General features: G+C 46.2%; 2 protein-coding genes across 2 annotated transcripts; both read right to left on the bottom strand.

Annotated features, from left to right (window-relative positions):
- Positions 1-2,687: 2,687 nt before the first annotated feature.
- Positions 2,688-11,863, bottom strand: LOC308273072 (L-threonine 3-dehydrogenase, mitochondrial-like; the record flags this gene model as incomplete). The annotated part of the gene is made up of 10 exons (XM_080710189.1): positions 2,688-2,827; positions 4,125-4,394; positions 5,589-5,679; positions 5,971-6,143; positions 6,234-6,383; positions 8,658-8,728; positions 9,880-9,922; positions 11,317-11,516; positions 11,705-11,711; positions 11,812-11,863. The coding sequence occupies 10 exons, from the start codon at positions 11,861-11,863 to the stop codon at positions 2,688-2,690; spliced, it is 1,197 nt and encodes a 398-aa protein (XP_080566315.1).
- Positions 11,864-24,793: 12,930 nt separating this feature from the next.
- Positions 24,794-55,382, bottom strand: MTMR9 (myotubularin related protein 9; the record flags this gene model as incomplete). Its single annotated transcript, XM_080710522.1, has 10 exons — positions 24,794-24,957; positions 28,133-28,284; positions 30,123-30,343; positions 32,499-32,640; positions 34,704-34,865; positions 39,341-39,558; positions 42,217-42,390; positions 43,330-43,455; positions 47,968-48,076; positions 55,201-55,382. 10 exons carry the CDS (start codon positions 55,380-55,382, stop codon positions 24,794-24,796), a joined length of 1,650 nt encoding a protein of 549 aa, XP_080566648.1.
- Positions 55,383-72,089: the final 16,707 nt, after the last annotated feature.

Below are 72,089 nucleotides of genomic sequence, written 5' to 3' on the forward strand. Positions count from 1 at the left end.
TATCTGAGACACCTCATACTGACCATTACCATCGCTTCTGCTAATGCCGCCCATTACCTGAAAAGGAGGTGTGCTTTGGGAACAGATTTTAGCCTGGGACAACCTGAAGCAGGGCTAGTCCTGGGTGCTGGTAGGATAAGTTGTAAGGGTGGAGGGCAAGTCCCCAGGACTGCTGACCCCCGGGGCTGCGAAGCTGCCATGCCGAGTGCTGGGTCCTCGGAAACAAGCCTTTGGGAAACCCCAAAGCAGAGCCCAGTGACCTGTAGCCATCAAAGGATTTTTTTTTTTCTGGTACTGAAGATGAAACCCAGGGGCATTCTACCTCTGGGAAACACCCCAGCCCTATTTTTTTATTCTTTGAAACAGAGTCTCACTGAGTTGCAAAGGGCCTAAGAAGCTGAGGCTGTCCACAAACCACGATCCTCCTGTCTCAGCCTCCTCCATGCTGGGATTACGAGCGTGCGCCCCCACGCCCGGCAAGGGTGGGTTTTGAAAGCCACGGGCCTTGGGGCGCACGCCTTGGCTTGAGACGAAATCCCATCGTAGCAGACATAGGTCCTTCCTTCCCCAGTGAGTTAGATGTGAAGATCTTGCCCTTCTCCTGCCAGGTGACTCCAAATGTGGCTGTAATGTCAAAGGTGAATTTGAAAAACCTCTATGCAATGTGAATGTGAAGAAGGAAATCACATCCTGGCTAAAGAGGAACTCAGTTGAAGCACCCATCGCTAATAGTAAACGTCTGTATTTTTGCCATCGCATCTACAACCCTCAAAGGTGTCTAAATTGGAAGACAAAGAAAGTTCTTCGGGCCTCCCACTGGCGGGGAAGGAGTCCGCCCATTCGGTCCCCTTAGTCAGGTGCGCATGGACAGACCTCTGGTGTGGAAGCCAGCAGCAGGGACAGGAGACAAGTCCAATTTCAAAAACATGATTGAATACATCTTAATGTGATTAAGAAATAGGATGACAGTGTGGTGGCGCATGTCTACATCCCAGCAATTGGGAGGCTAAGACAGGAGGATCACAAATTCGAGGACAGTCTCAGCAAGTGGTGAACCTCTCATCAACCTAAGGAGACCCTGTTTCAAAACAAAAACTAAAGAAAGGGCTGGGGTATACCTCAGAGGGGAATGCCCCGGGTTCAATCCCTAGTACCTCACACATACAAAGGAAGGAAGAAAGGAGGGAAGGAAATACACCTAGGTGTGGGAGTGCACACCTGTAATCCCAGTACTTGGGACACCGAGAGGCCTAAAAGCAGCTCCTCTGTGGGCCCGGTGGGTTCTCAAGGCGAGAGAGGCAGCAACAAGAAAGGGCTTTTTAGAAAACAGCACTTAGAGCTGGGGATGTGGCCCACACCTGTAATCCAGTACTTGGGAGGCTGAGGCAGGAGGATCGCAGGTTCAAGGACAGCCTCAGCCAAGTGGTGAGACTCATCAACCTAGCGAGACTCTAATTCAAAATAAAAAAATAAGGTAGGGCTGAGGATATAGCTCAGAGTTAGAATGCCCCTGGGTTCAATCCTCAGTACCAAAAAAAAGAGCCGGGCGTGGTGGCACATGCTTGTAATCCCAGTACTTGGGAGGCTGAGACAGGAGGATCATGCGGATTTGAAGCCAGCCTCAGCTACTTAGTGAGGCCCTGTTTTCAAATAAAACATAAAATATGTCTGGGAGTGTAACCCCGAGGTAAAAAGCCTCTGGGTTCCATCCCCAGTACAGAAGAAGGAGAAGGAGAAGGAGAAGGAGGAGGAGAAGAAGAGGAGGAGGAGGAGGAAGAGGAGGAGGAGGAAGAGGAGGAGGAGGAGGAGGAGGAGGCGGCGGCGGAGGCGGCGGCGGCGGCGGCGGAAGAGGCAGAAGAGGGGGAGGAGGAGGGAAACAGAATTTGGAATTGATATAAACAGAAATCTTGGATACTATTTTCTACAGATATGTCTTCTAATAGGAAGATCCATTAATTAAAAGTGGCAATGTTTGGAGAAGTGTTTAAAAATCTCGAACACAAGGAACAAAGGATTAGTAAATCAAACACGGTTCATGTTCGGAAGGGGCAGTGGGCAATGCTGAGGACCTCTCTGAGAGTCTTTACGATGTAATCTTTGTTCTCTGGTCAAGAAGATAATAGAAGCCGGGCGTGGTGGCGCACGCTTGTAATCCCAGTATTCGGGAGGCTGAGACCAGAGGATCGCGGTTCGCGGCCAGCCTCAGCTACTTAGTGAGGCCCTCTGCAACTCAGTGAGACCCGGTTTCAAAATAAAGAATAAAAAAATAGGGCTGGAGTGTAGCTCGGAGGTCGAATGCCCCTGGGTTCCATCCCCAGACCGGCAAAAAAAAAAAAAAAAAAAAAAAAGAAGAATGGAATCTAAAGGGCGATGCTTAAGTTGGAATCAATTCAATACAAAGGTCATCTATTCCCATCTTCCCAGAAATGGTCACCTCATCACTGTTATGACTTGGGTCTGGATTCTGCAAGGTGCATCTGGACCAGTTTGGGCTCACAGCAAAGACTGAGAGGTCCTCCCTTCACACCCATGACATCTTCATACTGAAACCAATCCCATTCATCCACCTAGTGAGGAACTGCCAGAACTATTCCAATCCAGCCCTTCAGTTCCAGAGCATGTAGGAGGCCTGGGGCCTGTCGGTTCTCCCCCAGGGCTCTGGGACCCAGGCGCTCGTCCGCGGCCCTTCAGCTGGCCTGGGCAGCTCTGGAGTCCGAACCGTGGACGCTCAGCATCGTGGTCACCAGCTCCGGAAGATCGAACTCGTGTTTCCAGCCCCAGTCCTTCCGCGCACTGCTGTCATCCAAGGTCACGGGCCAGCTATCCGCTGGGGACAGACACAGCAGGACGCTCGGGTTAGTCAGGCTCTGGGTCTGCAAGGTCTACAGCGTTTCGTTGGAAGGTGGATCATACAAGTTACACAAAGAGGAAATTACCCCGTAGAGGGGACCAGAATGATGGTCTTGCCCGCACACAGAGACCTTCTCGGAAGACCAGATCGGAACGCACTACGACTGCCTGACACTGTGAACCTCGCGCTACTCCAGCTCCCACAAGCTGCCAGGGTGCTGCACACCTGTAATCCTAGTACTGGGAGGCTGAGACAGGAGGACTGCGGACTCAAGATGAGACTCTGAGCAACCTAGCAAGACTCTGTTTAAAAACAAACAATTTTGCCAGGCGTGGTGGCGCACGCTTGTAATCCTTGTGCTTGGGAGGCGGAGACAGGAGGATCATGCAGGTTCGGAGCCAGCCACGCTGGCTTAAGAGACCCTGTTTCCAAATTTTAAAAAAGTATAAAAATAAGCTGGGCGTGGTGGCGCACACTTGTAATCCCCGCGCTTGGGAGGCTGAGACAGGAGGATCGCGCAGGTTCGGAGCCAGCCGCACTGGCTTAAGAGACCCTGTTTCCAAATTTTAAAAAAGTATAAAAATAGGTCTGGGAGTGTAACCCGGAGGTAGAAGGGTTTCCAGGAACCCCAGTACCACCAAAAACAAACAAAAAATTTTAAAAAGGGATGGGGGAAAGGGGCGTGGTGGTGCACTCTCATAATCCCAGTACTTGGGAGGCCGAGACTAGAGGACTGCAGGTTTGTGGCCAACCTCAGCAACTTAGTGAAGCTCTCTGCAACACGGTGAGAGTGTGTTGCAGAAATAAAATAGAGCTGCGGGTTTCCATCCCAGGAAGAATGCCCCTGGGTTCAGTTCCCACTACCAAAGCAAACAAACAAATGAATAAATGAATGAATGGGGGTGTAGCTCTGAGGTAGAGTGCCTCTGGATTTAATCACCAGTTCAAAAATAAATAAAAACGCCTCCCCACGGGACTACCCTGATGCGGGAACCCAGGGCCGCTTCTGTACCACCTTGGTTCCTTCATTTCTTCCCCCTCTTGCTTTGCAGTCATTAAACTATAAAACGGTGGATGCAGCTCAGCGGTCCACTTGGAACAGAAGCGCTTCACCCACTTCCATATCCTTCCCCCAAATCACTTAGTGACAGCTAATTCTGCAGCAGGTGCCTAGGCTGGGAGGCTGTGGCTGCTCTGCCTGCCAAGGCACATGCCCCTGGGGGACGCACCGGGAAGGCTGAGGCACAATTTTGGCAAACCACAGAGGACCCACCTATGGCCTGTCGGACGGGGTCCACGTTGTACGTGACCTGGAACTCCGGCACGTGCTTGACGATCGCCTGGGCCAGCTCCTCGGGGGCGAAGCTCATGGCGTTGATGTTGTAGGTCCTCATGGAGAGGGACTCCGCCGGCGCATCCATGACCTCCAGAGTGGCCCGGAGGCAGTCGTCGATGTACATCATCGGGAGCCGGGCACTGGCCTTGAGATAGCACTCAAACTTGCCGCTCCTGGCAGCGTCCTGGAAGATCTGGACCGCGTAGTCTGAAAGAGAAGCCGTCGTCTGGGCTTTCCTTATGGCAGAACCACACAGGAGCCTCTTGGACCAGTGGTTCTCCTCAGAACCTCTCCAGGCTCTTACAAATGCTCTGAAGGGATCCCTGAGAGTGTTGATAATGTAGGTTATAGCAACACTACCTATCCTAACACAGATAACCGAGAACTTATAAAAAATTATTGAATTATAAAACATTAGATAAGAAAAAAGTCTACTATAGCCAAGCATGATGACCCACGCCTATAATCCCAGTACATAGGAGGCTGAGGCAGGAGGATCACAGGTTTGAGGCCTGTCTCAGCCAACTTAGTGAGACTCTGTTTCAAAATAAAAATAAAATCGGATAGGGAGTGTAGCTCAGAGGTAGAATGACTCTGGGTGTGATCTTTAGTGCCACAACCTTGCCCACATCACACACACACAAGAACATAGATTATATATTAACATGCATGATATTTTTTAGTTTCCAAACAAAGAAAATGTAGCCAAGCGTGGTGGTGCATGCTTGTAATCCCCGTACTGGGGAGGCTGAGACAGGAGGATCGCACAGGTTCAAAGCCAGCCTCGGCTACTTAGTGAGGCTCTCAGCAATTTAGTGAGACCCTGTTTCCAAATAAAATATAAAATAGGTCTGGGAGTTCCATCCTCAGTACCACAAAGAAAGAAAAAAGAAAAAGAAAATGTACTGACAACAGCCTCCTTTAAAAGCCCCCGCAGGTTCTCAGGCATCGTTGATATTGTACCTCATGACCACTGACAGAGGACAGAGATGCTGGATGGGAGGGCTCCTGAGTGCAATGCCTGTTTGAGTCCAAAGTATTACGACTCCAGTCCATTTTAATAGAGTTTTCTCCCTGTATTGCGAAACCAAGGTTGTACTCAAAGATGCTGTGTCTACTGGGGTCTTTCTACATCGCGGGTGGCGAGTTTGTTCCGGAGCGCTATCTGTTTTACTCCAGCACCGTGGCGGCCAGTTCCGATGGACTGACAGCACCAGCATGCGCTGCCCCAAACAAGGTCAAGCTGCGTCTAGGAAACACGTCGGGAGAAGGCACAGAAACTCCTGGTATTGCACGCTAAAGAGATGGTAGATTCTCTCACCAAAAGAGGATTCTTCCCCAAAAGAATATACGAGATACTTTTCTATCACGTATAGAAAAGGAATCAGAGGCGATACTTACCAGTTGTTCCTCCTCCAGGCTGGGAATCAGCGGAGATGATTCCAGGATATCTCAGGCATCGGAAGTCTAGCCCATACCGGTAATGATAATACTATGAAAAGAGAATTTACTCAAAAAAAGGATCTGTAGTTTTTTGTGTGTGGTACTGGGGATTGAACCCAGAGGCCTTCTACCTTCAAGCTACACCCCCAGCTGGATTTTATTTCTTATTCGGAAACAGGGTTTTGGCAAACACAGGCAAGTTTGCATCCTGGGGGCCGGATCGGGGAGAGGGTCAGTCCTTCCAAAAATGAATCAGCAGGTGTTTGAGGCAAAAGAGACAGAGCGGAAACTGGAAATCACCCGCCCAGCGCACCGGGACATCTCGTCAAGCCACGCTTACTTCTCCCATGAGCTCCGTGTGGACCTTGGACACCCCATAGATGGTCCTGGGCCTCTGAACACAGAGGTCGGGCGTTGGGTCCCGGGGAGAGGTTGGTCCAAACGCCCCGATGGTGCTGGGCACGAACAGCCGCAGGTTGTGCTCTGCCGCGACATCCAGGATATTGTGCAGTCCTGCAAGGAGAGGACGTCGTCGTCGCCCGAAGATCCCTCCCGACCACAGAGCTGCACAGCCCGGCCCGTGAGGCCAGAGCCAGCACTCACCAGTGATGTTCACGGCCTTGGCCAAGGGCACGTTGGCCTCTCCGGCCACGCTGAGCAAGGCGCCGTAGTGAAAGAGCCAGGTGACGCGGTTGTTCACCACGATCTCGCGAAGGCTCTGGTAATCCAGGACATCGGCATAGATAAAGGGGCCTGCAAGGAACGCGAGGGCCGGGATTGGGGCGCTGAGCGGGCCGCCCCAACCTGCGAGTCTCACTGGGCCTGAGCTGGCACTGAGACCCCTGGGGCAGACAGCAGTTTCCTTCCGGAGCCACAGGCCACGGCCGCCCGCAAGTAACACTAGCTGATGCTTCTGCAGGACTCTGCGCCAGAAACTGGGCCAGGCCTCACTCCCACCTAGCCTTGGAGTTAGACATGTTTCACTGCTGAGGAAGCTGAGCCACAGGGCGGTCAAGCAGCAGCCAGATTCAGACAGTCAGCGAAAGTGGGGCCACAACGGGGTGTCTGGCTCCCAGTCAGTGCTGGGTCTCCTCACTCTGCTCTACAGGAATAGGGAAGCCACGCGTGGTGGCCCACACCTGTAACCCCAGGACTTGGGAGGCTCAGACAGCAGGATCGCGGGTTTGAGGCCAGCCTCAGGAACTTGGCAAAACTCTGGCAATTTAATGAAACTCTGTCGCAAAATAAAAAATAAAAAGGGCTGGTGGTGTAGTTCAGAGGTAGGATACCCTGGGTTTAATCCCTACTATAAAAAAAGAAAGAAAGGAAGGAAGAAAGGAAGGGAAGAAATGCAATTTTAAAAATCCACCTTGTGCCATGAGGCTGAGGCAGGAGGATCACAGGTTTAAGGACAGCCTCAGCAATTTAACAAAACACTCAGCAATTAGTGATTTCCTGTCTCAAAATAAAAGATATAAAGAGCTGGGGAAGGGGGTTGAATCCTCATTACCAAAAAAAAAAAAAAAAGAAAAAAAAAGAAAAAGAAAAATAGGATTTTAGAAATTCAGCTTGGAGCCGGGCATGGTGGCACATGCTTATAATTCCTGCACTTGGGAGGCTGAGACAGGAGGATCGCACAGGTTCGAAGCCAACCTCAGCTACTTGATGAGGCTCTCAGCAACTGAGACCCTGTTTCCAAATAAAATAGAAAATAGGTCTGTGAGCATAGCCCGGAGGTAGAAAGCCTCTGGGTTCCACCCCCAGTACCACCAAAAGAAATTCAGCTTGGGCTGGGCATGATGGCACATGCTTATAATCCCTGTACTTGGGGGCTGAGATAGGAAGATCGCAGACTTGAAACCAGGCTCAACAACTTTGCGAGACTCTGAGCAACCTAGCAAGACCCTGTTTCCAAAACAAAAAATAAAAAGGACTAAGGGTACAGTTTGGAAGTAGAACGCTCCTGGGTTCAATCTCCAGAACCACAAACACAAAGGTCCGTCCTGGAACAGAAGACCCACGGATCACGATTTCTTCATCCTTAATCACACAAGAGGGTAGAGACGATTTTGTTCAATGCCAATTGCCCCTCTCTCAGAGCAGATTGTTACTCTCCCTGTGCTAAGGCCAGTGAGCCAGGAAGGACTGACCGGCACGCAGGGGCATCTCGGCCCGAGCGTTCCGTGCGTGGGTGCAGTCACGCGGGCAGCTCGACTCCATGACGTCACGAGTAATTCCTCGACATTTTCAAGGCTCCTCTTCCTTGGTACAGAACTTTCATCTGTGTGTTCTGAGCCAAGCAGTTAACACTCAAAGTTTTTATTCCACAAATACTATTCTGGATAATATTAAAAGTTATTCTAAAACTTAACTTCAAGTTCTTTTTTTTTTTTTTTTTTTGGTGGTACTGGGGTTCCTGGAAGCCCTCTACCTTTGGGCTACACTCCCAGACCTATTTTATATTATTATTTGGAAACAGGATCTCTTAAGCCAGCACGGCTGGCTTCAAACCTGCGCGATCCTCCTGTCTCCGCCTCCCAAGCGCGGGGATTACCAGCGTGCGCCACCACGCCCGGCTTAACTTCAGTTTCTAAAGAACTCAAACTTTTTTGTTCTTGTATCGCTTGAACAACATCAGCACTGAAATGTAAAGTATTTTCATTTTTTTGCTACTGGGGATTGAATCCAGCGTCATTTTACCTCCAAGCTACACCCCCAGTCCTCTCTCTTTTTGTTTGGAAACAGGGTCTCCCTAGGTCGCCGGGGGGAGTCTCACTACACTGCTGAGGCTGTCCTCGAACCCGCAACGCCCTTGTCTCAGCCTCCAAGTGCAGGGGTTACAGGCGTGCGCCACCACACCCGGCCTACGGTACTCGTAAGCGGCAAGATGAACGTCCCTAACTTTTTCCTGGATTCACGAAGCTGGCTGGGAGCTCTGCACCGTCGCACCCGGCGATTCACGAGCTGCCTCTTTAACGGCACTTTGAAATGCACGGCAACCACAGCGGCGGGGGCCATGACTCTTACCACTGCGGAAGACGTGATCGGGGGCTTTCCTTATGTCCGACAAGATCACATTGTCCTTCCCAAATCGCTTCCTAAAGAGACAAACCAAAACACACAAGTTGGAAGTGTCGGAGACATAACAGGTACGAGGGAAACCATGGAGTTCCATGGGAACGGCAGCCTCCTGTCGGCCTCGTTCCTCATCAGCCACGCTAAGGCCTCCCCCCACCTACACCCGTCTTCTGTTTCTCCTCTCTCCCTACTGTCAACTCTGTCTGTCACCAATTTCTCCCCAGAACCCACTGCCAGAGCCCACAGTAATGGTGAAAAGCAGGAAAGGAAATTTAATCAGTGTAACCACCCAGGGAAGACAGGGGACCAGTGTTTCCAGCCCTGTCCTAGGGCACTGACATGAGCTCCCAGCTTGCACAGACAGGAGACCAGAACTATGCAGTCTTGATCCAATGCTGGTCTGGCGGCGCATGCCTGTAACCCCAGCACTTGGGAGGCCGAGACAGGAGGATTGCAGGTTCCAGGCCAGCCTCAGCTACTTAGCAAGGCCTGGTTTCAAAATAAAAAATAAAATAAGGCTGGGGTCTAGCTCAGATAGAATGCCCCTGGGTTTGCTCCAGTACAAAAAAAAAAAAAGAAAGAAAAAAGAAAAGAAAACCTGGGAGGATCCAGGTTCTTGGCCAGCCTCAGCTACTTAGTGAGGTCCTCCACAAGTTAGCCAGACCCTGTTTTAAAGGAAAGAATAAAATATCGGGCTGGGGGTGTGGCTCGGAGGTAGAATGCCCCTGGATTCAATCCCAGTACTGAAAAACAGAAATAGTTGTCTGGTGCCTCTAGATCTCATTCCGCCCTGAGTCTGCCCTCTCCCTCTCCCTCTCCCTCTCCCTCTCCCTCTCCCTCTCCCTCTCCCTCTCCCTCTCCAGATCCCACGCTGCCTCCAGTTTTCCAAGCGAGTCCCTCTGTCCACACACAACCAGAAGCCGAGCGATTCAGCGGGGTCAAGAGCTTCACTGTGTGTAAGTGAGATAAAGAGCACAGAGCCAGTGCGGAGGCAGGAGTCTGGGACCCGTGACGGGTCCGGAAGGCCAGGGGGCAGAGCAGGATGCGTTGGAAGTGGCTGCTGAAACGCGGCATCTTGAAGGCAAGGGACGGAGGGACAAGAACAGCTGCTTGAACGGCGCCGAGACAGCTGCACACACCTAGGACTGACTTGGGATCTTAAGACTCTTACCTCAAAAGGTTCGCAAGCCCCACGCCCAGCTGGCCAAGACCCCCTAGAAATAAGGGAAGAAAATAAAGATTAAAGTTTAATCCACCTTCAAGCAGTCCAGAGTTTCCCAATCCTGGTGGATCCGATGAAGGGTTGAGCCGCTGTGACTGCTGCTGACTGGCTCTTCTCAGTGACACAGTGAACACGGAAAGACCCTGCCCCCAGGACAGAGATCCACTCAGGTGACAGTTTCAGAGATGCCTTTGTGTGTGTGTGTGTGGTGGGGGGTGTTGAAAGGCAGAAGGAGAGAAATCAGCTGAGCCCCGGCACAGTCCGGAGTTCGGCCAGCCCTTGGCATCCTGATGAGCCGAGATTCCTCCACCACCAGCGCCAAGACACTCGGCAGCCATGCTGGGACCCTCCCACCTCCATGAGGGTCGGGCTGGGGTCGGAAGGGCAGAGAGGGGGAGACAGAGCCAGACCAGCAGATAGCAAGACCAGCGAGGAGCCGCCAAGAGGGTTAGAGGCTCGCTTCCTCACTGGGAGACTTGAAGATGCCCAGGGCGTGGCCGGAAGAGCCGGGGGCGAGGAGCGCTCTGGGGAGGACGCCACAGACTTCAGGACTTCACGTGCTGGCCACCCATGCAGCCGGAGGACACCCGGAGGTGCTTCTCTAGGGAGTGAACGTGCGCATGTACACACACACACACACACACACACACACACACACACACACACACACACACACACCATGCTCTGAACGCCTTGCTCTGAGACCCTTTCCATGTTGCGGTGATTAAAACCAGGCTCCAGACATCACCTGGTCAAGCCTGCTTCTGTTGCATTTCCTGCTGCAGAGACGAGGATGCTGGAAGGTTCCGATGGAGACAGTGAGGGCAAACACCCTCCCGGGACCTTCACCCATGGCCCACCAGTCGTTAGAATATGCCGCAGCGGCTCCTTGCGAGGCCAAGACGCCCACGCAGATGCAGCACCTACTGGAGCTGGTTGGAAGGAAGAGCTCCTGGGCTCCAAACTGCTGCCTGGGCGTCCCTCAAGGCCAAGGTATGAGCGCAGGAAAGGATACCATCCTCTGGAAATGGGCCCCAGCCAGTGAAAGCTCCTAGACTCCAGCCCACGCCTGCAAGCCCTGTGCACGAGTCAAGACTGCCCCCTTGACCAGGGAGCCAGCCCGACACCTGGGGCAGACGGCGCCCTTCTCACGGGAGCAGAAGCCCCAGCAAGGCCGTGCGTGTGCTGGATTCCCTCCGGGTCTGGTGTCCTTTTCCAGCTGACCTTAGCTCTTTTCCAGTCTAGTTTTTGGACCCCAGGACCCAGCCCAGGGAACACGATGGCTCATCCATCGCCCATTCTCAAAACAAAGACGATCACTCAGCCACAAGGAGAAAGAACAAACAAGCCACAAACATGGAAAAGGGAAAATGGGAGAAAACCCACCTGTAATCAAGACCCGGAGGCAGTCTGCTTCAGAGAACGAGGCGGAGTGGAAGTTGGCATCTGCTGGAACTCGCCGAGGAGCGACGCCCAGGCCCCGGGCGGGCAGGACGGGAGGCAGCGGGCTCCAGAATGGGCTCTGTGATGTCCCACCCGCCACTCGCCTCAGCATCCTGAGGACCTGCATTCTCTTTTCCAATACCCTGCAAGAAAGGAGCAGAGTTATGCCTCCAGCCCCCGAAATCAAGCTCTTACATTGAAATTAACAATTGTCATCTAAGGAGCAAAGCCAAATTTTGGGAATTCTGGGATTGCACCAAAGAGTGGGCCAAGTCAATCCAGTGCCTGATGTGAGCCGGGCACTGTGATAAGGGGGTGGAATGTTGCTCACAGACTATCTGGGACACAAAGGCCAACAGAGATTCAGAAGGACCCGGCACAATGCTGACTCCGACAGGATATGATGCAGCCGTGGCACTACTGCACAGAGCCACCGACCATGGAACAGCCAGCACTCCTGGGAGAGGCTTGCGGTTTTGACCACCACCATCGTCGACTTGTCTGTGCACCATCTGAGGCGGAACAGGCCCCAGGTTCAAGAGCACTGCGCTTTCATTCTTATCTAACACTCAGATTTCATCTTTGGAGTGAACCATCATAGAAAAAGAGACGGTCAAGGGAAAGATACTTAGTAAGCTCTGAATAGTTTGTTTTACCCCCATCTCCTTAGGAAAGATCATTTAGAAAAGCTGTTTTCTAGCCAGGTGCAGGGCTGGACACCTGTGATCCCAGCTACTTGGAAGGCTGAGGCAGGAGGATTCCAAGTTTGAGGTCATCCTGGGTAACTCAGCAATACCCTGTTTCCAAATAAAAATGGCTGGAGCTGCAGCTCAGTGGTAGAACACCCCAAGGTCCAATCCCTAGAAGCATCAAGCAGTAAAATAACAAAAGAAAAGAAAGCCATTTATTTTCTCATTGCTTCCAAGATCACAAAAGTTTATCTAATTCAGTTCTTCTCATTAGCTTTACCACTGGCTGACCAAGAAATCAGTCCTGCCCCAAGAGGTCATGACGGCCCCAACACACGTGGCCCGAGACCTCCCTCTCCTAGTTCTGTCCCCAGCACCCAGGCAAGCGTGTCCCTCAGTAAGAGACACAGACTTCCCACCCTCCCTGAAGCTCCACCTCTGGCCTGCCCCGCGATGTCCCCTCGGTGAGCTCTGTGGCCAGCTTGGAGGGCTCTTAGGCTCTCCATGGAAGCAAGACAGGGGCACAGCTGAGACAGCAGTGACACTTCTGGCTCTAAGGGAACACAGCACTGCTCGAGTGACCGCTGGCTCACAGGACAAAGACAGCTAGTTTTATTCCTGGGAAAGGGTGATAGGCTTAGGCTAGAGTTTAGGAATGGTCATTGGCTTTAGGTACCTTTCAAAAGGTGTATTCTTTCCTTGGGCTAGCAGTTTTTTGTACTAGGGTTTGAACCCAAGTCTTTGTACCTCAAGCTACATCCCAGCCCTATTTTTAAAAATTTATTTATTTTTGCAGTACTGGGGATTGGAACCCAGAAGCATTCTACCTCCAAGGTACACCCCAGCCCTATTTTTTATTCTTTTTTGCGGGGGGGGGGGAATACTGGGGTTCCTGGAAGCCCTTCTACCTCCAGGCTACACTCCCAGACCTATTTTATGCTTTTTATTTGGAAACAGGGTCTCGTAAACCAGCGCGGCTGGCTTCGAACCAGCGTGATCCTCCTGTCTCCACCTCCCAAGCACAGGGATTACAAGCGTGCGCCACCACGCCTGGCTTTATTCTTTATTTTGAAACAGGGTCTCACTGAATTGCAAGGGGCCTAAGTAGTAGCTGAGGCTGGCTGCGAATTGCGATCCTCCAGTTTCGGCCTCTCAAGTGCTGGGATTATAAGCATGCATCACCATACCCGGCAGCCCTATTTTATTTTGAATCAGGATCTCATTAAGTTGCTGAGGGCCTTGCCGAATTGCTGTGGCTGGTCTTGAACCTGCAATCCTCCTGTCTCAGCCTCCCAAGTACTGGGATTACAAGTGTGTGCCACCAGGCCTGGCTGAGCTGGCGCTTGAACCTTGAGAGAGGGCTGACGTCAATATCTCACCTCTCATGTGAACATCATATCCCCTACAGACGTCTCTACCTGCAATAGGATGGGTTGCCGCAGCTGTTAAGAGAACATAAAAGCTGGTGTGGTGGCGCACACTTGTAATCCCAACATTCGGGAGGCTGAGACAGGAGGATCATGGTTCCAGGACAGCCTCAGCTACTTAGTGAGGCCCTTTGCAGCTCAGTGAGACCCTGTTTCAAAATAAAGAATAAAGCCGGGCGTGGTGGCGCATGCTTGTAATCCCTGCGCTTGGGAGGCGGAGACAGGAGGATCACACAGGTTTGAAGCCGGCCATGCTGGCTTAAGAGACCCTGTTTCCAAATTTTAAAAAAGTATAAAAATGGGTCTGGCAGTGTAACCCGGAGATAGAAGGGTTTCCAGGAACCCTAGTAACACCACAAAAAATAAAAATAAATAAAGAATAAAAAAGAAAACACAGGTGGGGATTGGGAGACCAGGTGCTGGCAGTAGCAAGTTAAAGGCCAGGAATTGGCTGCTCCTGGTGACTTACCAGCAGTCCTCTTATGCTCTTCATCCTTGGAGTCAGGGGAGGGGATCCTGGCTTCAACAATGCACCGGCTCCCCCTCCCCCTAAAAGCTGTGAGCACTGCTGAGTGGTTCCCACCTTAGTGCTCACTAAACACTGTTTCCAAGCAGCTGGCAGGAAGGAGAATCCATTCTGAGGTTAACTCGGGTCTCTATTACAAATAATCAAAGGCCCAGGTTCTCAGGAAAAAAAAAAAGTTACTTAGGATTTATTCTCCCTGAGAAACTGAATTCAATTGTGATTGCTCTGAAGATAGATAATTTTGCTTAAAGAATATTGAAATTCCTGTCCCCAAATTCTGATCTGTGGTCTTAATTAACCATGGAGATTAAATAAAGATGTACCAAGTAATGTCTCCAGCACATTTAGGCATAAAACTAAAAGTATCCAGTTTCCAGTACATGAATGGATAAAGATGTGGTTTTTATGTTACCCAGCCTTAAAGAAATTCGGACACCTGTTACGGGATAGAGAAACCCGGAGGATGTTGCGGGCGTGGTGGTGCACCAGCTGCAATCCTAGCACTTGGGAGGCTGAGACAGGAGGTTCACAGGTTTGAGGACAGTGCCAGCAACTTAGCCAGGCCCTGTTTCAAAATAAAAAATAAAACAGTGCTGGGTGTAGGTTAGAGGTAGACTGCCCCTGGGTTCAATCCCCACTACCCCTCCAGAAAAAAACAGTGAGGATGTGAAATAAGGCCGTCACAAGACAAGCACTGTACAGCCCTATTCATGGTGGTCAGAATCATAGAAAACAGGAGAAAGGTGGCTGTCGAGGCCAGGGGCCGAGGGAAGGGCCGCAGTGTTTTATGGGTTCAGATTTTCAGTACTCAAAGATGAAAGTTATGCAACATTATGAAATGTACTTTAACACTGCTGTGCGCTTAAGATGCCTAAGATGGTAAATTTTATGCTACTTGGGTTCAATCCCCCCCCCCATAAATAGGGCGGGAGGTTATTTGGAAGTAGATAGAGCCCACGTGGGTTCAATCCTCAGTATGGGGGGGAGAGGGAGGGATGGAGGACAGAATTTTAAAAACTTTCTAGCCTCAAGAAGTGGTCTGTATATACTTAAACTTCTGAGGAGCGGGAAAATCTGCTACAGCAGCGAGGGCCCCAGAGACCGACCCCATCCTACCCTGGACTTGGGTTCTTCCCCCTCAATTTACAAGCCTGGCTAAACCTATTGTTCTCAGGTGCCCTGGCTGTTTCTTGGGATCCCTGGGCCTTCGGGAAGGAGAGGGGGAGGGTTTCACCTTCGCCATCCCGGTCTCAAAGCTCTCGGTCCCCCGAAGGCCATGACGCCTAGGTGAAGGCCGCCGCCCGCGCCCTCCCTCCACCTCCACCTGGACTCCCGGCCACGCCCACTGCACCAACCCCGGCTTCTCCTCACCCCTGCGGCTTAGTACCGGCTTATTCTGTTTTAAGGAACCGTGACGGCTGGCAAACACATTTGCAAACCAGTCCCAGCTTTAAATCCTCTGGCTCATTAATTAAGAGCTACATCCTGTTAATAATGACCCAAGGACTCAGGCACCGCCTAGCTCCGAGGCCCTGGAGAAGCACCGTTCTCCCGAGCTCGCCTGACGCTCACAGCTCACCCGAAGCTAGGATCCTTTTCTATTTGGGCAGGATTAAGGGACTGGCCCGTGAAGTGGCTCTTTACTAGAGGTCCGAGGTCCGGACCTCTTAACTAGAGGTCCGAGGTCCGCCGAGTCCCGGGTTCTCCTATGGGGAGGGGTAACGGTGATTAACCCAGGGCGCTCCCCCATCGAGCTCCACCCTCAGCCTCTTATTTTTTATTTTGAAACAGGGTCTCGCCTAGCTGCCGAGGGCCTCGTTGAAGCGCGCGGTTGGCCCCATCCCCCGTCCCCGCCTCCCCAGCGCCGGGACCACAGGCCAGGGCCCCGCCGCGGCTCCAAAGGCTTTCCAGTATAACTCTTCCTCTTCAAGAGAAATGGTAGAAGACCCAGAGGAGGCACCCGGGTCTGTCTCCTCGTCCTGCGAGAGCCGCAGTGACGAGTCTCCCCGCATCGCAGGGTTTCGTGGGGGCGGCCAACCGCGAAAGGCAGAGAAGTCTGCAGCTCCGCACCGCGCTGCAGAGGGTCTCAGAGGGAGGTCTGGCTGTGCGAGCGGTCCACACCTGCCCACAGCTGTCCACACCTGCCCACGTCTGCCCACACCTGTCCACACCTGCCCACGTCTGTCCACGTCTGCCCACACCTGTCCACGTCTGCCCACACCTGCCCACACCTGTCTACACCTGCCCACAACTGTCCACACCTGCCCACACCTGTCCACACATACCCACACCTGCCCATGTCTGCCCACACCTGTCCACACCTGCCCGGAAAGGGAGCCAGAGGGCCTCCGCCCGCCGGGGCCCACGGGGGGCTGCTTCCAGGCGCCTGGACAGTCCTCCGCCGACCCTCTCCCCGGGGGGGGGGGCGATCCTTAAGGGGCAGGTGTACGCCCTGGGCCTGCGCCGGCCCCTCCCGCCCGAGCGCAGTGTGGGGCGCGGCGCCCCACAGCCTCGGGCTGGTGGTCAGCCTGCGCCCAGGCGGGCTCCCAGCTCCGGGCGGCCGCCCTACTGACCTGCGGAGCCGCGCGCGGCGGGAGCGGAGCTGAGGGCCCCCCCGCGCCCCGCCCGCCTTTATCCTCCCGTCGCAGACGCGGCCCCCCGCCTTTATCCTCCCGCCGCCGGGCCCGCAGGGGCCGGAGGGCGCCCCTGGACCCGCTCACCCTCGAGCCACGTGGCACGAGCCGGCTGGCCCGTCCGGGAGTCCGCAGCTGCACCCCCCGAGCCAGCGCCTCCCCTAGCTGGGTCCCCTGGGGAGCCAGGTTAGGCGGTGCCCAGGCCGGGACTGGCAGCAGCGGCCTCCCTCCCGCCCCCAGGGCGCTGGAGATGCAAATCCGCAGCCCCTCCCGCAGGCCCCGGGAGCAGGCCGTCCGCCCCAACCCTCCAGGTGCTGCCGATTCTCAAACTCCGCTGTTCATAAAAACCTGGCAAGGTTTTGAACCTCCCAGCGCCCGGGCTGGCCGCGGCGGGCTGGAGGAGCCCAGGTGGACCTTAGAGCCTCTCCCGTGACTCGAACCTACCTAGGGCCAGGTCTCCACCGCCAGGGCCTGCGTGCTCCCGGGGTGGCCCCTGCACAGGCAGCTCCTCCTTCATCAACTGGGAGAATCTGCTTTGTAAAGCGCCTTTTAGGGTGTAGGAAAACAGCTCGCTTCCAGCATTCCTGCGCACAGGACAAGGGGCCATTCCCCAGTGTGAGAACAGATCTTTTCTGTAAGAATAGCTCGACGCAGGCTCCATTTTGTAAAACTGCCATTGTGTGCACCTTGTGTGTATTTTTGTAAAGACAGCATCTCCTAAAGACTGTGAGTGCACCCCCATCCCCTACAGCCAATGGCCTAAAGATTGGGAGGCTCTGTTCCCACCAACAGGGCACAGAAGCCCCCTGCTGAAAGCTTTCCTGCAGGCCTGACTTGCTGGTGGAAGGATCCCTTTTCACAAAAAGTAAAATTCGCCTGGCAGAGCTGCTTTCAAGGATGGGCCTTTTCTTAGGACGCCATGATGGAAATGCACTTCTGACACTTGGGACTGAACGGTCTCTGCCCACCCAGCAGTCTGATGTGAAGGCCACTGGACCGCTTCTTTCTCGGTCAGGGCGGCCACTCCCTCTCGGTTTGGATCCTGACTGGTAACCAAGAGGCTCAAACAGCAACTGCAGCCCCTGCTCCCTACCCCAGCTCTGAGAAGTCCCTGCCTGCTGGGGACCTGCTGTGGGCTTCCAGGCTCCAGAACTGTCCTGAGCTCCCGTCCTGCCAGGCTGGCTCCTCAACCAGGCCAGCAAGTCTGGATCTGCCCATATCCTTTGGCTTCAGTCAGCAAAGTAGGTTTCTGCCGCCCTAATTTAGTGATAGTAGAATTTTCCTTTATTCCCAGCGTCGGGAATTTTGTCTTTCAGATCACAAACCCAAATTATAAAAAAGTAAGTATGTTCTAGCCCATCTTGATTAAAAAAAAAAAAAAAACTTGAACATATGAGTAAGCAAATGAGGGAGAAAGGACAACTCTTCCTTGCAAAAGAATTTGTTGATAAATCCAAAAGGAATAAGGAAGGCAGAAAGTCACCATTGTCCCACAGGCGGGCCGACACTGGTGGGAGGGAGCTCGGAGCCGCAGGCACCTGCAGAGCCCCAGAGCTTCTCTTCTGAAGTAGACGTTGATCAGTAACAAGGAAAAACTAGCACCTCACAGTGAAAGAAAATGGCAGTCACTCCTGTAACCACGTGGCCATGGTTTAAAGCTCCAGAAATACGGCAGGGTAACTCGACGTATCCCCTCGCTAACACACAACTTCCATCTTAAAGGATGCATCCACCAGCCCAAATCAGGAAACGTGGCACAAAATAACTAGCCAGTGTTCTTCAGAAGTTTCAAGGCCCTAGGGCTGGAGAGGCAGCACCCCTGCCGCTCTTCACCTTTTTTTTGGGGGGGGGGGTGGTACTGGGGATGGAACCCAGGGGCCTTCTACCTCTGAGCTACACTCTCAGACCTATTTTATATTTTATTTGGAAACAGGGTCTCTCTCTCTCTCTCTCTCTCTCTCTCTCAAGCCAGCTGAGGCTGGCTTTGAACCTGTGTGATCCTCCTGTCTCAGCCCCCAAGCGCGGGGATTACAAGCGTGCGCCACCACGCCTGGCTCGCTCTCTGCCTCTTAAGAGCCAAGGGCAAGCTGTAGGCATGTGTTTCTTCACAGATTCAAGCTGTCTCGCCTCCTTTCACCCAAGGACTCCGCAAGCATCTCTGAGGGGCATCTACTAGCAACAAGCTCGCTAGGCTTTTCTTTACCTAGGAATAGCTTATTTTTGGAGTTTTGCCAGATATTCTCAACTGACATTTTTTTCTTTTGACATATACAAAAGTATATCATGCCACTGTCTTCTAGGCGCCATGAATTTGATGAGAAATCAGCCAATAATCTCAGTGAGAATCCTATGTGTGTGATTCTGTTTTTCTTGCTGTTCAGAATTTTTCAGTATAAGAGGCCTTGACATGAGTTTCTTTGAGTTTATGCTATTGGGGGCCATTGGGCTTTTTGGATTTGCAGATTTGCATCTTTCATCAAACTTGATAAGTTTCTAGCTTTACTTTATTCAAAAAATCTTTTGCCCCTTTCTGAGACACCTATCATCCATATATTAGTCTACTTGTTGGTATTTCTTCATGCTCTTCCTTACTGCTTCTCAGACTGGATCATTTCAATTGTTCTCCAAGTATTCTCATTCTTCTTTTGCTAATCTTTTTTTTTTTTTTTTTTTTTTTTTAGTACTGATGATTGAATCCAGAAACATTCTGCTCTGAGCTACATCCCCAGCCCTATTTCATGTTTACTTTGAAACAAGGTCTAAGTTCTTGGTATTTGGTTCCTTCCTATAATTTCTATTTTTTTGTTAACATTCTCATTTTGTTGAAACATTATTTCATTGACTTTTCTTAATTCCTTGTTCCTTTAATTATTTTAGCCTATTTAAGAAAGCTGTTTGTCAAGTCCAATGTGTAGGTTTCCTCAGAAACAGTTACTTGCAATTTTGTCCTTTTGAATGGACCACACCTCCGTCTCTTTGTGCGCCTTTTGGTACTTTTGTCAAACACCGGACATCTGAATACCATAATATGGGAACTCTAGAAATGAGATGTTTCACCTTTCCCATGTTTGTTGTTGCACTGAAGGCTGTAGTAGACTATAAGTTCAGTTACTTTCAGATGGTAATAAAAGTTATCATTACTCTTGAAGGCAACGGTAGTCCATGTTTCATTACTTTTCCAAACTAGTTTTGTAGTGACTATATTCCTTGTCATTTGTGGCCAATGAAGCCCATTCCTTCAGCTCATGTATAAATAACATTTTGATAGATTTCCTTGCATGCCAGGAGCTTCAAAAAAATCAGGTGTGTGCACGTGTGCAATGGCGTGCGCGCGCACGCACGCGCGCACACCACACACACAACCCAGTACTACTTCTAGACTTTGTAGATCTATACTGGGGCACTCTTTTTCAGATCACAATTTTTTTCAAATATGTGGTCAAAATATATAATAGTTTTAATTAAAACACTATTTAAAAACTCCATATATACCAAAAAATTAAAATCAGCCTACAGATTTGTCAGCATTTGGACATATCCAGGTTTTATTACCATTGTATATAGAAATTTAACACTAGCATCTCTGCAATACTCCCCTGAAGAAGAGGGAGAGAACACTATACACAAATATTACACACTAAGAACAGTACCACATCTGACAAGACCATTTCTCCACCAGTAAACCTAACTTGACAAACCAACCAACTCAAGGTGGCTGATTCCAGTCATAGGACATAAGTGAACTCTTTACTTAGTGAACATTACAAATAATATTAAAATGTTACGCAGACTTACAAAAGTTCAGAGTTTTTCCCTAAGACTATATATATTTATATATATATTTTAGAGACAGGTTCCACAATATAAAAACCTGTACCTTACAGCACTCTGAGGTTTTAGCAAAGCATACATTATAGACACATTTGCCATACAGTGCAATTTTATTGTGTAAGACATGAGTAATAGTGCACTTAAATCCAAGAGTCACATTCAAATATATCAAGAATACAATCCAGATACCTGGCTATTGAAGAAATACGTATTTTTTTTTTATAACTAAGTTGTACAAGTACAGTATTTTTAGTGTAGATGGAAGTTGACATATAAGTATTCTAAACTGTGGGATTCAGGGTGTATCTGTGTGGAACTCACCTCTCCAAAGATAGGTGCATTTTAAAAGTAAAGCAAACACAGGCAGTGCCGCACAACTCACTCTTGTTACAAATCACAGAGTTAATCCTTAGATGTGCACATCGTTAACCAGAGTGGCTCTGAAGTGAGCAGGCTCTCAGGACAATGTAGTGTGTGCAGTAAAACCCACCATCTTTCAGTAAATTGAGCTCAAACTACTGTTTGCTGCACTGCTCAGGAGATAGAGGGCATTAGGTTTCTTAAAAGAGAATTCAGATAGTAAGTTCGGAATTTTTAAAGCTTCCTTCTAGAATTTCAGAGGGTCTCTTTTGGGACGGTCAATGGAAAGGAAGAAGATGCCTTGAACAGTGGGTTATAATGGCTGAGTGAAGGCAGAAGTCGTTTACTTCAAGAAAATAAAAAATTAGAAAACTGCTACTCTAAGAGAAATTTAGCATTTCATATCATCTAAGAATAAGAATAATAAATGGAGAAATCAGTCTTCTAATGTTTTTAAGATGATGAAAAATGTAAAAATATTATCTGGTGATAACTTAAAATATCGGCTCCAGAGAGGAACTTTTTCTTCAAATTAAAGAAGAAGAAACTAGGTTTACTTGAGGTATAACATAAATCTGTACCAGACGTACTGAATAACTTCTTCCCCTGGCAAAGTCAAAGTTTCTAGAACAGGAAATCAACTATTCTACTATTTGCACTCTCTGTCTAGGAGATGCTTTTCTAATAAAGAGTGCTCAGAATATCCTCAAGTAGTGTCCATTCAGTAACTCTCTGAGTGGGCAAAATACTCAAGCCTTTGCCTTAGATTCAGGTCTGATAATCAGTGAGTCTGATGAACTACTAAGAATGACAATTACGTCGCCTGTTCCTGAGGCCAGAGCACTACCAGAGTTGTGTCTTTAGGCAGGTTTTTCAAACAGCACCAAAATGTTACCATTTTAAACCACTGGCCAAATCTTTTCCATGATATTGACTTTTATTTACATAAATCAATTACTGAGTGAATCAAACACTAAAATCACACTAAACTTCATCTTTGAAAATGAAAGGCATGGAGACCACCCCACTCCAAGCCAGGCCTCAGAGCTCAACGACAAGGGCCTCTCTCCTCTGCACGGCGCTGTCAATGAGTATCCGCCCTGCCTTCCCAAGTCTGCTCAAGACTCACTTGAAAATCTTGCTCTGACAGCCTAATTTTTTCTTAGAAACAAAATATATTTATTGGTTGTTTTAAAGATATTGAATTTTATTATTTTTAAATGCTTTTCCTCCCATTGGGGAAAAAAACAGAAATTTTGACCAAGTAAATTAGTGAAAAGTTTTGCCACCAGGAATGTTTCGGGTTTTTCATGTTCTTCTGATTTTTAAAAAGCATTAATTTAAGTGGAAGGACCCTTGATATGCTGAGAGAGGAGGATGCGGTGATCCTTTCTGTTTCTCAAGGGCCTCGTGGGCCACTCTGTGAAGCTGCCCTGAAGTAAACCAGCTCCCTTCACTCTCATGACAGAGGAGATGGCTGATACACATGAATCTCATGTCTCACTTGATTATCACTGGCTCCTAAGGGCATTTACTGACTCACTAATTTTGCCACCATCTATTCATTAAAAATTTTAAAGCACATTCAAAGGCAACTCTCTATACCTAATGCTTAAAAAGTACCTTTTCATGAGTTTATTTCTTCTCACCCAAGGGAGAGGTAATTTAATAGTACTGGTAGAAACTCTCTTCAAATTATATTGATAATACACTGTTCTCAAGTGTGGGAAAACTCTTAATATTTGTGTTATTAAATTACCCTTTGGAAAGTGCATTGATACCAAAGTTTGTTTTTTACAACTTGCAAAGAAGCTGGTTAATCCCTATTTATAAAGTATATTAAACTCCAAACTTGTCAAAACAGTGATGATTCCTGTCTCACTAGGAGAAAAAGAAGAAAAAAAAAAAGACTGGAACAGTATGCTATCATCGCCTTGGGTGTGCACACCGAGGCTTATCAGGAAGACACGTACAAATAAACTGATGGCAAGACTGAGCCTAAGTGTCCATCCATGGAAGCCCTACAGCTGACCGACATATGGAGTAGGAGTCACTTCTAAAGAATCTCTAAGGGAAAAAAAATCTTGAGATAGTTTTCCTAATGGGCCCATTAACTGAAGAAGTAAGGATTCCTCTTCACACGCAGCTTTGAGCTGCACAAAACAACACAAGGAATTTGAGATGCCATAAAAAAAGAGGCTGCTCCTTCTTGTTCAAAGCTCAGATGGATATTTCACAACAGAGAGAGATCGAGAGCAGAGAGAGATGGAGAGCAGAGATTGACAGCAGAGGGAAAGCTCTCATGCTCCTCTCTGAGTCCTTTTGGTGAGGGAACCAGTGCCCAGTGACTCATAACTACAACCAAGAATAGAAGACAAAATAAAACTTAGAAGAGAGCAGGCAAATTTACCAAAAATAAAAATAAAAAATCTTGCCTAGTCTTTGACATGGGTCCAAGGAGACAGCGAGTACCTGAAACTTCCTAAGGCCGCAGCTTTTTCTAAGAGTTATATTTTTACCTCAATACCTAACCGTGAAGAGGGCCTGCTTTATTGTATTCTACAGTGAAATGGCTATATACAGATGATGTGAACATGTACTGAAGATAACTCTTCAACTATGCTTTTAAAGGAAAACTAGGATGGCAGTCTTTACTAAAACGAGCATCCGACAGGAGCGCCCCTGGAAGTGCCGCACCACGAGGACGCTGAGCATCCGACAGGAGCCCCTGAAGTGCCGCACCACGAGCACGCAGTTTCAGGTCTAGGATGGCAGTCTTTACTAAAACGAGCATCCGACAGGAGCGCCCCTGGAAGTGCCGCACCACGAGCACGCAGTTTCAGGTCTAAACAACCTAGCAGAGCCGACTACAGCCGCTGCTGAGTCTGTAACACTGAGACATTTCAAAACTGTCACTGGAACTTAAAACAGAGCTGCATCATAGTCACGAATTCCCATCCCCAGGTTAAATAAAATGGACAAATCAGCAGTCAAGATAAATTCTCAACTGGCTAGAGCCAACATCAAACTCTTAACCTCAGCATCAGTAAACTCTCAGAATACTTAAATAAAATAAAACACAAGATACATCTATCAAACAGTGCAATGAGAACTCCTCACGAGGGCAGTGCGTCTCTGGTGTAAGGAAACCGTATGTGTAGTTTAATGATAACAAATTAAGCCTATTCTAAGTGATGACTTAATTTTACATCCAGCATTTGAAATACAGTTTTTATGCATGGTCAGAAATCTGAAAGACCAATTCAACAGTAACAGTTCTCTCTCAGTAACAAATTTCTACTTTAATTCTATACTGCACACACTTTTAGTGTCTACTCTTAAATGTTATTCTTCTAAATGCATGTATCAGAGGACCATGCCTGTTGCCCTTTGTAGAAAAAAATCTGCCTTGAATAAGAATCGCAGTCCTCCTTGACAAACCAGAATGAGTGAATTCAGGTGTAGTTAGTCCAAAACATTTTAAAGAGAATGGTTGCTTCAGGTGGCAAAGATAATGGATATGGCATGTTAAACACAAAACTCTTGGTTGATCAACAAATGTTTTGAAAAACATTTCTATGCTCAGAGTGCTTAAAAGCCTGATCCTTTGGTTAATCCATCAAATATGCCCCAAGGAGTTAACAGTGCCCCACCTGGTGAGGAGCACTGTGTGGAGAGTGGACGAGGAGGAGAGCTCTGGTGAAATGACACGGGACACAAACATCATTATTGGTCACCGATTCCATGCACAATGAAATGGCTAGCACCTCCTTCCTCCTCCCAAAGCAAAGGCCTCAGAGGCCACGCAAATCAGGTGTGATCATAGTGAGTCTCCTTCCTATGCTTGTTGAGGAAGCCAGGACACCCGAGGGTCCCACGTCTAGGCCTCAGGTCCAAGGCTGCAGAAGGAGAGAAGGGGTGGACTGGGGGAGGCCCTGAGGCGGGGGAGCCCTTTCAGGGGCTCTCCCGAAGCCCGCCCTGCGTTTCCAGTTCGGCCAGCTGCCGCCTCAGGGTATTGACCTTTGCTTGCAGGTCCCTGTTATACTCAATGATGTTCACCATTTCTTCATAGGCTTCGTCTAGGTACTTAGAGGATCGGTTCCAACGGAGGAAAATTCCTATGGAATCCACAGAAGGAAAACAGAAGGGAGAAAGATGTTCAACAGATCAACATTATGGTGGTGAATAATGCATAATCCCTGGTATTATACGGTACAGAGCTTTCCTTTTTTTTTTCTTTTACAATCTACATTGTGTTTTATTATACTCTAAAATATATAAGACTCTTGAGGTGCTGAAAGAATCTAATTCAATACAGTATCTACAAAGTTAGTATTTTTATGTGCATGCCAATTAATTCTTCAGAAAAATCCCGCAAAATTATCAAATAGACCAAAACACTGTTCCGTGACATATTCAGGAAAATAAGCTGATGGTTTACAATGCCATAAGGTTTCTAGTTCAACAATATTAATCATCTGTATTTATAACTACAGAATTTTGTTCAGGCCTGCGAGCTCTCCGGTACGTCACTGCACCTGAGTGAAGCCATGCTCGCTGGAAGGGTGCGGTTCCGGTAGGGACAGAACCACGCTGGTTACTCTGGAAGCCTCCACTCCAGCCCAAGTGCACACACCGGCTCTTTTCCTCTCTCAAGTCCCTCCTGCCTGAGAGGCAGTCTTCCAATGTGTAGGTCACTGTGTCTTTCCCTTTTATTGTGGACTCAAAGGACTTACAGTCATCCCTCGGCAGCCCCCACGGGGCTGATCCAGGACAGCCCCTCCCTGGACACCAAAGTCCTCTGACGCTCAAGTCCCTTATATAAGACGACACAATACTTGCATATACTTATCTGTTTAAAATAATTTCTAGTTTACTTATAATACCTAATACAATGTTAATGCTATGAAAATAGTTATATTGTTTAGGAATATGATGAGGACAGATGTCTGCACATGTTAATTTCTTTTCAAATATATATATATAGTTTTTTACAGTACTGGAGATGAAACCAGGGGCATTCTACCTCAGAGCTACACCCCTTGCCCTATTTTTTATTCTTTATTTTGAAAGAAGGTCTCACTGAGTTGCAGAGGCCTCCCTAAGTAGCTGAGGCTGTCTGCAAACTGTGATCCTCCTGTCTCAGCCTCCCGATGCTGGGATTACAAGTGTGCCCACCGCGCCCGGCTCTTTTCCAATATTTTTGATCCATGGTTGGTTGGAACCCCCACTAAGTAGGCCAACTGCTTAAACATTAAATGGCCTGTATTGCTTCTTCTATTATGCTATTGTTTTATTCTTCCACATTATTCTTTAATATAAAATTACTATTAATGCTATCTATAAAAGAAATAAAAATAGCAAAGCTACCATAAATTTTACCTAATATAGAATTTCTCTCAGCGCTAAATTGAACTCTACTTTTAATGGAGTGGTGAACTCTATTTTTAATGGTGGGAACTTATCCATACAATAAAGTTTTCCTTCTTTTCACTTAGTCCCTAAATTCCAGATGAGGTTTAATAAAAGCTAGTTAACTCACACTTCAGGCCATCCAACTCCCAAATCTGGCTGTTTCCCCAAAAACCTAGTCTCTCATTTCCAGTGATTCTGCATAACAGTGGCTTTTAGGTAAACTGCCCCAGAAGTCTTTAAGCATGAGGTAGAGCTGTAATCTCTCATTTCTGAAAAGATTTTTTTCTATACCTGTAACTGTCTACAACAAATAAGCAAAAGAAGTTCTGTTGGGGACAGCCAGAAGTCCTTCACAAAACCAACACACACGCACACGCACACATTCACTGGTAACCAGAGGCTCTGGAGGCTCCCTGAGGCTGTCTCCCCAGCCTAGCGAGGGGACCCTCAATAGAAAAGATCAGATACAACTGAAGCAAAAGACAGCAGTCAGTGGAGCGATGCCAAGAGCAGCAGACGTGTTGGTGATGTCCAGAAAAGAGGCAGGACGGAGAGAGACAGAAAGGTCATCTGAGACCTCAGGCACGGTGCGAGCAGCTTTCCACACACGGATGCCCTCGAGGGCATAGCTTACTAGGATGTGGCACAGAGCCGACATTTACAGCGATTAAATTTACCAGAAGGCTACTAATTTTCAACCTATGCTTTAGCTATTTAATACAAACTCAAATAACGGTGTGCATGCTGTCTTCAAAATGATTACAAAGGAATTAAATAAAATTTCAGTCTTTGATGAACAGCTAACATATTTTAAATAGGTTGATGCAATTTCTTTTTTAATTTTTTTTTGTGTGTGTGTGGTACTGGGGGTGGGACCCAGGGGCTTTTCTACCTCCAGGCTATACTCTCAGACCTATTTTATATTTTATTTGGAAACAGCTGAGAGCCTCAATAAGTACCGGAGGCTGGCTTCGAACCTGTGCGATCCTCCTGTCTCAGACTCCCAAGCGCTGGGATTACAAACCTGCGCCACCACGCCCAGCTTGCCTTAATTTTTTAAAAGCAAGATTTGAGCAGGGAGGGCGTGGTGGCACTCACTTGTAATCCCAGTACTTGGGAGGCTAAGAAAGGAGGATGGCAGGTTCAAGGACAGGCTTAGCAAGTAATAAGACTCTCATCAACCTAGTGAGACCCTGCTTCAAAATAAGGCTGAGGGTATAGCTCAGAGGTAGAATGCCCCTGCATTCAATATTCAATCCCTAGTGTCTGTCTGTCTGTCTGTCTGTCTGTCTCTCTCCTTCTCTCTCTCTCTCTTTCTCTCTCTCTCTCTCTCTCTCTCTCACACACGCGCACACACACACACACACACACACACACACACACACACACACATATAAATACAAGCAAGCTTTGATATTTAGAGGGATAAGTTTCAGTAGTCTGAAAAATTAGTATATGTAAAAGGCCTACTTTATACTTGAAATTTAGCATGGATTATTTTTCCATCTGAACACTAAGATATCTATCTGCAATTCTGTAATGACAGTGCTGTGTCTACTTACAGAACCTTACTGGAATGACTGGACATGTAACCACTTGACAGCATGTACACAAGAACCTACTGTAAAGTCTCACCTTAAAAAAGAAAACAGCTTACAATTTATTATTTCCTAATTCCTTAGCAAAAAGCAATGTACTTTCCTATCTAGGGAAAAAAGAATAAAGTTCTGCAAAACCCAGCAGTATCTATTAAATCATCGTTCTCAATTTATCCAACGGGGACCTATTAAACAAAAACGAACCTAACTAGATAACTGATGAGGGAAACCGTGCCTGGCTGGACCCTGAGGGCGGGAGGCCGGCCGAGGTGTGCTTTACCTTCCCACAGCTGGAGACTCTGCGGGGCAACCGACGGCCAGATGACGAGGTTGTTGGCTTCGAAGAGCGGATTGGCAAACTTGCTCAGCTCGCTGGGCCGATTGACCCAGGACCACAGAGACATCGTCTTCTGCTGCAGCTTCAGCTTACACCTGCCAAGAAAGAATCACAATTAGGCAGCCACTGTGAACGCTCCTCCTAATAGGACAATCTATTTCCTCTGGATGACAGAAGGAAGAACATAAGGCTTTAGTGATAAAATACTATGAAACAGAAATCCCTATCAGAAAACTCAATCTGCATCATAATTCTCACCAAAATAAAGACTGTTTCATGGACTTCCAAGAAGCTGGCAAGGACAGAACTAGATTCTGGCCATGTCAGATGTGGTGATAAACCTCAGTCCAGACAATGGATTAGACACAGAATTTAAAATAGCTAAGTACACAAAAAATCTTAACTTCTTGGTGTCTAAGTAGTCTAGTATATAAAGATGCAAAAATTATATATGTATGAATAAAATATTAAAAATGGAGACTGAGTTACCAGTATGTATTTGTTATTATTGTGGTGGTGCTGGGGATTGAACCCAGGGCCGTGTGCTAGCCTAGGCCAGCACTTTACCACCAAGCCAACATCCCAGCCTCGTACACATTTTTTAGATAAGTGCTCTTTTTATTTTTAATTTTATGGTGGTTACCACAAGGATTATAAGTAACAACTTAAATTTGTAGTAATCTGGTCTAAATATCAGTATAGCTTCAGTGGCATGCAGAACAGCTCCTATGCAGTTCTGCCCACTTATGTTATTATTGATACAAATTGCATCTTTATACATGAGATACTCATTATCAGATTTATGACTTTTAAATTGAATTTGGAGAAATTCTAATATTCTCTGGATCTTCCTTCCTTAATCTACAAAAATGAACAGGAAACAGAGCTGGATCATCTAAATGAAAGATACTACTATCCCACAAACAGAACTTAATATTTAAAATGGCTTAGTTTACTCAAAGCTTTTAACTAGTGCATTATCTAATTTTGATCTAATAGGACAAAGTCCCATCCAATATATGATTGGCTCATAAAACTATACTTCATATTATTTATTTATTTATTTTTGCAGTACTGGGGGTGGAACCCAGGGGCATTCTACCTTTGAGTAACACCTTCAGCCCTATTTTATTTTATTTTATTTTATTTTATTTTTTGGTGGTACCTGGAAGCCCTTCTTCTTCCGGGCTATACTCCCAGACCTATTTTTATATTTTATTTGGAAACAGGGTCTCTTAAGGCAGCGTGGCTGGCTTCGAACCCGCGCGATCCTCCTGTCCCCGCCTCCCAAGCGCAGGGATTACAAGTGTGCGCCACCACGCCCGCCCCTCAGCCCTATTTTTTTATTCTTTATTTTAAAACAGGATCTCACTGAGTTGCAAAGAGCCTCATTAAGTAACTGAGGCTGTCCACAAACCGCGATCCTCCTGTCTCCGCCTCCCAAATGCTGGGATTACAAGCGTGTGCCAGCATGCCTGGCTCATGTTACTTATTCTTAACTATAGCTTCTATCTTTTTTATAAATACCATTAATACAAGTCAGGCATGAAGGCATGTGTCTATAATTCCAGTACTCGGGAAGCTGAGACAGAAGGACCATTAGTTCAAGGCCAATGTCAATAACTTAGTGAGGTCCTTTTTCAAAATAAAAATAAGCTGGACATGATGGTGCACGCCTGTAGTCCCACTACTTGGAAGGCTGAGACAAGAGAATTGCAGGTTCAAGGCCAGCTTCAGCAACTCAGACCCTCAGCAACCTAAGAAGACCCTGTTTCAAAATAAAAAATAAGAAAGGGTGGGGTGTAGCTCGGAGGTAGAATGCCCCTGGGCTCAATCCCTAGTACCAAAATTGTATCAGCAACACAGACCCAAATCCCAGTGACAGAGACAACTAAACATGCCATGTCCCAAGTGCGCAGCGCGGCGTACCCACCTTTCACTTTCGTTGTTGCCCAGAAATGTTCCAAATTGTGAGGCGTATGCGTGCTCAAACAGCATGATAAGGAAATGCTCGTTGAATTCAAAAGAACAAGGAAACTGACGGAGTATCTGCCACACACAGTCCAAGAAGAGGAGAAACACAGGTGCCTCCCATTTCTGCTTACTACTGCAATAGGCTGACTGCGCGCAGCGCTGCTGGAACGGGTGGCCGGCCTATGGGAACAGATAGGGACGTGACGGTCACGCCCGACACGTCACACCACAGCCATTCTGTTAACATCACCGCACACAACCGTGACGAATTCTGCATTGATTAGATCATAAAACTCAGGTAGCTCCTGTGTGGGAATGGTTTCTCGGTTTACAACCATTTTGGCAACTAAGGAAGAAGACAAATTTCCGAGTCCTTAACAAGGCTGTGCGGTCAGTATCAGGTGAAATAATAATGAATTTCAGTACTACGTCTGTAATATTTAGAGCAGTCAAAGAGATAAGCTCTGTTACAGAGCCAAGGACAACAATCCCCTCTGACCATCTGAACACATCAGTGAGCTGCAGGCTGTAGTGAGCCTCACCACCAAAGGACCCAGTGTGGCCGGGCTCAACCACAGCCACTACTGCGTCGTTAGTTACACGTGGGCAGTTCCTGTCCTCAAGACACTGTACTTTTATAGTAGAGGTAAAGCTGTCCTTAATTATACTTTTCTCCCCAAAGGAATGGGGAACAACCTGCTATCAACTGCCCAAGGTAAACCTAATAATTTGGCCCTCCCACAGAGAATCTGCGTGTGAGCTTCACCACGGAGCCCTCTAGACGTGGTATTCACAGACCTGCTTTGTCTTTAGGACAAGGATTATGCCGTGAACACTTTAGCTAGTGTTTAGTAGTGGAATCTGTACACCCATCAGAACGGCGATATCTAAATAAGTAAAGAATACTTGGTGGATGGTTTACTATGCTTCCGGTGGAATGGAGCTGAATAAACTCTCAGCATATATGGAAGATAAATTTAGGATGGTCTGACTTAGAGATACAGGCCAACTGTTAGGGTATACATCCCGTTAACTCATGACACATTTGCACTGTAATAAGAAGAGCTAAAAGTTCCTTTTCATCAGGTACATCTGCTTTCAACTTACATCTGAGCACTTGTTTTCAATCACAATTACTAAATTACAAAGTGAAAATAGATCTCAGACAATTAATGATCTCAGAAATAGAGTATTTCATCGTATTCTATGAGACCTTTATTTTAGCAGTCACCCAACACTGTAGGACAGCACTGTGCTGTGTCCCAGGGATAAACAGATGAACAGAGCATGGTTTCCTGACCTCAAAGAAATCACTTTAGGGGGCCTAGTTCAGGAAACAGGACAGGAAGGAAATGGAGCCTTTTTTCCTATGAAAGAGGTTAAAGTCTCAAGGACTTCATGAAAGCAGCGGCATGGAGCTGGATGTTGAAGGACCAGGAGAGATGGCTCTCACCTGGCTAGGGAGGAGGACAGGATGGAGCAGGACGGCAAAAGGCAGGGTGTGCTAAAGTACAGTCTGTAAATACATCCCCAGCCCCACCCCTTCCTGGCTCTTTGTCTTTTATCTCTATCAAAACCCAGCTTCTGCTGGGCACGGTGGCACACACTTGTACTCTCAGTGCTTGGGAGGCTGAGACAGGAGGATCGCATAGGTTTGAAGCCAGCCTCAGTACCTCAAAAAAAAAAAAAAAAAGAAAAAAAAAAACCCTCAGCTTCTGGGAGGCCATTCTTTACAGATGGTGGAAGTACAACAAATGCTGCATTGATACATCTGTGTAGTCCCTTGTATATAACAAAGTACAGCTTGAGTATCCCTTATCTAAAATGTGTGGGACCAGAAGTGGTCTGGATTTTCAGATTTTTTTCATATTTTGGAATATGCACATATATCAAATGAGGTATCTTGGGAATGGGACCTAAGCCTAAACAAAATTCATTTGTGTCTCAAGTACAACCTTATACACATAGCTTGCAGTGATTCCATACAATATTTTTAGTGCTCATGTGTTCTAACTGCAACTATCACATGAGTTCAGGTGTTGGAGCTAAGAGAGTTTCAGGTTTTCAGATTTGGTTCACTCAGCCTGTACAGCTAACACAAGTTTTTAAGTAAATAAAGTGTCAAGTGAGCGATACAGGCAAAGAGAGATCTAGAAACTGGAGGAGATGGATTATAAACATTTGCTGAGGGCGAAGTTGATTGACTGGCACATAGAAAGTTAAACATGCCATTTAAACATTTTCCAATCAAAGTTCATATCTAGTATCGGCTACCACAACCTCGGATGTCCACCACGATCGGCAGTTCCGCTCCACATCGGGAGGCCGCTCGTACCTGAAGCCACTCTCTCTCTACCAGGGCCTCAAAGCCTCGGACAGTCCTGCTCCTTGGTTCCAAGATGATCTGGGCCAGGGAGGCCGCCTGCAGCGTGGAGTCGGTTCCTTCTGCTCCATGGATCAGGACTGAGGCTCCTTCCCTGGTAGGAAAACCCAGAGCACAAATGGGACACTGCAGACCCGGCCAGTGAACTGCAGATACTAAGCCTGGACTGAGCCCAGCACTTTAGTCTTATGCATTCTGTTCCTTCCAGTGGGGTTTGGAAAACCTACTAAAACGACCCTGGATAGATGAAAAGTTCACTTGATAAAAATTAAGACTATGATGGATCCCAAACTTCACACAGCAAAAATCCCACACGCGATGACAAACTTCACAGCACATAACAGATGAGTTTGTTTACAAAACCAAAAGCAGTTCTTATGGTGGAAGGCAGTTGCCCTTTCAGTTTTTGTTCTGTTTGGGGGCATTTTATAGAACTAAGAATTAAATGCAGGGCATTCTACCTCTGAGCCATACTCCCCACCCCCAGCCTTTTCCTTCCTTCCTTTCCTTTCCTTTTTTCCAAAATAGGGCCTCCCTAAGTTGCTAGGGCTAAACACATACCCGTGATCCTCCTATCTCAACCTTCAAAATATTATAAGTGTGTGCCACGACCCCAGCTGTACCTTTTCTGCTCTTAACAGCTGAGTAAAGTCTTTTATCATACACACACACACACACACACACACACACACATTAAAATGATTTTTCTGACCTTGAATTCTGCCTTTCTACCTCCTGCTAACTGTAAGGACACCTTCAGAAGCTATAATGAACCTGGGAAACACCTAAAGCATAGAAATTGTCAATCTAGAAAGTTGGTGGCATTGATACCACTTTCCCCTGAGTATTATAAGGTTCCTGGGACCCACTATTCTAAAGAAGAAAGAAGAAAACACCAGAACTAGGTTAATACAACCCCATCACCACCACCCTTTTATAATGGTTAATAAAACTCCATTGCCGCCACCCTTTTTATTGAAATTTTATTTTGGAAAAGGCAATCTCCTGTTTCATACCTACTTTCAATTCTTTTCCCATGTACATATATGCTTTATACAGTTATAAGGTAATTCCCTATTACTCTCATTTATAAATTATTTCCCCATGCTTCCATGCCATCTTTAGAATTACTGTATTAACGGTTACATAACATTCTATTAAGTGATTATAATTTGTCTAATCCTCTAGTTGGGCATTTAAGTTATACTACAGATGATGTACTTATTCCCACAAGTTTACCCATGGTAGGCTAAGAATTCTATTCTTAGGATAAAATCAGTACAAGACTAAAGAGGAGAGCAAATATTGTAAAGCTTCTACATCTACTGACTATATATCTTTTTTTTTTTCCAGTACTGGTGATGGAACCCACAGGCATTCTACCTCCAAGCTATGACACCAGCCCAACTTTATTCTTTACTTTGAAACAGGGTCTCACTTAGTTGCAAAGGGCCTCATTAAATAGCCGAAGCTGTCCGCAAACCCGGATCCTCCCATCTCAGCCTCCCAAAAGCTGGGATTATAAGTATGCGCCAGCACACCTGGTTTGAATATATATCTTAATTATGTATGATTTATTCTGAATTCGATTCAGTTAACTTATGGTCATATTTTTACATTTTTATCAGGTAATGATTAGGCCAAATTTGCATGGATGTGTAAACAATAAGCTACTAAACGAGAAAGGGGAACCCAAAATGGCAAGACAAACCCAAACCCTGGAACCTCGCCTGAGTCTGAAGTCCCTAAAACTGTTCTGCTTGGGAAGTTGAGAAAGGAGGATCGCAGGTTTGAGGCCAGCCTCAGCAAGCAGTGAGACTCATCAACCTAGCAAGACCCAGTTTTAAAATAAAAATAAAATAGAGCTGGCATGAATCTTGGAGGTAGAATGCACCTGAGTTCAATCTCTAGTACTGCACACACACAGAAAAGGGTGTGTATCTACACCTGGTTCATAGTCACTCAACAAACATGAATTACCTATTATATGCCAGACTCTATGAACACCCCTCATGGATAACGGAACGGTGCTGACTCTTAATAGCAATTTATCAAACAATCTGACCAACTGAAGTAAGATAGGCACAGATGTTAGCACAGGCTAGTGATGGGTCTGGGCCGGCGCGGCCGACTTGGGAAGGCAGGAACGCACTTTACCTGTCAATACACTGAGCGGCAAGGCAGGCCGTTGTGAGAATCTCCTTGACGTGGGTCAGCCAGTTAGAGGCCTCCAACTTACTCAGCCACCGGTCCATGTTATGAGTTTGGTCATTGCAAGCTTCTACGAGTTTGATTAAGCTCTCCTGAAGAACATGGTACCTTTTAAAAATAAAAAAGCGAAAGTAAAAAAAAAAATAGAATGATAAAGGTAGAAAACTAAATTAAAAACTCAGTCTCCAAAATACACAGGGCAAAAGTAGAACAAACCACTACACTGCTATATGGAACATGAGGATTGAAGATGTAAAAACTAATACTTAAACACCGTTACAAAGATGCTTCACATATTGGCTATGGTAACTGTTCCTCCTGTGAACAGCTTCAGTCCTCCACTTCTACTGCCACTGACAGGTCTAACATTCTGAACCCTGGGCCCTCAGTGCCGCCCAAGACCAGCTCAGCCCATATTCGTTTTTAGCTCCAACTCCTATCCCCCCCCCACAGCAAGGCAATGACAAAGCACGCATTTAAAGTGAAACACAGACTGTAAAGGTAGAGGAAACGGGAAGAAAATAAGTGGGTGTGGGAGAAATTAAACCTGTAAGGTCTTATAACTTAGGAAGATGTAATTATTTATGCATGTATTTGTGTTTGTGGGGAAGGGTACTGAGAATTAACCCTGAGGGCATTCTACTTTTTATTTTTTGTTTTGAAACGGTCTCACTGAGTCGCAGAGGGTTTCACCAAGTTGCTGAGGCTGGTCACAAACCTTCAATCCTCCTGTCTCAGCTTCCCAAGTACTGGGATTACAAGCCTGCGCCACCGTGCCCAGCTAGGAAGATAAAATGATATGCAGCCAATCTGCACAGAAAGAAAAGAACACCAGGCTCGGGTCCCAGTCTTTGAAGGAGACAAAGTGGGACTACAAACTGACGTCAATACTACAGGTTACAGAGCAAAGAGGGCACTTGGAACAAGCTAGAGAACCTAATATAGAAACTGAACCTTAAACAGATGAATTATCCACACAGACCCAGGAGGACGGTAGAGGCCAAGTCTGCTCTGTGCTCACATATCTGTTTTGTTGTTGTTTTTGTTTTTATTGTGTATGCTTGTTTGTTTGCTCTCTTCCCCATCCCTTTTACAAGCTTCTCCTCCTTTCACATCTACTCCCTTCTCTCTGTTCCTTTTTTCTTCTTCTCTTTTGTCTTATATTAAATCCTTTTCATATCACTCTACCTAAATACACTGATTACTGGAATCCTCCAATATATTCACTGTCTCTAATCTCTACTATATATTAACTTACTACACTCAAACTCTCATTCTCCTATCTGCTACGTTACCCTATTCTTGCATCTACTACTAGGCTCCTTCCCGACATTCAACCTTCACCACTAAATACAACTTGCCCTGTATATGCCAGCTGACACCTACAGAATGAGATAAAGCTATCAAAAGTAACAAAGGTATAAATGTAAGAAACCTGAAATTATGAGAAGGAAGGATAGCAAGGAAGCAATGAGCTCCCACAACCCCACAAAACAGAAACCATTAACACAAAATTGCACGATCACCAGAAGAACCAATCAGAACTTTAATAGCAGAAATGATACAGGATTTCTAAAAAGAATTTAGAGAGAGCCTGAAAAAAATAAATAAAGGAACAAGTAAACAATCTGACACCCTGAAGAGGAATCAGAAAGGAAGATATAATCATTTAAGTGAAGGCATCAATGCAAGCTATAGACTAGACCACATGGAAAATAAAGTCTCACTCTTAGAAGATGACCATTCTAAAAGTACACACATAGGATATAATTTAGAAAAAGCACTTCAACAGCATGAATTGGACATAGAAGAGATCTGGGTCAATTTTAAAAGAGCTAACCTAAGAATAATAGGCATAGAAGAGGAAATCGAAGATGAAACAAAAAAATCACTAATTTTTTTAGAGAAGTAATATCAGCAAAACTGGCAAACAAACACAGAAAAAGAGGTCAACACACAGGTACAGGAAACATATGAAACCCCCAGCAAACACGATCAGAGAAAAGGTTCACTATGCCACATAATAATCAAATTGACAAATGTAGAGGCCAAGCAGAGAATCTTAAAGACAACGAAAGTAAAAGACCAAGTGATATTCAGAGGCAAACCAATAAAAATCACTCCAGACTTCCCAAACCAAGTTACGGAAGCCAGGAGAGCCTAGAGTGGCATATTCCACACTCTGAAAAAAAAAAAAAACAATTTCAGCCTATTCTACCCAGCAAAAATACCTCCCAAACTTGATGAGGAAATAAAAACCTTCCATGACAAACAGAAGCTGAAAGAATTTATATCTTCCAAGCCAGCACTAGAGAAAATACTCAAAGAGATTAATTACAAAGAATAAACAAATGACAGAACCAGAGAAACAATAATTTCCATTAAATAACTAAGCAAAAAAGAACAAACACTACCTCAAACAGAAAACTAAAAATGTTAGGAATTAAAAATCATTTCTCGATAATCACAATAAATATTAATGGCCTCAACTCCCTAATAAAAAGATATAAAGTGGCAAAATGGATTAAAAACTTTAATCCATCTATATGCTACCTGCAAGAAACACATCTTTCAAGTAAAGATATTCTGCCTATTCAAAAGCAAGAAAGATCTATCCATCTCTCAACATAGTCTTCAATTTCTTCCTTTAGTGTTTTATAATTTTCATTCCATTTGTAGAAAAATGGAACTAAATCCTTACCTCTCACCCTGCACAGAAATCAACCTGAGATGTATCAAAGACCTGGAAGTTAGACCAGAGACTGTGAAACTATTACAGGGAGGCATAGGTTTAACACTGTAACTACAGGCACAGGTAGAAACTTCCTCAAACAGACTCCTAAAGCTCAGGAAAATAAAACAATAATTAATAAGTGAAATGGCATCACACTAAAATTTCTGCTCATCAAAGGAAACCACTAAAATTCTAAAGAGAAAACCTATAGAATGGGAGAAGATCTTACCAGATATCCCTCAGATAGAGGACTAATATCTAGAATATACAAAGAACTTAAAAGACTTTACACTAAAAAGCAAATAACCCAATCAAGAAATGGGCAACTAAATTGAATAGATATTTCACAAAAGAGATACAAATGGTCAAGAGATACATGAAAAAAAGTTCAACATCATTAGCAAACGGGGAGGTGCAAATCAAAACTACACAGATTCAATCTAACTCCAATCATAATGGCAATATTCACAAAGTCAAATAACAATAAATGGTAGCAAAGGTGTGAGGAAACTGGAACTCTTCTACACTGTGGGTGGAATTGCAAACTAATTCAGCCCGTGTAGAGGCTCCTTAGAAAACTGAGAATGGATCCACCATATGATCTGGCTATAACACTGCTGGGTATCTTTCCAAAGAGGTGGAAAACAGAGAACTATAATAATATATGCCTACCTATGTTCACGGAAGTGCAATTCAGAATGGCTAAATTATGGAACCAACTCAGGTGTCTATCAATAGATGCATGGTTACAAAATTATGGTAAATACACAAAAGAATTCTACACAGTAATAAAGAAGAACAAAATTATGTCATTTGCAAGAAGATAGAAGGACCTAGGACCATTATGTTCAGTGAGATCAGCCAATCACAGAAAGTTTAGGGACATATATGTTCTCTCGAATATGTGCAGGTTGGGGAGTAATCGGGATACAGGAGGACTCCAGATGATGAGGAGAAAACTCAGTGGAGCCAGGGAGGAGATCTAAGGTAGGAGAGGAGGAAGAATGAGGTTCAGTAATGGAAATACTACCATCGACTACGTGTACACATGTGCATATACTAATGTAAATCTGGTACTCTGTATGGGGAGGCAGCAGGGGCAGCAAGTGCTGTATGCATGTAAGTCGGTGTCAGTGTGATTACATTATGATGTGAGACTATAATGCACCAATAAAAAGCATAGCACACTGATGTTTAGGTATGGCAAAACAGCACATTGTATACCATAAATATAAACAATTTTTCTTTTTCTTTTTCTTTTTTTTTTTTTTTGGTGGTACTGGGGTTCCTGGAAGCCCTTCTACCTCTGGGCTACACTCCCAGACCTATTTTTACATTTTTATTTGGAAACAGGGTCTCCCAAGCCAGCGCGCGCGGCTGGCTTCGAACCTGTGCGATCCTCCTGTCTCTGCCTCCCAAGCGCGGGGATTACAAGCGTGCGCCACCACGCCCGGCCTAAGCAATTTTTATTTTTCAATTAAACCTTAATAAAGCTAACCAAAAATTTTTTTAAACTCCCAAGATAAAAATAAAACAGGATGCGATACCCAGCCAGTTACTGACTCCAAAATAATTTGTTGGTTTAAAATTATTGTGTAGGTTTCACTTGTGTATATGTGATTTCTGCCTCGTCCCCAACCCACAGTTCCAGGGAGACTGAAGATGGAGGTTTCTCTACCACTGAGCTGCCTCCCCAGTCTGGCCTCGAAATTGCCATCTCCGGTCTCAGCTTCTCAAGTCACTGGGATTACCAGTTTGTGCCAGGAAGCCAGCTAGCTCTTGTACTTCTAGACTGCTTACCTACTCCAATAGCTTCCAATGAGCACTCTCAGCATCTCCAGACGCTTACCTCTCGATGCATTTATGAATCCGCCGCCACTGGGGATAATGAGCCTCCTGTTCAAAGCCACCTCCTTTGGCTCTGGCTTGCTGAGCCACGTTTAAAGACCGTGTGTCAATGATGTAGCCTCGCTTTCCTGCCCTGAGGGTGGCGTTGACCAGCTTCTCATCTTCCTTACACCTCCTCCCGTTGGTGCCAGTGAGCGGCTGACCACTTCGCATAATTACCTAGAAGCACAGTATGCTGACAATTCAATGATGGCTGCTTTTAAAGTTCTAAAAACAGAAAGGGATTAGCTGGACTAAGAGTTTAAAAAAAATTGTATAGAACTTTGGAGATGGATTTGATAAAAAAAAAAAAAAGGAATACTTCCATGTTCTGATAATAGTAATAACTGTAAAACAAAGACAGGCCTTGAACCTTTACAAAATTTTCCTTCCTGTTCTTCTGCAATCCTCCTGTCTCAGCCTCCCAAGGGATTACAGGCCTATGTCACTGTGCCCAAAATATTTTCACACAGTAAATTATATCACCTCTTAGGTTCAAATATTGCAATTCATTTGCAATATTTACAATTCCTGGGTGAATTAAACACCCAGTAGACCTGGCCTTGTAGTGAAGACAATAATGGCTTGCCAGCTAATAAACCTTGACTTTGTGGGAGAGTAAAATATCCCATCCCACATTGACCGCAGCCCTTGGCAGACACAGGAATGGCTCTGAAAAGTGCTGTCCCTTTTGTAAAGGGTATTTACTTTTGTCTATCCTAGTGAACAGTGGGTGCAGGCAGAGGCTTTATTTGAGTCCCCTGCCCCTTTCTCCCTAGGAGGGATCCTTCCACTTGAGAAGAGATAACACCTGGTGCAGACAAAGGGGACCCCAATCTGCATGCAAGCCACCTGGGCCTGTGGCCTGCAGCTGGAGCTCCCCAGCCGTCCCTACCCTGGGCCCTCCCTGCCCGCAGCCTGAGGCCCTCCCTGCTGGCTCATCCACAGAAGGCTCGGCTATCTGCTGCTCTTGGGCCTCACGCCCACACTCAGGCACACGCTGGAATGTATCTGCTCTCTTCCCTTTACTTGGTCTACGGTGTGACCTGAAGTTCTCTGAAGAAGACACATCAGTATTGAAGACCCTGAAGACTGCGTGGCCATCTAGAACTTCGTGACTGCAGAAATGAAAGGCTGAAATCAAGAGCCAAATTGTCGTGGGCTCTCTTCAGATTCTTTTATTAATCATTTACCACCCACCTCTGCATCTGACCCAACATCCTGTGACTGACCTAATCCCTGTAAAACTCTTGGAAGGATCATTAAGCACAGCAGACCTTGAGCTCAGGCGACCCCAAAGCTAAGAGTGCTGTAAGACAGCCGTGTCTGAAACCTAGAGAAGAGATCCGCCTGCTCTGTGGTCGCTCACCTACCTCAGCCCCCAGCAGTGGACTTGGTAAACGCATTCATTTATGACTCTTTTGTTCTGTGATTATAACAGTTCACATTATCTTATTTCTTTGGAGCAAGAGCTATTTTTTTACATCAACAGCAACAAATTTTTAAAATTTTGTTTACAATAACTATCCTTTTTGTGTGTGTGGTACTGGGGATGGAGCTCAGAGGCATTCTACCTCCAAGCAATACCTCCAGCTCTATTTTTTATTCTTTACTTAAAACAGGCTCTCACTGAGTTGCAGAGGTCCTCACTAAATAGCTGAGGCTGTCCTGGAACTACGATCCTCCTGTGTCAGTCTCTCAAATGCTAGGATTACAAAGTGCACCACCACGCCCAGCTAAATATCCATTTTTTGACATTTTACCAGAGAGAGGAAAATAAAAGATAGATATAATAATCCATTAATAATGCTCATTAGCCAAGCATGGCGGCGCACGCTTGTCATCCTAGCATTCATTTGGGAGGCTGAGACCAGAGGATCACGGTTCGCAGACAGACCCAGCTACTTAGTGAGGCACTCCATAACTTAGTGAGACCCTATTTCAAAATAAAGAATAAAAACAGGGCGGGGGGTGTAGCGCGGAGGTTGAATGCCCCTGGGTCCCATCCCCAGACCCGCAAAAATAAACAAATAAACAAACAAACAAATGAATACATAATAATGCTTATTATTATACGTTGAAAACCGAGTTTGTTTGTTTACAGTACTGGGGATGGAACCCAGGGGCACTCTACCTCCAAGCTACACTCCCAGCGCTATTTTTTATTCTTTATTTTGAAACAGGGTCTCACTGAGTTGCAGAGGGCCTCACTAAGTAGCTGAGGCTGTCCGCAAACCATGATCCTCCGGTCTTAGCCTCCCAAATGCTGGGATCACAAGCGTGCGCCTCCATGCCTGGCTTCAAAACAGGAGTTATTAACTGAGAGAAAAATGAGAGGAGAAAGAGTAATTTAGAAACTATTTAGAAAACTAAAACCCAGCAAGCCCTGGCCTATTCAACTCCTATCTTTCAGGTTTTCTAAAGTGTGAGTAAATGACATGTACTATTCTTTTCTCTTTAGAAAATACAAATGTCTGTTCAACTCACCTGTCACACAGAAATTTGGGGAGAATAAAGTAACTTGCCATACTCTGGTGAGAGAAACTTTTTCATTTTTTTACATTAATAATGTTGCTGCAGCATCATATAAACGCTAGTTTCCTCCATACTGTGTCCTGGAGACAAGCCTTTTTGGCTCTCTGAAGGTCGAGAGGCATCATGGAAAGAATTCAGTCAAAGCCTCATGGGAGCAACACCTCCCTGAGTCTCCACAGTGTACATGAAGTCCAGCGGGCGAGGCCTGGCCGCCCACTTCAGTGAGCACAGGAACGGGACAGGCCTAGGGGAAGACCCCGAGCCAGGCTGCCAGCAGATGGAGCACATTTCCTATACACTTACCATTCCGTTTTTCTTATGATAATAGCTTAGGACTGGAAAGCGCCCTCCATGTCGAAATGCAGCTATCTTCCGAAGAGCTTCATCATCGATGGATTTGGGCACGATGACGGTTGGTGGGTAAGAAGGACAGACGCCAAAGTCCTTATTGACATAGCTGAGCCTCCATTCACTGGTCTGAAAAACACCCATCACTTCAAAGCTAAGCAAGCACCTCAATGTCACAAGATTATATGAAAAAATGTGAAGGGTCTCAGAGCTCCATTTTCATGGATGAAGAAGACATTTTTCAGGAATTTAATAGAAAGATACCTAGTCTATGCTTAAATACCTCCAGAGAAAAGGAGTGTCATTTAACATGGCCAGTTTCCCACACTGCAAGGGCTCACTAGTTCCTAGAAGGGTCTCCTTCATAGTGAGCAAAACCAGCTTCTCTGTAACTCCCTTCATCTGTTTTTACCATGATTTTTGGACAACACAGCGAAAAGTCCAGTATTTCATGTGATGTCCTAGTAAATATTTAAAGACAGCTGTTTCCCCTTAGTCTTGCCTCCCTATGTTTTCTATATTAAGAATAGCCATGGTTATCAAGGCCAACATCAATCATCCCATTCGTCTTCCTCTGAGCATCATCCAATTTAATGGTCCTCTTAGAGCACAGCATCAAGATGGCCAAAAGAGGGCCTCGGTGAGACCCTGCTTCAAAGTAAAGAATAAAAAACAGGGCTGGGGGTGTCGCTCAGAGGTAGAATGCCCCTGCGTTCCATCCCCAGTACCCCCCAAAAAAAAGAATAGCTCAGAATCTAATGATCACATATAAAGTTCTAAAATACCCAACTTAACTTACAATCTGCCAGTTATTTTTATGCAGATGTTGTTTTATCACTGTCATTTTCAAAATTTAAAAATATTTGGGATATAGTAATCCACTGAAGTAAGAAGCATTTTAGCTACAGCAATGTAGAAATTATACAAGCCCTTGAATGGCAAAGCTGAAGCATCAGCAACGTCTATGTACGTACTCTGAGCATAGGTAAGTCACCTTCACCTCAGCACTCTGTAAAACAAGGTGCTGGGTTACCTCTTGTGACCCACAATTCTCAAACATGAACTCACAGCTGAAGAGTAGAGTTCAAACTCCTGCTCGGGAAGGAAGGAGTGCCAGCCATCTTCCATCACCTCGAACATGGGCCGGTAGAAGAAAGGGTACATCAGGGTGACGGAGTCCAGGGTGGACAGTGCCTAGAGGCAGGAAGAAAGGAGCACGCCACAGCTGGAAGCACTGGCACTGGAGTGGCAGCCAGCATAGGCCTGACAGCCACTGGTGCCCACTAGAGCTGTTAACATTGTATATGTCACTAGACACAGTTAGGGTCTTCCTGAAGCTAGCCCCCATGCATCCAGCACCTACCAAGGCATTTCATTCATAACATACCCTCAATAAGTACTGCCCGAATGAAAAGAGGAACAAAAAAGTGTACACCTATTCTAAGAGAAAAATGATGTAATTTCTCTTGACACAATTTAATAAGGCTTAATAAAAAGGTTCCAGAATTTCTGGTGATCACAGAACTAAATGTTTTGGTTAATCGGTAAGTCTTAGTTTAAAATCCAGTTATTAACTATTAAAACATGTAAATTATTAATCAGTGCCTATTAAGGAAATTATGGGCCTAAAAAGGATGCTATAGCTCAGGGGACAATATTCAGACAAGAATCAAACTGTTGGACTCAGTTTCCAAATCTAGCTGTATAGTGAGTGGTAGGTAAGTAGTAGGAATGTCAGGTAACCTCTCTAGGCCCCAATTTACTCAACTGTCAAGTGGGAGAAATAACAGTACCTACCTCCCAGGGTCACTGGAGCACTGAGAGAGATAATGTATGTTACGGGCTGAAAAGGGTCAGAGAGGGTCAGGATCCCGAAGGATAGGCCAGGATTTATTCAATGCTACACTGGACAGGAAGTTCAGCAACTGAACAAAAACATCGCCATCCAAAGTTATTTTCCTACCTGTCCATAATCATAAAGCCTCCCTCACAAACCCCATAAAACAGAAAATACAGAGAAGCATGGGTACATGACCCATTATCTGTATGCGTGGATATATATATATTTATGCAAGCATGTGTGCTTGTGTTCACACACACACACACACACACACACACACACACACACACACTTTTCCATTTCTACACTGTCTTTAGCTGCCAACTGCACCATACAAACAGAAAGGCCAGGGTGCACATCTGACTAGGTCCAAGCTCTGTCTGTCAGCAACACTGACTTTTATTTATTTATTTTTTTTAAGAGTACTGAAAATCATACTCGGGCCTTGTACATGACAACTGCTATTTTAACTGCAAGTCAGAAACCACTCTACAGGCAATGAGCACTTAATATTCTACTTGTGATTTATTTTATGTCATGAAATGTTTGTTTTCTTTAAACATTTCCATTCCAAAAGGCAGCTGAAATGCCACAGGAAAAAAGCTTGATCAGCCTCACGCTACCACTTGGAAAGCTGAGCCCTCACCAGTTATTCTTCCAATGGGACTCTATCTGTGGCAGCGGAACATGGTTAGATACGTAGACTCCTGATTACAAAGGACAAGTAGACGGTGCAGGTTTCACTCATTTCTTCTAAATTAAGATGTGGGCGCTGTGGGGAGGGGCGGGGCTGGCCTGGGAAAGGCTGAGACTGGCTTCCCCATGGAGACTCACTGTGCTATAAAGACATTCAGCAGAGCATTCATTTCTAATTCAAATTAGAGAGACAGCTCATAATGTATGGCTTCTTTTCAGTCCTAAGAGCTTCTACATGGTGAGTCCGTTTCTCAAGAGCTTTGGGTAATACATACAGCCCTTAGACAACCCACGAGTGCTCGATGCTAACAAAGCAATGAACGCAAGCAGCAAGGGGTGATAAGCTCGGCCCTCTCTCTTGGCCACTGCACTTCACCACGGCAGCTTCCGCATCGCCCCACAGCCCGCCAGCTCAGAGCACTGCCCACAGAGTTAAGAACAAACTGTGCACAGTCAATGCGAATCCAACGAATCCAACCTCGTAATGAACACACACACACACACACACACACACACACACACACACACACACACACCCGAAGTGTGCGGGAGACCTCCTCTGCCCTAATAGTGGATATTGTTTCAGTTAGTTATTTCTTGTTCTGGTTGGAAAAGTTGGCCAAATCAACACCATATGTTACCTCCACAAGACAGTTGTGTAAAACAGACAATTCAGGTCATCTTCTCAAATCCTGAAACCAACTGAGCAAATGTACAATGAAGTCCACATGCCATTCATTCAGTATCACGGTTGTTTCTCTACTTCTCCATTCTTATTTAGAAACCAAGCAAAAGCCCAGTTATGAACTTCAAAGACATTCTCCCTCTTTCTTGCTTCTCCTTCCCACTCTCCCTCCCTCCCTGCAGAGATGGGGAAAGAATCTGGGCTTTGGGCATGCTAGGAACAAGCGCTAGCACTGAGCTACACCCACTGTCCTCTCCTTCCTCGTGTGTGTGTGTGTGTGTGTGTGTGTGTGTGTGTGTGTGTGTGTGTAACTGGGGATTGAACCCAGGAGCGTTCTACCTCTGAGCTACACCCCCAGTCCTATTTTGTATTCTTTATTTTGAAACAGGTCTCACTACATTGACATAATTTAGTGACACTGCTCATATTTTTTAAATAAGGTAATTTAAAGCTATGAGTACATTCAAAAATCTGGCTAGAATGAGGGGGAAAAACAAGGTGTGAGCTCTCCCATCAGACTTTTAAATTATCCAGATAAAACGTCTATGATTTGTGATCTGAACCAATGTTCAGTATTGTTTATATAAATACAAAGCAAACAAGTCCTGTCTTAAGCAAACTGATGAAAACAAACATAAAAATTCAGACTTACTGAAAACAAAAAAAAAAGACTACGACCCCTGGTGATAATTACGTCTTTCAGTCATGGAAATCTGTGAATATACTTATACACAACTCCACAGCACTCAGAAATGCTGTGACACTAAATCACTAAAAAAATTATGTGAGTATTTTTTGCCACAGTCTTAACATAAAAATTGTACAATATAAATGAAAAAGGTCCCTAACTGATAGCTATTGTACAAAGCGTTCTACATCCATTGGCTACTATAATTCTTCTGCTAGCCCTCAAAGGTAGGTAATATTACCCTCATTTTACAAAAAGTAGAAAATTAATTGTCAGGGAGGTTAAATACTTGACACACTGTTACAAGTTACCAAGTAGTAAAATCAAGGATCAAACTGAAGTGTTAAGAGAATCATATATTAACATTTCTGTTCATATCTAGGGCTCCATCTATTACAAAATACATACTAGTATATTTAAAAAATTCTGTGTCTAGTTACACATGTGGAAGAGAAGTCAACACTGTCGCCACTGCTTTTCAAGGTCGAGGCGCCCTCCGAGGGCAGGCGGGGAAGGTGAGGCAGGGTGGGCTTCTGCGCACCTCCCACTCTTACTCGCTGTAAACGTGACCCCAAGAGTGATCCTACTATTCTCTCTCTATATATTTTTTTTGGTGGTGGTACTGGGAATTGAACCCACACTCTACCACTGAGACACACCCCCAGGCCCTCCCCCTTAGCAACTGTATTGGTGGCGCGGTAATTATACATCAGAGGGAGGGCAAAGCGCTGGAAGCGTACGCTCAGACAGCGCCTGGTGTGTGTCCCTCTGAGCCCAGCCCACCACGCCCTCCCTGTGCACATTAGTGAGCCTGGCAGTGAGGCCTCCACACGTGGACTTGGCTTCATTTGAACCGTTCCCTTCATCGGTTCCCCTGCCTCCTGGCCCATCCACGCCCACTGTCTACTTCCACTGTCCCCTCATTCACCTAACATCCCTGTTGTTTCCTATTTTCTCTCGAGATTCCACATATAAGAGAAAATATATGACCCTTGACTTTGAGACTGGTGGAACTAAAAATAATTTTCTCTAGTTCCACTCATTTTACCAGAAATGACATAATTTTTCTTCTTTATGGCTTAGAAAAATTAAAACTGTTATCTTTTTATTTTCAGATAGGGTCTTGGTAAGTCATCAAGATTGGTCTCAGCGGGCGTGGTGGCGCACACTTGTAATCCTAGCATTCGGGAGGCTGAGTACGGAGGACTGTGGTTTGCGGGCAGCCCCAGCTACTTAGTGAGGCCCTCCGCAACTCAGCGAGACTCTGTTTCAAAATAAAGAATAAAAATAGGGCTCTGGGTGTAGCTCGGAGGTCGAATGCCCTTGGGTTCCATCCCCAGTACCGTTAAAAAAAGAAAAAAGATTTGTCTCAAACTCAAAGTACTGAGATTACAAGGTACGCGCCAACGTGCCTGGCTAAACTTTCTACAGTACACAGGGAATGTTGGGCAAAACTTGAAAGTCTCTCCCAGGACACTCTTACCCGACTCCTCCCAATGTGTTCTCACACATATTCAAGTGAAACGGTGTCTGTTACTGGACCAAAATGAACTTAGAGAACTCCTATCAAGTTAGTGGAACGCAACTCCATAGACGCTAAGCAATTCCCAGGATGAGGTCGCGGTGTAAGACGAGGGACGCTGGAACTGCTCCAAGTCAAAGCACCCGCACGCCAGCGGGCCAGGGAGAAGCTCTTCCTCTCAGTCCGCAGGAGCAGAGTCAGAGAAACGGCAGAAGAGCCGCACAGCCAGAATACACTTCTTTATTTTCATCTTATTTCGCCTCCAAAATACTTACCTCAATGGAACTGGCGATGTTTAGACACTCCTCCATTCCAGGAATATCCAACTGAATAATTCGAAAATCTTTACACTTTATGATGATGGTACCCAGAGAGCCCACAAATCTGTAAGAAATTACAAATCATACTTCACTCTAATTTTAAACATGTGATTATTTCTTTGAAATAAAACGCACTTGCAATTGAACGTTCTTAATGCAATTAGTTTAACGAAGTCAATCTTGTATCATTAAAATGTTAGCAATAAGCCGGGTGTGGTGGTGCACACTGTAATCCCAGTACTTGGGAGGCTGAGACAGGAGGATCACTGATTCAAGGCCAGCCTAAGCTACTTACTGAGGCCCTCCGCAACTTAGTGAGATCCTGTTTCAAAAATAAAAAGAATAAAAAAAATAGGGCTGAGGCTGTAGCTTGGAGGTAGAATGCCCCTGGGTTCAATCCCCCCCCAAAAAAAGTTACTTATAAAATATTTAAAGTAAATGCATGTAATTTTTTCAAACACATAAAGCAATTAACTTTATGTTTTTTTCGTGTGTGTGTGGTGATCTTGGTGACTGAACCCAGGGCCATTCTACCTTCAAGCTACACCCCCAGATCTATTTTTATTTTTTTGCTTGGAAACAGGGTCTCCCTAGGTAGCTGAGAGTCTTGCTATGCTGCTGGTGCTGGGCTCAAACTTGCGATCCTCCTGTCTTAGCTTCCCAAGTATTAGGATTACAGGCTGCCATACCAGCCTGAGGATAATTCATTTAATGAAGATTATTTGGGATCTTACTCTAAAGAATAAGAAAAAAAGATCTGTAGTTAGTACGTTAAGTATGTGTAAAGAGATGTTTCTGGAACAAAAGGTAATAATTCATTTCAGAGTGTGCCTATTTCTGAGCTTACAGCAGCCCATTTTCAATATATATCACCAGGCATGATGACGCATGCCTATTACCCCAGCTACTCAGGAGGCTGAGGCAAGAGGACCACAAACTCGAGGCCAGCCTGGGCAACTTAGACCCTGTCTCAAACATAAAAATACACATATACAAGATCAGTCTGGGCAATACAGGAAGAGGAGGAGGAGGAGGAGGAAAGAAAGAAGAAAAGGAAGAGGGAAACAGAGGAGCAAATAAAGGACGTGGGCTCCATAAAGGACAGCACAGAAAAGCTAACAGTGAAGAGGCAGAAGAGGAGCAGACATCTGCAGTGCCCAAGTGAAGAGTCAATAATCACAGAACATACAAGTAACCCGTGCACATAATATGAAAAAATGGCAAACCCAATTTTAAAAAGCACGCCGCGGAAACTTGGCAATTCGAAAAAAGAAGAAAACTGAATTGCTAGCAGGCATATAAAGAGATACTTAAAGCCAGGCGTGGTGGTGCACACTTGTAATCCCAGTGCTTGGGACGCTTGGGAGGCTGAGACAGGAGGATCGCACAGGTTCAAAGCCAGCCTCAGCTACTTAGTGAGGCTCTCAGCAACTTAGTGAGACCCTGTTTCCAAATAAAGTATAAAATAGGTCTGGGAGTGTAGCCCGGAGGTAGAAAAGTTCCACCCCCAGTACCACAAAAATAATAAATGAACAAATAAATGAATAAAATAGATCTTTAAACTCACTGGATAATTAGTGAAATGCAAATTAAAATGAAGAGATAGTATTTTATAATCTTCAGATTGGCAAAATTAAAAAGACAAATTATACCAAACGTTGGTAAGAATATGAGGAGCAGGAACTCTGTCTGGAACCTGGTTAGTAAGTGAACTGGAACAGTCGCCCTGGAAAGCACTGTGCCATTTTTTTCCCAGGTCTGGGGCTGGAACCTGGGGGCATTTGACCACCAAGCTACACCCCCTGCCCTATTTTTTATTCTTTATTTTGAAGCAGGGTCTCACTAAGTTGCAGAGGGCCTCACTACAAAGCTGAGGCTGGTCACAAACCGCGATCCTCCACTGGGATTGCACCACACCCGGCTTGTGCCGTTAGTCTGTGATGTGGATATGCCCTCCTTGGAGGTAAATCCCATCTTAGGTACAATCCAGAGACACCTGCAAAGACTCTGATGAGGCACCTATGCTTTCCAAAGCTGTTTGTGACAGCAGGGAGTTGGAGGTTATCTCAGAGGTCTAAAATGTAATATGGTTTATTTTAGAGTTCAATGCTAGCATCAGAAACAGTGAAGTGGATGAACTGCCACAATTTAAGATCCTGAAAGAGGGCACTTGCTTGAGAAACAAAACAAGATCCACAGCATAATCCCAGTCAACTAGACTTGCACGGATCTGTGGGCACACAACCACACACGGCGGTGCTGTCTAGTTTATAGCAACACAACACAGTTGTCTAAAGGAACTGTGGACGAGGTGAGAATGGGGGAAATAGGTAGAAGACATGAAGAGAGAAAACTTTTATTGAATCAACCATAAAATGATGAGTCATCAACTGAATAGGGCTCTCAATTTTCTGCAAATTTTTCTGAAATTTATGAAAGAAAAGCCAGTAGGTGTGGAGCATGCTTGTCATCCCAGCACTTGGGAGGCTGAGGCAGGAGGGTCACAGGTTCAAGGACAGCCTTAGCAAGTAGAGAGATTCTCATCCACCTAATGAGAACCTGCTTCAAAATAAAGAGCCGGGCGTGGTGGCGCGTGTAATCCCAGCATTCGGGAGGCTGAGACAGGAGGATCATGCTTTGCAGACAGCCTGAGCTACTTAGTGAGGCCCTTTGCAACTCAGTGAGACCCTGTTTTGAAATAAAGAATAAAAAATAGGGCTGCGGACATAGCTTGGAGGTAGTATGCCCCTGGGTTCCATCCCCAGTGCTACAAAAATAAGTAAATAAATAAATAAATATTTTAAAAAATAAAAATAAAATTGGTCTACGGGTATAGCTAGAAGGTACAATGACTCTGGGTTTAATCCCCAGTACCACAATAAATAAATAAATAAATAAATCCAATATAACTTTAAGGCCTGTACGTAACCTTGTATGCAGAGGGTCAGACAGAATGGTGTAAGCAATACAGTGAAAGTATCTGTGACCTCTGAAGCATTACCCAAACCTAAGTACCTACTTGACATGGGGGTTACCTTCCTCCTAAATGATAATGCCGGGGCTGGGGCCAATGGTGGAGTAGCTAGCCCAAGGCATTACCTAGTAAAGGGTAAAATCAAAGGGATCACCCTCAATTACGTTCTCCCTCACTTCAGCAAGGCATGCAGCTCACCCTTCCAAACACATGCCAACTGTGACTGCCTGCTCCACTCCAGTCACAGATCCTAGCCCGGCCTCTGCTTCCACTCTGGCTCCTCTGCAGCAGCGAGAAAGTCTACCTACCAACTAGTACCTCCTAGCTTTCAGCCCCCCAACCTCGAGGAACCTGGCCAGTGCCCCGAGGAACCTGGATAGCCCTCCCGCCCCACCGTGCCATCTTCCCAGCCCTGCCCTGCTCCTCTCTGCTCCCTCGTGAACGTGCCAGTGCCAAGCATGTTCCTGACTCGGCATCTGTGCACTGGCTGATGCCTCTGGACGGAGGTTCCCAAGCTGACTCTCTCCCTTCCTGCAGTCTTTCATCAAATGTCACCTGCCCGCTATGAAATCCCTTCTAAAGACCAACCACTTGCCACTTCCCAGCTCGCATCTGCCTTCATTTTCCTTCCTGTTGATTGCTACCTGACACTCTCAGAGTTATCTTATGCGACAGTCCATCTTTTCCAGGAGTTCCTGCCAGTTGTGGCCACTACAGCGTCCGCAGAGCCCACACAATGCTCAGCACAAGGAAGACACAGAAGTAAGAGGCTCTCTACAGCAACGACTAAAGCCACCTGAGCACACGCATCACATGGCCCTCCACACACTGTGCTGGTTCCCAGGAGGCTCCACGGGTCCCGGCTTGATGCTTCTCAGTAACAGATAAGAAGGCCAGGCCTTGCATGCCTTCTTCTTTAGAAGCCCAGGCCTTGCAAATGTGAAGTAAACAAGAGGAAGTAAATGAGTGGAAAGTGCAAGCAGAGGTCAGTCAGAAAGAAGGGAGCAGCGGAGGCCATGGAGGCGAGGCCTGCTCTGCAGCACCGCGGCCACTTGGTGGTCAATCCTCCTCACACTTCCTAAGGACCTATATGCCTAAGCCAGTCATGAGTTCTGAAGGAAAGAAAACAATCGGATGTGAGTACTGGCTTCACAAAGCTACTGTGTAAGCCAGGCACACTGGCACACACCAGTAATCCTAGTACTTGTGAGGCTGAGACAGGAGGATCACAGGTTTGAGACCAGCCTCAGCAACCTAGCAAGACCTGTTTCAAAAAAGAAAACAAAAAATAAAAGGGCTGGAAGTGTACCTTGTAGGTAGAATGTCTCTGGGTTCAATGCCAAGTACAAAAAAAAAAAAAAAAAGTTGTATATGTCTAACTATAAAAATGAAAATATGAATCCAGGTACCATGGCACACACTTATAATTTCAATGCTTGGGAGGCTGGGACAGGAGGATCACAGGTTCAATGCCAGCCTCAGCAACTTAGTGAGATACTCAGCAACTTAACAAGACTCTGTTTCAAAATAAGAAATAAAAAGGGTTGAGGGGAGCCGGGCGTGGTGGCGCACGCTTGTCATCCCAGCATTTGGGAGGCTGAGACCTGGAGGATTGCGGTTCGCGGACAGCCTCAGCTACTTAGTGAGGCCTCTGCAACTCAGTGAGACCGGGTGTCAAAATAAAGAATAAAAAACAGGGCAGAGGCTGTAGCTTGGAGGTCAAATGCCCCTGGGTTCCATCCCCAGACCCACCAAAAAAAAAAAAAAAAAAGGGTTGAGGGTGTAGCCCAGAGGTAGAATGCCCCACTATTAGTGGGCTCAATCCCCACTAATACACACACACACACACACACACACACACACACAAATATAAGATCTCATATAACTAAAGAGCTATAAGAATTACTCCCTGTTGTGAGATTATCAAAAGACTCTATGAAGGTGGTGGCAATTGAACTGGTTGAACTAAATATTGACAGATAAGTAATAAATACATAGATAAATGATAGCCTCTAACATTTCTGAAAGCCAACACTTCATTCTATTTATCTTGGTGTCTTTTTTTTTACCTCCCTGTGGTACTGGGGATTGAGCCTGGAGGCATTCTACCTCTGAGCTACACCCCAACCGTTTTTATTTTTCTTTTGAAGCAGGAGCTTGCTACGTCGCAGAGGACCTCGTGTTGCTTAAGGCTGGCAGGGAACCTATGATCTTCTTGTCTTGACCTCCCAAGTACTGGGGTTGCAAGGGTGCACCACCGCGCCTGGCTCTATCCTTGTCTTTAATGCCTCACAAAATGTCTGGAACATAAGAGCATTAGATAAATATTTAACAAACTTGGGAGTAGCAAGGCATCCTTACGGAAGGAGCGGTAGTAAAATACAAAGACAAAAGGAGGTAGGGCTTACACAAGCGACAGTAAACGTGAGGATCGGCTAGTGAAAATCATACAGGAAATGAACGAAAGGTTCATAATGCAAAGGAACGGCAAGGATTAGGTGAGGAAAGGAGGTTAGGCCAGAATGTGACCTGCCAGGGATAACTGGAGAAGCGGCCTTGACTTTGCTCCGCACACAATTAGGGACCATTGAAAATTTCTGCACAGCAAACGGAGATCTGAAGACTCTCATTAGAGCTTTCTGCTTGGATGGATGGATGCATGCATGACTGCATGACTGCATGAATGCATAACTGCTTCACCCCAACTACTGGAAATCCTATCATAACATTATTTTAAGGCATAGCCCCTGTAGGAATCTTCTTAGTACCCAAATTCTCCTGCGGGGCAAAAGGAAAAAGTCATCATTCATGTGGACTTCACTGTAAACTGGTAACTGGCTCGCCTCTTCCTGGCTTAGAGTACTCACAGACATCAGGGAGACGGGAAATTTAAGTGCAGGCAGAAACAGAATGCTCTGACTTTGAGACATTGCTTTGCAAAGATAAAAAGTCCAGAGCACCAGGTGTGGTGGCGCACGCTTGTCATCCCAGTACTTAGGAGGCTGAGTCAGGAGGATCGCAGGTTCACTGCCAGCCTCAGCTACTTAGTGAGGTCTTGTCTCAAAAATAAATAATAAAATAGGATTGGAAGTGTTCCTCAGAGGTAGGATGCTAGTGGGTTCAATCCCCAGTTTAAAAAAAAAAAAAAAGTAGTACAGAGTGGGGGAAAAAAAAGAGGCTAATTAGTTCATCCTTTTCCTTAAGAGTCAACCTTGTGGCCAGGCGTGGTGGCCCATGCTTGTAATCCCCCCCACCCCCCCACCCCCCGCTTGGGAGGCGGAGACAGGAGGATCACGCAGGTTAGAAGCCAGCCAAGCTGGCTTAAAGAGACCGTGTTTCCCAAATAGGTCTGAGAGTGTAGCCCGGAAGTAAAAGGGCTTCCAGGAACCCCAGTACCACCAAAATAACAAAACAAAAAAAAAGAGTCAACCTTGTTCTTTCCAAAGGAAGAATTGAGTAAAAATGAACAAGACATTATAATCTCCCTTCCTGGGAAGTATTAAAATGAGAACCCAGAAAGTAAGAACTGAAATATAAACATTTTCGAGGGGAAAATAAAACGGTTTTGTGGCAATGTAAACACTAAAAACTACATACTCATTCTTTGACTCTTCCTCAAAAGTGGTAAAGACTTTACGTAAGTCATACCCAATCCCAACTTCATAAACTGTGATGGACAAACACTAACGATTCAAGGAATATTATGGGACAAGGAGAAGTTTTAAAGGAAAACACTGAAAATCCATCCGAATGGTAGAATGCATCAAATGTAGTCATCAGAAGCCGGGCGTGGTGGCGCACGCTTGTAATCCCAGCATTCGGGAGGCTGAGACAAGAGGATCCGGGTTCGCTGCCAGCCTCAGCTACTTAGTGGGGCCCTTGCAACTCAGTGAGACCCTGTTTCAAAACAAAAAATAAAAAAATGAAATAGGGCTGGGGATGTAGCTCAGAGGTAGAATGCCCCTGGGTTCCATCCCCAGTACTGGTAATCAGGGTAACGACCACATGATAGGCCTGAGAACTTCACCTAGAGTCCACAGAAACCAGGTATCTCAATGGCTTTCTTTGTAAAACTCAAATCCTTGACCCAGCTAGGCCGCCGAGGGCTCGGCTGGGGTCGGGCTGGGCGACAGGATGCCCGAAAGCAGGAAGCGTTCCCTCGGGCGCCCACCGCAGGACCCCAGCCCTACGGAAGGCGTGCGGCGGGCGCTCACCGCTTGTCGATGGAGTCGATGTTGGAATGCAGGAGCCACAGCTCCTCGGTGTTGTCCTGCCGGGAGGACAGGATCAGGTGGTGGCCGGTCAGACACAGCGTCCCCTCGACCGCCGGGTAGAAAGGCCGGTGCAGCACCACATTGTCCACCCGCGGGGTCTTAATCAGCTCCGCAAACTCCATGCTCGCCCCGCGGCCGGGGCCTGGCGAGCGCCTCCCGGGGCTGCGGGGCGGTTATCGCCGCCCGCTGGACAGTGAGCGGCGCCGGCGGCGGGCGCGGTCCGGGGCGGGAGGGCGCGGCGAGGCCTGCGGGCGCCGCGCTGGGGCTCCCCGCTCCTCCCGGTCCCCAGGCCAGCCGGCCAGCAGCCGCCGCCGCCGCCTCGGACCTCTCCGCCTCGGGGGCGGGCCGAGGACAGAAGGAAGAGTCCGCTTTAGGGCCGGCTTCCGAGCCGGAACCGCGGGGCACTCCGGGCGGAAGCGGCCGCTCGCAGCCCGGCGCCCACAGGGATTCCGGGCGGAAGTGGCGAAGCGCGGCACTCGGAAGAGGTAGAGTCGGAACCGGAAGTTGTCTAGGTCCGTTGGAAATGCCTCCCCGAAACACAGCCTGACCAGGAGATTTACGTTCCTACCAGGAAAGAATGTTTTTGTGGAATTCGCTGCTGCCGCACTTTTCGGCCCCCTCCGAACATTCCTTGTCAGGAAAGGACTGGGGAAGATGGGACCACGAGCAGAGACCCTTGTCCTTCCTCCCTCCACTTGAGGAGTATCCCCGCAAGGGCTCTTCGGAGTGTTGGGCTGCAGTGGATGGAGGCGATTCTCCTGCCTCCGCCATGAAGAGGTGTCAAGTGTAAGATGGATGTAGTGATCGCGGCCCCCGAGAAGCCGCCAGGTGTCCGGGTGGCGATAGGGCTGGCGCCGCAGACTCCTCTAGAGGTGGCGCGACCTTGAAGAAGAAGGAGGAAGAGCAAAGGAATAGCTATGAGGAGGACCTAGGTGGGTGCGGGTGGAATGCACCCTACAAAGGTGCCAGGAGCCTCCCAGTTAATCTGTAGCAAAATCCAGGACGTGGGTCCACTGGTACCCAGCCCACAACCTCTCAGCTAGATACAGTCGCTCTGAACTACTCCTGGGTACCTAAATTATGCGGAGACTTATTCATAAAACTGCTCCTTGCCTGTTTCTCCTCCTTTCTGCTTTTAACTGATATTGTTATCCTAAAATTCCTATTTTAGAGGGGAATATGTTTGGGTCTTGGCGGCTTTTACTTTATTAGTCTTTCAAACCTCACTATGTGGTACGTAAGTGCGTTGGCCAAAGTCTCAGTGTATTCAAAGACAAAGTAAACCTCATCGGATTACTCAACACTGGTCCCTGCTTATGTCCTTGTCGTTCCTAACATGTTCCCTTCTCAAAGAAAAACACTCTATAAGACTGTTACTCCCTGAGTCCAGCTTAGCTTATTTGTCTGCAAAACAAAGACCAACAGAGAAGAGATAATGCTGGACTTTTTTTTTTTTTTAATACGGTACTGGAGATGGAACTCAGAGACATTCTACCTCCGAGCTACACCCCCAGCCCTATTTTTTAAATTCTTTATCTTAAAACAGGGTCTCACTTAGCTGCAAAGGGCCTCACTAAGAACTAAGGCTGTCCAAACCACCATCCGCCTGTTTCAGCCTCCCAAATGTTGGGATTACAAGTGTGTGCCACCATACTCAGCTTGGAAATTATTTATGAAGCTGTTTTTAAAAACAAAAAGTGAGCCAGGTGTGCTGGCATGCAGAGACAGAAAGGTCACAGGTTCAGAACCAGCCTTAGAGCTGGGCATGGTGGCACAACTTGTAATCCCAGTACTTGGGATGTTGAGACCAGAGGATCACAGGTTCTTGGCCAGCCTCAGCTACTTAGTGAGACCCTCTGCAACCTACTGACCTTGTTTTCAAAGAAAGAATAAAAAATAGGGCTGAGGTGTAGCTCAGAGTTAGAATGCCCCTAGGTTCCATCCCCAGTACTGCAAAAACAAACAAAAAACCCACAAAAAGGGCTGAAGGTGTAGCTCAGAAGTAGAATGCCCTTGGGCATTCCCAGTACATATAGATTGATAGATAGACAGATATAGATGTATAGATGTATGTGTGTGTGTATGTATGTATGTATGTAGGGAGGGAGGGAGAGAGATAGATAGATATAGATGTATAGATGTATGTGTGTGTGTGTGTGTATGTATGTATGTATGGAGAGAGAGAGAATGAATGTTGGTGGAGGATGGAAAGTACTTTGCTATCTGAGCAGTAGGTGGCAGTGGAGTTCAACAGTAATGGGTCGGACTTCTGTTCTATTAAAATAATCCAGTGAACCTGTAGTCAAACACATTATTGTCCAAACTGCCTGGACATAAGGTCTCGGAAGATTCTGTTAACCCAAAGAAGATGATGTTTATAGTTCATGTAGAGAACTTCCGCCATGCCTTACAGATGTTATTATTGTCACCACACTGTGAGATAAAATGGTACTTATATGTAATCACCAAGGTGTTGTTATTCTATCAGATAATCAACTTTATTGAGTGCCTCCTTGCTCACTGTGGGCAATGGAAATGATAGATTGGACGGGAACCCTGTCTCCACGGAGTACTGGCTAATTCGGGAAGAACACACACTTCAAAGAGCTGGTGAACAAAAGCAGAACCCATGCTTAATTCTGAAGTACAGGCTCACTTTCCTCTTTAGGTGCTTCCCTGCGAGGCCTTGAGTTGTTTGTAAAAACTAAGGCAGCTCGGAGGTAGGTAGCTTGAAGGAAGCAGGTTGGCAATTTTCAAAAGTAACAGAAGCTTCTAAGTTGGAGAAGATGCTGGGTGCCATTGCTGAACAGCTCTACGGTTATGAATTAAGCGTTGGCAGCTTAGATGCACCTGATAGCCCCCTGCCATGTCTTTCTTGCGTCCCCCTCACCCCATATCCCCCAAGTAAATCAATCACCAAGTTGTTGATTCTATCTTGCAGTATGTCTTGATCTTTCCCTTTTCTCCATGACCAAGGCTAGTTCAGGCCACCACCATTTCTCACCTCCTTAACAGGAAAATTCTTTTAATTGGTCTACTTCTGCCCGGTGGGATGCCCTTCAACTCATTTCTCTACTTAGCAGCTAAAGCCTTCTTTGTTGTTCTAAATATTCTCTCCCCTTCTTTTCTTAACCTAATGCCTCTTGTGACTTACACCTTTAGGCAATGATCAGCATCTCAGATTTCATCTCCCTCCCCAGCAGTCACCAACACACACACACACACACACACACACACACACACACACACACACACACCAATTTTCATACCAGCCATACTTAAATAGCTTGGAGTGTCCTCCTGAGCCATTTGCACCAGCTACAGCTTCCATTTGCTACCAAATGGAAGCTTGCCACAGGACCTGCATCGTCAGCATCCCCTGTGGACTTCGTTAGACTTTCCAAAGCTACTCGCCAGGTCCAGTGGCACATGCCTATAATCCCAGAGCTTGGGAGGCTGAGACAGGAGCATTGCAGGTTCAAGGCCAGCTTCAGAAATTTAGCCAGACCCTCAGCAATTTAGTAAGACCCTATTTCAAAATTAAAAAGGGGGTGGGACATATCTCTGAGGTAGAATGCTCCTGTGTTTTCCCACACACAAAGAAAATCTTTACCCTCAGCTCATTGCCACCCCATGTAAACTGGACCCACTTTGTTTATTCTCTCTGATTTTACCACTTCATAAACTGCATTGAAAGAGAATGTTTATGTGCTCATAACCTTCCACGAGGCAGTAAGATCCTTGCAGCAGAACCAGTTCTTGATTGTAGTGTATGGGAAGCCATTAAGGTTTTCCCCTAAAAGAATATTTCTGACTCAGCTGACTGTCCTCTGCCCGGAGTCAACAAGGTTTGGGGTCATAGAAGGTTCAAAGTAAAAGGTCTGAGAGAAGATCAGGTGGTGATGGCACGAGGGTACTGATCAACCTACCTGTAATGTATGTGCTTTGGATTGGTCTTTATTGTATTTCGGTGGTGATAGCACAAGGGTATTGATTGACCTGTAACTGTATAAATGCCTCTAGAGAAATAAACCCATTGACAGCCCAATAGAGAATACTGACCCAGGAGTAGTCGTCGACCAGTAGTGATAATGACCCAGGAGCAGGAGTCGGCCAGTAGAGATGGTAGGCTGGCGCTCCCCCCAACACTAGAACTAAATATTCTTTGAATCAAATTCTAAGAGTTGAATTCTTCATCCTCACACCTCTCTTCAGAACCCTTTTGCCGGCTGGCTCCAGCAGTACTGTGTGCAGTACCTATCTTAGTACCTATACCTAAAAGCCACTCAAATATCTATATCTATATCTAGATAGATGGATAGGTAGATTTGCTTGTCAGCCTCCCAAGTACTGGGATCATAGGTGTGCACCATCGTGTCTAGCCTGCCACATAAAAACTTGCCCAAACACAGGTTGCTTAAAACGATACCTCTCAGCTGGTGTGTGGGGAGCCATTAAGGTTTCTACCTTATCTTGTCTCACCCTTACTCAAAAGTGCACTTCTGACTGTCCTTCGCCCAGAGTCAACAAGGTTTGGAGTCATGGAGTCTAAGTAAATAAGACTCTCTCGGAATGATTGATGCTAACTGTTCTGTCTGCTAGTTAAGATTAGGTTTATGTTGTACCAGGGTACCGTTTGACTCGCAAAGTGATATATGTACCTTGGATTTGTCATTATTGCATCCCTGTACGACCCAAAGCTAGAAATTTTATAAATACCAGAAGAGAAATATACCTGGTTGTCGGCCAGTAGAGAGATCGGCCCAGGAGTGTGCTGGCGACCCTCCCATGCATTCATCCTCACGCCGCTCTTCAGAACCCGTACTTTGCCGGCCGGCTCCGGCACTGGTGGATGGAGCTGGATTGGAGGTGGCTTAGCTGGGATTGGCATCTCCCTCATCCTCTCTTTCTACAGGACCAGGGCCCTCCCTGTGGGCTCTTTGGGAGCCAATCGGTGTTCCTGCTGGAGGGCAGCCTCCAGGCAGCTAGGTGGTGAAGCTGTCAGGGGGAGAGTATTGCCCAGAGCAAAGTAGAAGCTGTGTCGCCTTTATGACCTGGACTCAGACGCCGCACAATTTCCCTTTTACTGTTCTCCACCAATACAAAGAACCACAATCCAAGAAGACACTGATCCCGTGTCTCAACAGGAATCACACTTCCATTAGGATTCCCACCGCTGAGATCCTAACGCTGACCAGCAGGACTTAGAGGAAGGAAGGTTTGCTTGCTTAAGGTGCTGTAGAGTTCAATTCATGTACGGCCAAACTATCGCCAGTTACCTAGCAGGAGCTGGGGCAACAGGTCCTTGGGGCCTGGGGCCTTGGGGCAGGGCAAGTGATGTATATAGTCCCCAAGGCCACATCCCCAGGGACCCACCTCTGAGCATGGCACCTCAGAGCAGGAGGTCCAAGGGACATTTTACTTCCAAATCATTGCAAGCAGTGTCTAAGAACTCGCATCCAGCGACGCTGCTGAGAGCAGACACGCGTTGGCGTGGGCACACCTTCCCCTGCACACGGGCTGGAGAGAGGAGCTGGGGCAATGGCCGGAAAGTCATCTCGTTGCTTCGGCAAAGGGCTTTCCCGCTCGCGGGTATAAAGAAATGAACTAAGAAGATGCAATTACATATAATTGGATATAATTAAAAATAGAGAGACACATCTGAAATAAAGGCCTAATTAAGAAGTCGGAAAATTAAGTAGGTGGGAACGTCAACAGCACTAATTCCGTGATTACTGCCAGGCTTTATTATTGTTCTGCCATTGAACCCAAGTCGGGGTCGGTGTCCAGTGAAGTGGTGGCGTGACCCCAGGCTGCTCCCAGCACTTGGTCACACCTCCCTAGTTCACCCAGCTTTCCCCGCGCCATTTAAACGATGCTTTATATAGAAGGCTGAACATGCCATGCAGTTTTAATTCCCTTTAGTTTATGTGATGGACTGTGATACCCTTGTGAGCAACCCTCCCTTGCTTTCCCCTCCTTTGACTTTTGTCCTTTCTGTTCCCTTCTTTTTTTCTAGGATGACCACTGTAAGAGGACAGAGCAACACGGCCCGGCCCTACAGACGATGCAGTTATCATAAAGATAAAAGGATCCGTGCACCAGGCGTGGTGGCGCACGCTTGACATCCCAGCATTTGGGAGGCTGAAACAGGAGGATCATGGTTTGAAGATGGCCTCAGCTACTGAGTAAGGCCCTTTGCTACTCAGTGAGACCCTATTTCAAAATAAAGAATACAAAATAGGGCAGGGGGGTGTAGTTCGGAGGTAGAACGCCCCTGGGTTCCATCCCCAGTACTGGAAAAAAAAAAAAGGAAAGGAAGAAAGCATACCTTTATTGTGGATGTAGTGGAAATGCCTGTGATGTAGTGGAGATGTCCTAAGCTCCTGATTCGACACTCAGGAAGAGGGGCTTCACCGGGGAGGTTCTCAAGCCCGGCACGCTGAACTCAAAGCATGAAGAAACCCTCGAGCACCTCCACAAAGCGCAGTATTCTAAGACACTTGGCTTGGACTCGTCTAAGAATTCAGTGTCCCAGAAAACAGCAAACTCAGCAGAGGCGAGAAGAGTCAGGTGTGGTGGTGTGCGCCTGTCCCAGCTCTTGGGAGGCTGAGGACCCCTTAAGTACAGGGTTTCGAGGGCAGCTTGGGCAACACGGCCCCGTGCCCTCTCAACACATAATCCAATAAAAACTGGATGCAAAGCATAAAGCCTGATGAAATTTTGATGAGGAAAAAAATGATACAGAAGCCGGGCGTGGTGGCGCACGCTTTAATCCCAGCATTTGGGAGGCTGAGACAGGAGGATCGCAGTTCCCGGCCAGCCTCAGCTACTTAGTGAGGCCCTCTGTAACTTAGTGAGACCCTGTTTAAAAATAAGGAATACAAAATAGGGCTGGGGGTGTAGCTCAGAGTTAAAATGGCCCTGGGTTCAATCCCCTGTACCACACACACATACACAAGAACATTTAGGAAGAACTATGGGCATAGGCTGCATCCTAGGTGATGTTTTTGAGTTAAGATGTTTTTGAGGTAAGAGTTGCCTGCTGAAATATTTGATGGTGAATCATCACAGTGTCTGCAGGTTACTTCCAATTGTTTCTGAAAAAGTTGTGTGTGCACATATCTATCATATATGTGCCTGTGCATACGCCTGTATTAGGTATATGTATAAGTCACAAAGTTAAAAAATATAGACCTAGACACATGGTGAAAGAGAACAAAAATGACAAATTATTAAGATTTGGTTAATCTGAGTGAAGGGCTTAAAATGTTTATTGTACTAGTGTTTCAACTTTTCAATAACATGAATTTTTTTTCAAAATTCAGAATTTGAACATTGAAACAAAAAAGATATTAAAATTTGGCAGGCTAAATGTAAGAGACATCAATAAAGGTTCTCAACATGGAATTGTAGCTTAGTGTCATACACAGTCAGGAGTGACCTAGGTTGGCAATTTACTTATTTGTTTATTTTTGCACTGGGGATTGAACTCAGGGACAGTCTACCTCCAAAATACATCCCAAGCCTTTTTTAAAAATTATATCTTGAAACAGGGCCTCACTAAGTTGCTGAGGCTGGCCTCCAACCTGAAATCCTCCTGTCTCAGCACCCCCAGTATTAGGATTACAGGTATGGGTCACCACACTTCGTTGTCAAGTCCAGTGGGGTGTGTGTGTGTGTGTGTGTGTGTGTGTACAACCCAGGGGCCTTCTATCTCCAGGGTACACCCCCAGATCTATTTTATATTTTATTTGGCCTTCCCTGCGCAGGCCCCACCCAGTGGCCAGTAATTCCACCAGGGCTTCCCCTGCAGAGGGCTGGGACTGGGTTTCATTTACCTCTGTGCTCCCAGAGCACAGCGGTTGGTGCGTCACAGCACTTGATAAATGCTTTGACTTTTGCAACCTAACCCCCTCACTCGACCGACAAAGAAACCGGGGCTTAGGGATGTGCAATGGCCTTGCTGGGATCCTATTGCTACATACTCTGGCGGGTCAGGAAATACAACCCTTTTCTGGAGCTTCCCTGTCCGTGGGCTTTGTACTGCCAGTGCTTCCTTCCCCACTGGACTACTTACTCAGCCAGTTCAGTTTTATTGATTGAACGTTGACATAGTAAATTCTTTGCTCGGCCAGATTTTAGGATTATGGTGTTGCTGGGTGTTTGTTGGTTGGTTTCTGTTTTCAGTGCTGAGAATTGAACCCAGGGACTTGGTAATAGTGGGCAGGTGCTCTACCACTGAGCTAAACCCCTAGACCCAACATGGCCAAATTTTAGTCAAGTTCCTGAACCTTCTTATAGGAGTATCTGTGTACTTCCTTATAAAATCCAAGTGCGGCAGTGAGCCCCACTATGTGCTTAGCCAGAAGCCCTCAGTTCGTATCAATATCTGATCTCTAACTAGGTGAGGTGGCCCACACCTGTAATTCTAGTACTTGGGAGTCTGAGACAAGAGGGTCCAGATGTGAGGACAGCTTCAGCAAGTAGTGAGATTCTCATCAACCTATCAAGACCCTGTTTCAAAATAGAAAATAAAGCCGGGCGTGGTGGCGCACGCTTGTAATCCCCGCGCTTGGGAGGCAGAGACAGGAGGATCACGCAGGTTCGAAGCCAGCCGCGCGCGCGCTGGCTTAGGAGACCCTGTTTCCAAATAAAAATGTAAAAAAAGGTCTAGGAGTGTAGCCCGGAGGTAGAAGGGCTTCCAGGAACCCCAGTACCACCAAAAAAATAAATAAATAAAATAAAAAGAAAGAAAAGAAAATTGGAATTGGTCTGGGGGTATAACTCGGAGGTAGAATGCCCCTCTGTGCTCAATCCCCAGAACTATAAGAGGAAGAGAGAGAGAGAGAGAGAGAGAGAGAGAGAGAGAGAGAGAGAAGAGGAAGGAAGGAAGGAAAGAAGGCCCTTTCTCAAGTACCTCTTCCATTGATGGGTCCCTTGTCTTCATCTGAAATCTACTTTGAGTCAAAGGACATGTTGTAAGATAAACATATTGGAGATAAAATGCCCCTGGTCATAAGCAGAGTTGAGAACTATTTTTAAACTAATTAAGAACCCTTCAACTTTAAAATAAATAGAAGTTTGTATTAATTTGTGAAACCTCTACCGCTAGCCAACCCACGCAATGCCAGATGTGTAGACTAATTACATCCCCAGAACAGCGACAGAAATGGTGGGGAAATGCAAACCAGGAGAGACTGGCCAGCCCGTCGCCCTCCAGAGGGAATCGGCGAGCACAGTTGGAAAGTGTTTCCAACTCAATACAATTCCTATTTTGATGGTTTCTAGAATTACAAAGAACATTAACGAATAAGACAAAGACTCTCAAAGACACCCAAGTGTAAAAAAAAGTCAAAAAAAATTTAACTAAGTATGTAATGTTTTAAGTGTATGGTCCTTCAGGAGAAAACTCTCCAGTCAAGAGAAAATAAAATGTGAAATTTGTCTGAATGGGCCAAGCTGCACATTTTGAACTATACCCACCTGTCTGGGTATTTTACCCATTTTATTTTGTGGTGCTGGGAATCTGATCCAGGACATACACAAGCTAAGCACACACTCTGCCACTGAGCGACACCACCAGCCCCTGTGGGGATATCCTAAAGATTAAGCATCCAATAATTTTCTTCTCGGAAAAGGAGATTTTCAAATGAAGAGTTTTAGCTGGGCATGGTGATGCATGCTTGGTCATCTCAGTACATGAGAGACTGAGACTGGAGGATTGCAGGTTCTAAGACAGCCTCAGCAATGTACTGAGACTCTCTGCAACCTAGTGAGACTCCATTTCAAAATAAAATAGAAAAGAGGGCTGAGGGAGTAGCTCAGAGGTATAATGCCACTGGGTTCTATATCAAGAACCACACACAGAAAATGAGAAGAGTTCTTTCAAAGGTTGACTATTAAAACTTTCTTTAAGAGCCGGGCGTGGTGGCGCACGCTTGTAATCCCCACGCTTGGGAGGTGGAGACAGGAGGATCGCGCTGGTTCAGAGCCAGGCTCGCTGGCTTAAGAGACCCTGTTTCCACATAAAAAGGAAAAAAAATATATAGGTCTGGGAGTGTAGCCCATGGGAGTGTAGCCCGGAGGTAAAAGGGCTTCCAGGAACCCCAGTACCACAATAAATAAATAAATAAATAAATAAATAAATAAATAAAATAAAGAAAGAAAGAATACAAAAAATAGGGCTGGGCATGTAGCTTAGAGGCAGAATACCCTGGGTTCCATCCCCAGTACCAAATAATAATAATAATAATAATAATAATAATAATAATAATAATAATAACAACAATAATAATATGCATATGTCATGGGTGTGGATAAAGCCAAAATACACAACCCTGTAGGCTTTTGAAAGGCCTTTCTCTTCTCTGGCCTGCCCCTTGGTCAGCCAGGCACCGGGCACCAGGCAACAGCTGACCTTGCTCTGAGTGCTGAACAAGGCCAGTGCCTGTCCAGTGCTCTGAGATCTTCCCAAACCGTGCCTCCTTAAGTAAAGACACTGGACAGGTGCAAACACGGGAAGGGCCTGGCCTAGGAGAAGACTAAGAAGGGGCCGGGGCAGCCAATCCCATTGGGCCATCTCTAAAATTGTCCTGGGTAGAGCAGGATCCAGTTCCCTGCTAGGGAACCTCCCTCCCTTCTGGAATGGCAGCCAGCGGCCTCCTGCTTCCCAGGAAAGGGAAGGTCAAGTGCATTGAGATTTAAGCCTACAATACTTGAAACCTGGAGCGGAGAAGTTTTAACATCCTTCTCCATTGCACAGTAAAATTCTTTTTATAGTTATAATCATGGGATAATCAGTAGTAATCACTGTTTCCTTGGTTCAATGTACAGTTTCAAAACACAATGTAGCCAGCCGTAGTGGCGCACGTCTGTAATCCCAGTACTTGGGAGGCTGAGACAGGAGGATCGCAGTTCGCGGACAGCCTCAGGTACTTTGTGAGGCCCTTCGTAACTTAGTGAGACCCTGTTCTAAAATAAAAAATAAAAAATAGGGTTGGGGGTATCGCTTGAAGGTAGAATGCCCCTGGGTTCCATCCCCAGCACCACAAAAAAAATAAATAAATAAAAAACACAATGTAAAGGCAGAGTATGTTTCAGTGGTAATACTGTTCAAATTTACTAACATGACACATGAAATAATTTTGCACCATGTTAATAAAATATTAATCTCATAGTTCTCACTCTTTTTCTGTTTTAAATTTTGAGCATATATAAAAGTTCAAATTTTTATCATACAGAATGACAAAAGGAAGATAAATCAAGTTTACTTTTGGGAGGTAGGACACCCCTGGGACTGAACTCAGGGTGTTCTACCCCCAAACTCCACCCTCAGCCCTATCTTATTTTTTGTTTTGAAACAGGATCTTTCTAGGTTGCAGAGAATCTCACTATGTTGTTGAGGCTGTCCTCAAACCTGTGCTCCTCCTGTCTCAGCCTCCCAAGTAACTGGGATTGCAGGCATACGCCACCTGCCTGGTTTCGAGTTTCTTTACCATCACTGTGTTACTGTGGTTTATTTAAATCCACTACTTAAAAAATAAATAAATAAATCCACTACTTAAATACAAGGGTTGGAGACAGTTTGCTCAGGAAACAAGCTTCAACTAAAAATATTTCTGAATTTAGGATGAAACAAAAGTGCATACAGCTGAGCCTCCTGGGAGGACCTCTGTTACAGCAGGGAGTTCTCCCAACTAACTTCCAAGTACAGTGCAATTATTAATGGATAAACAAGCAAGTCTGTCCAACTGAAGCTTACAAAACCGTTAAAATGCAACTGTAAAAGGCAGAAATTATCCAGAATTTTGAACAACAGGCATTTTCTTATGGAGCAGTATTTTATCGTTGACTTTTTTGGGGTGTGGGGGCTGAAGATCTGAACCCAGGGGTGCTCTACCTCCAATCCACAGTCCTAGCACTTTTTATTTTAAAACAGGATCTCACTAAGTCGCCAGGGCTGGACTTGAACCCACGATCCCCCTGTCTCAGCTTCCCAAGTACTGGGATTATAGGTGCCACTATGCCAGCTGCATTGATATTATTTAGAATTAGTCACATGCAAATTTCATTTAAGGTTACTGTGTCTAATTTCTCCGAGGTGATGCGTCCGTCCGTCCAGTCCCAGGCTGCCTGCTCCAAGGAAGGCTGGCCGGCCGCTCTCTGGTTAAACTGATGGCTGACTCCAGAGAGACGTACTGCCTAAGCACCTGTAGGAACTGTTTTAATTTAAATGAACGGTCTTGAAGTTGAGTATTTTGTTGTCGGTGCAGAGCATTTCAAGGGCTATTGGCCAGAGTGGAATGTCAGCCAGGCCGTTTATCCAGTCATCAATGCTCAGGCGTGAAAGCATGTTTTACAGGTTGGGTGTTCCGGGAGAAGGCAGGACCCAAAGTCCAGGTCGGCAGCTTCTTCATCTTCCAGACTGGTGTTTGGCGCCCTCTGGTGGAAGGTTTGAAAATCTAAAGATCAGATACTGCATAAATTAGTAACAACTTACATAGTTTCCTAAGTACCAGGCATTGAACTTAGCCCTTTGTGTGCTATCTCATCTTCACAACTGCCTTACAAATTAGGCATCTGATTCCAAATTCACTGATTAGAGAACCCGCTCTGGGAGGTCACAGGGCTAGCAAGGGGCAGCGCAGGGCTTCCAATCAAGTCTTGCCCGAGCCCTGAGCCCCACCGCTGAAGCTGTGACCCCCACGGCACTCCGTCTCCACCACCTCATCAGAGTCTGGGCCTTGAGGAGCGCACACCCCAGAGCTGCAAGGGCTGTGTGCCCGTGGTAGTGAGATCTACACACAGGGGCTTCTTTTATGGCCCCTTAGATTGCGATTTGCTCTCCAGAGTAAGCCATTGTGGCCTGGCTGGTTGTATTTTCTTCTTATATTTATGTTCCTTTTGTGCTTTAACGTGTGTGGATGGCACACAGTAATGACCTTTGAAAGCTAGCAATAGTAACTCTCAAATGTGTGGGGGGGGCAAAGGGGGTATAGCTGGGGATTGAACCCAGGGGCGTTCTACCTCTCAGCTATACCCCCATCCCGATTTTATTTTGGAACAGGGCCTCACTGAGTGGGTGAGGGTCTCGCTAAGATGCTGAGGCTGGCCTTGAACCTATCATCCTCCCATCTCAGCCTCCCTTGCAATAGGATTGCAGGTGTGCTCCACCATGCCTGGCTAGAACTCCAAAACTTTGATGAGCAATATACCTCATCAACGATACCCCAGCAATATAGAATCCTAGAACAGAAGTGCAGTGGTTTGGGGAGTACTCCAGGGATTATCCAGTTTAGTGGTAAATTGGGGTGTGTGTGTGTGTGTGTGTGTGTGTGTGTGTGTGTTGCTGGGGATTAAACCCAGGGGTATTCTATTTATGAGCGACAACCTCAGCCCTATTTACTTTTTAACCTGCGGTTCTCTTGTCTTAGCTTCCTAGGTACTGGGATTACAGGCATGTACTACTGAGACCAGCTAACATGGGCATCTTAAAATTATTTGGAAGAAGTTTCGGTTGCTATGGTGATGGGAGCGCACTGATAATGCTTATTAGGATGAACACTGATGTCCTGCAATGCCCAGGACAGGTCACACAGGAGGAACTGACCTAGGTCCCATAAGATTCTCCAGTGTCCGGACAGACATTCTGAGACAGACGTGTGCTGCAGCCTGGATGGGATTTCAGAACTAGAGATGCTGCCTCTGTGATGTACCGTCACTCCCACATCCCGTGTCATAACAGGGAATTGTTTTGACACTGTACTGATAAACAAGGCCTGGCTGATTTGCAAGAATATCCCACTTCCTTATTTTCTTGCACAATCTGTCAACTGTGCTGGGATCGTATCCCTCCTCAAGTTCAGAGATTGTCCTTCTTCTATCTTCTTCAAATCACTGGGCTCTGTTCGTAAATGCTAGCTTTTATCCCTCAGCCCAGCTGTTCCTCTACGTTCTCAAGCCCTGTCCTTCTAGAAAATGGCTCCCGATCTTCTGAATTTCTTAAATCCAAGGCTGTTCATTATAAGTACTTCCAAAGAACCATTTCCTTGTGTAGCACAGTATAGTTTTTCTTTAAAATATAGTTTATAGCCAGGTGTGGTGGCGCACACTTGTAATCCCAGCGCTTGGGAGGCTGAGACAGGAGGATCGCACAGGTTTGAAGCCAGCCTCAGCTACTTAGTGAGGCTCTCAGCAACTCAGTGAGACCCTGTTTCCAAATAAAGTAAAAAATAGGTCTGGGAGTGTAGCCCAGAGGTGGAAGAGCTCCTGGGTTCCACCCCCAGTACCACACACACACACACACACACACACACACACACACACACACAAATAACAGTTTATTACCAGGAAATTGCAGGCCAACAGATCAGGAGAGGATTGCCATTTAAAAGATATTTTGTTTTCGTTGGGCAGGGTGGCATATATGTGTAATCCCGGTAATTGAGAAGCTGAGACAGGAGGATCACAGGTTCATGGCCAGCCTCAGCTACTTAGGGAGACCCTCTGCAACTTAGTGAAATCCTGTTTCAAAATAAAAAATAAAAATAGGTCTGGGGGCATATCTCAGAGATAGAATGCCCCCAGGTTCAATCTCCAGTTCTGAAAAAAAAAAAAAAAAAGGTTTGAAGGGTGTGGTTTGGAGGTGGAATGCCCCTATATTCAACCCACCCCCCACACCAGAAAAAAAAAATCTTAATATACTGCCCAAGTATTTACATTCTGAAATACATGTTAGTTTATTACAACCTATGTACCCATGAGTTACATTCCAGCCTGAGTTTAGTCTTTGTTTTGAAACAGGGTCTCATTTAGTTGTTGAGGCTGGCTTCAAATTTGCAATCCTCGCGTCTCAGTCTCTCAAGTCCTGGGATTATAGGCATGCGCCACTACGCCTGGCTATTATAACCTCATTTTACTTCAATTTCCCATGTAAGCTATAGGTAGGGCATCAAAGCAGAGATTATGCCTATAGACAATTGTACCTCTGGTTTTCATTTTAGAATCGCAAAGAGAGAGGATGTTGGGAACATCTGTTAATAACAAATAGAGCACAGGGTCTGATGAGATTGGAATCACTGGTGTTTTACAAATGAGAAAACTGTGGGCTCTGACTGTCTCAGCACACACCCCAGGCTAGCAGTAGCAGTGGACCCGGTACTGATTCCAGGTCCCCCCACTCGCACCCCCAAGACTTTCTTTGGTACCAGGTGGCCCTGTTTCCTTGGTTGAGTAAAAAGTCCAAAAAAATAGTATCAGCCCCTAAGCACTGTGGCACATGCCTGTAATCCCAGTACCTGAGAGGCTAAGACAGAGGATCGCAGGTTCAAGGCCAGCCTCAGCAACTTTAGTGAAACCCTCTACAACTTAGTGCGATCCTGTCTCAAACTTAAAAAAAAAAAATTAAGGGCTGGTGGGTTGTAGAGGTAGAATGCCCCTGGGTTCCATCCGTAGTACCACACCCCGACACACACACACAGAGATGATTATAGTAGGCTGGCTATCCAAGACCAACGTGCCAAGTTCCAAGTGAAGGCTTCCTTCTCATGGAACGTTCCTTCTAGCTAATTGCCGAGAGACCTCTACTTGAATGGAAATGAGTCTTGACTTCTGTGACTTCCTAATGTTTCTGCTTTAAAGCATAGGTTTCATCATTATCCAGGTCTCATTCAGGAAAGACAGGACAACTGCGATTGAAAAGACAATTCCTTACTCATGGTCCCGAGAGGAGGAGCCACCGCACCGCTGGGGCCGCAGCAGGAGTGACTGGTGACCAGGAGACCCAGGGCATTCGGAGGAGACCTGGACAAGAGCCTGTGCAGTGGTGTCAGTGTGAAGAGGAACAGGTGAGGTGGGGAGCAGCTTTAGAAGTGGCCACTGCAGATCACCCTCCTGGGCCCTGGCGTGGGAGACGTCTCTGGCTGCCTTGTGTGGGTGGCTCGTGGCCAGGGCTAAGAACAGCTAGGGGCTGTTAGGAGTGCAGGCCGCAGGTTGGTTGGTTTGCATTTGGAGAGTAAACTGGGATTGAAAAAAAGGGGCTTCTTCTTCTTCATTTTTTTTTTTTTTTTGGCAGAAGTGGGGATGGAACACAGGGGTATTCTACCTCTGAGCTGTAACCCAGCCCTATCTCTGTAATCTTTATTTTGAAACAGGGCCTCACTAAGTTGCAGAGAGCCTCACAAGTTGCTGAGGCTGGCCACGAACCTGTGATCCTTCTGCCTCAGCCTCCCAATTACTGGGATAACAAGGGTGCGTCACCAAACCCGGCTGAAGAAGGGGCTTCGTGTCTCCTGGAACTGGCTAGCCTTGGAAAGGACAGTCCTGGGGGGTCAGCATGGCCCCAGATGTCAAAACAGAGGAATAAAAAGGCATGCTTGATACAATGCAAACAAGAGACCGTATCGAGGATGGAGGAATACTACCAGGGACCAGAGGGCCCCTGGACTGAGAGAGCGCGTCAGAAGCCATGTCCGTTCCTGGGTGAGCTGGGTCTAATCTTGCTCGGAGATGACAAAGGTGGGGAGGAATCAGCAGGACCCTCCCCAGCGCTGGAAGGCGAGGCCTCCGTGTAGCCACCGACACGAACCCGTACCCCAAGGAGAGGCGTCAGCAAGGCGAATACACAACGCCCTTGCCTGTATCTGCGATATTTTCTCCACTACTGCAGAGGGGAAGTAGTGCGTCTGTGCTTCCCCAAATACATGCAGGACTTTTGGTGCATCAGAGGGACATCTGTTCAGCGCTCTTGAGCACCTGCCATCCTGGGAGCTTCAGATGCGTTTCTTAGATAAGCGGGATTTTTTTTTTTTTCTCATTGCAAATCCCGG

The sequence above is a fragment of the Muscardinus avellanarius genome, assembly GCF_963383645.1.
Source record: "Muscardinus avellanarius genome assembly, chromosome: 14".
Classification (NCBI taxonomy): Eukaryota; Metazoa; Chordata; class Mammalia; order Rodentia; family Gliridae; genus Muscardinus; species Muscardinus avellanarius.